This window comes from Falco punctatus (assembly GCF_963210335.1).
Source record: "Falco punctatus genome assembly, chromosome: 14".
Classification (NCBI taxonomy): domain Eukaryota; kingdom Metazoa; phylum Chordata; class Aves; order Falconiformes; family Falconidae; genus Falco; species Falco punctatus.
This window is the reverse complement of record NC_137594.1, coordinates 16,370,263-16,442,137: the sequence shown is the minus strand read 5'-3', so window position 1 is coordinate 16,442,137 and position 71,875 is coordinate 16,370,263. Positions and strand designations below refer to the sequence as shown.

Below are 71,875 nucleotides of genomic sequence, written 5' to 3'. Positions count from 1 at the left end.
GTAGCATTCAAAACCAGGAGCAACTAGGGAAACAGGCAAAAAACCCGATAATCAAACTCCAGAAAATACAAATTATTTTTCAACTGTATTTGGTGAACCAGCTTACGGGAAGACCTGGGAGTCAGCCCAAGGCTTCCTACCATGTCTGGCAAGCTCTTCACTTTCTTTGTGGACTACACAGGGGGGAACTGATCAAGTTAACACAGACCTGCTTCTGCCTCTGCTCCTCTGGACTACCTGGAACAGACTGGTTACACCCACAAGGCACAAGATTTGCCCCAGAGCAATGTTTTTAGTAATAGAAGATGGAGTGCACGCCATGAGGAGTGTCACCACATCATCTGAGGGCACTTAATGGCACAAGATGTGCTGGGATAATACCGAGAGACTATCCCTGGGGAGAGATTCACGTATGGCACAACACAAATCCATACTGCCCGTCATTAGTGGGCCCAGCTGCTCCTGGGCTTCCGCTTTACGGGAGTTAATTGTTCCCCTGCCCCGTAAGGGAACTTTGGAAGAACAAGGCAATCAGAAATGAGGTCCCTGAAGTGCACAAAGGGCCAAGCCATGCAGACACTGCAGTTCTCAGGGCACTTCTCTTTATTATCTCCACCGACACTTTTAATCCAGATAATTATATCAACTGGCGTACTCTTCAGAAGCTCATAAAATAATGATGTACTGTCAAAATCAGAGGTATTTCTTTTTTTAAAAAAACATAGAAAACACATGTCTACATCTCTTTCAGTGGGATCCTTCTTGGTCTTAGGTAGTCATAGAAAGCTTTACGGCAAACCAAAATATTAAGCAGCACGCAAACACACGGAAACATGTATAACACATGCACTGGATGTTACTGAACAAATGCAGATGTAGAAAAAAAATAAATTTGAAATTTTTCAATGATAAAAGAAAGGCTTACAGATTACTAGAGAAAGTTCCCATCACCACACCAGCTGGAAATATTACAGACCTATCTGCAGCTTCACCTGCTGCAAGACTGCATGCGGCTAGGACCGCCTGTGCTGCACGGAGCCAGTGTGCAGAAGGCAGGCAGAAGCCATAAAGGCTCCAGACTACACCTAGACCCATTATTTCCCTGCCCAACAATGACTGCTGCCAAGGAATAAGGGAATGATTAATTAAAGCCAAGACAAACAGAAGCAGCCACATGCAGATTTCAGAGCAGTACAACATGACTTAGAGGTGTGACTCCAATTAATGCCGAGTTAACTCAAGCTGCATTGAAAATTAAAACTCAAGGTTATTCACTGTCTTAATCAACATCTATTATAGTCGCTGCTTTTCAAAACAATTTGTTTGGATTAATGGAGTCTGTTTACAAGAGTCTCTAGTGGAATTTTATATCTTTAACCAAAATGAAGATCAAAGAGACTGAGAAGTTATTTTTGGCATCATAACAGTATTTTATTATTTAATGCCATTACATTCATCAGTTATTTTAGATAAAAGTCTTTAAAAAGAGACTTGTTTGTAGAAGGAAATTATGCTGTAATAAACCTGATTTCATTATGGAGAGATACTTCATTTGGCTTTATAGTCATACTGAAGCATACCAACACCCAAGACCTACTCGGGATGGATGGAGAGAGGTCTCTGCAATGCATAAGAGTATTAGTTTACTGGTTTTATTACAGTAAACAGCAATAAACAACTGGGTCTTTGTCCCATGCTTCAGGAAATCTTAACATGTGGGGAAATGAAAAATTAAATAGTCTCTTACGCTTTCTCCGAGTATGTTCTAAAACAAAGTACTAGCTACATCACACCCTGTTTTCAAGCCTGGTAAGCTGATTACATCAGAATTTCACAGACAGAACACAATTACAGGGAAGAGAAGCCACTAAATTTAGTGGATTATAGCACCTGTTATGTTCATCTGACAGAGATAGTGATGCACCATTAAAAAATAAATTATGGCTGCAAAAGTTGTAATCGCAAACTTCCCACTGTATCATCACTGAATAGCACCAAGAGGAATGCGAGTCTGCTAGACTCAAGCTGTTCAGGTGAAAAGCTGCAGCTTTTGCACAGGTGCAAGTGCTACAGAACACCGCACATCACACCTCTGTCTTAGTTGGATCAGACCTTACTTTATTTTGTAGCACAACTTGTGGGCTCTAAACGTGCAACTCAGGATTTCAAACTCATTTACATCTATCCCAGATGTTTTTCTGGAGCATGAATCTTAATGCACCTCTGGCAATCAATTAAAAAATAATCACATATGAACAAAGCATTATTTCTGTTTTATATGCACAGCACACAGACAGATACACGGACAAACACACACACTTGACCGTATGCTTCAGTCACCTTACACATAAGCAGCCTCGCTACTGCTGTACATTAGAACTGGAACCAAGAGCAATACTGCGAGGCATGTTGCTTTGTGAAACCTAACTGGAGATACAACAAGTTTTACTTTTTGCACTAGGATCCTGACGCAGATTTAATGACCGGCCCGCTGTGCTCACTGATTCTGGCAGCTGGAGGAAGCCAGCCCGACACAGCCGATGCCCAATGCTTGCCAGCCACACCAGCAGCTGCCCTGCATGGGACCATGCCCTGCATGGACCTCCCCTGCCTGCCCCTGGCAGCTGAGAAGCAGAGGCACAGTCCTGCTAAGCTGAGCAGCCAGCAAGGGGAAGAGAATTCTGACTGGTTTTGTTTAATCACAGGATAGCAGTTACGCGTTGCCTTTGTGTGCCCACACAGCAGTATTACTAACCAGAGTAATATGTTTTAATTGAAAAGTTTCCTCCTTTTGTCATTCTGGAATCGTGTTATACTTCTACTCTCCTCTGGCTCTTCTTCACTCTTCATTTCACAGGAGAAATTATGCAGGCATGCATATTCTAATTTCTCTCATCAGGGTGTTACCCACAGCTTCTGTTCCAACTGTTAAAAACGAGTGGGTTAAAAATCTTGCTCATCCATCCCAAAGAGTTTCCTCTGCCTTGAGCAAAAATATTCCTTTGCACAGGAAATGCTGTTTGCAAACATCACTAAAGGTAATTTAAAGCAATGGATATTAACCACATGCAAAAGAATCGTACAGTGCTCGTGCACCACAGTTTGCTCTTTGGCAGGTTTTTCTGCAGGAAGCTTCATTTTCAGAATCATGAAAATCTAAATTATTTAGAACCTCTGCGGATGGTGGTCAGAAGTAAGCAATGACTTTTGCCTTCCCAAACTCTATGCTTTAACATGAATCACTTGTGATTTAAGACTTTGATTTTGTATCCACACTTGGATGGGATGTTTGCAATGTACCCCTGTAGCACTAAATAAGCCTTCTGTATCTGAATTTTCTTTGGATGAGTAATTCCTACAGGACAGTGTTTAGATGCCCCTAGCATCTCCTCGGGGGGGTGGGGGGGGAACCAAAGGCAACAATGAGAAATATTGTAGATGTTCAGGTTTACAGTTGTTTTTGAGGAAGACAGCAAAAGAAGATGAATCCGAGGTGTTTTAGCATCTTGAAAGCATCAATAGTTAGAAGTCCTAACTGCATCCATCCCTCCACTCCCGAGAGGAAAGCTAGCATGGCACAGGAGAAGAGAGAGTAACTTAACTCTGGTCCTTTGGAAGTTCCACGAACTAAACAAAGCTCTTCCCTCCCCCATCTGCAATCTACTTGATCCTAAAGCGGTTTTGAACAAAATTGCAACAAAGGTAAAGGAAAGACACAGAGAGCCCAATCCTCTCTCTCTCCCCCTTCAGAATTATGCAAATTTTTTTAATATTTATTTTAAAAGTAACATTGACACTCTACAAGATGGGGAATCCAACAGCTTCCCAAACTAACTTTCTGTTTTAACATTAATCTCCCACTAGCTTAATAAAATAATTTCTAGACTACTACTACCATCTAGACGTGTCGAATAATGAAGCAGGAACAACAGCAGACACTGTAAAGATCATAAATTGTTTTCCCACCTACAAACTCAAGCAAAACCAAACAATTTGAATCATCTGCTGAAGTCCTCTACTTACCGCCTGGGCCTCTGGAGCAGAAAAATTCTTTTAGTATTTGCTGGTTTAAGCTACTGAAAACACACCTAAGTGCATCTGCAGGTGATTTAACAGACAGTTAAGTTTCACATTGACTGATACATCAGTCCTCATGAGAAACTAAAATTGTGCATAATAAAGCAAACAATTTTCAAAAGCCTCAGAGACTCTGACCATTACTTCTATATCCTTAGTTACTAAACCATATGAATATATTATAGGTCACATATATTGAGCCGCATATGCCCTATGGGAGCTTTAAAATGAAACATCCCAAAAAACATCCTGATTAGTAACCTGACAAGTCACACATTTTTCCTCAGTTTAGTTCACCCGTTTGAAATCCAGCTTCACAGACCATCTTTCCACAGTTTACCTAAAGACACACATGCAGAAAAAACACAGGTATTCCACTGCCATATGATTACTAAATAGCACTAAAACCCAGGATACCTACTGTATAAACCGTTTCCCAAGATGCAAACAGAGAATTACACTTTGCAGAGGGCTAGGTAATGAGATTTATTTCTGCCCCCTCCATTAGAGCCAGGTGTTTGTCACCACTCCCTGGCTTCCCAGCGACCAGGTCTGTTATAACAGGATTACACAGGCCTCCCTAATCCATCTAGGGCAAAGTTAGCCAAGTTAAACCCCACCACCTTCATCAGTTCAGCTAAAGCAGCCAACTTCTCCTAAGTGTAGCCGGGCACCCGACAAGGAGCCCCCGAGGACAGCAGCAGCCGTCACTTCCACATGGATGGCATTGGGTGAAAAGAGAAGAAAAGTAGAAGAAACACCTTCAGCTGGTGTATCTACAACCAGAAGACACCCCTCCAGCCACCAAGCAACATCTGAGTAGCTTTCAGTATTCACCCAACAACAGCTTGACCCTTCTGATTAGCATTTATCATCTGCTCAGTAATTCACTGAATTGCCTTGCAGGATCCAGGGAGGACAAAATTTTCACAGATGCATTAAATGATTCAGGAACCTAGATCCTGTTTTCAGGACTAATGCCTTTCAGGATTAACCTAATCGCTCTGATCCTGAGTTTGAAAATGCTTTTCTGAATGGAGTTAGTTCATTCCCTTCAACAATTTATGATGGACAGCGGAGCTCCCTCTCTCTTTCTCCCATGAAACAGCCATCCCCCCAACCCCTCCCAAATTAACACAGGGTTTTATTTATGCTCTGGATTTAACCTCCACTTACGGGTTTAACTGCATCATAAAAGGCACTAAAATAGCACTGCCTTATGGAAACGGCCAAAGTGTGGTAGAAATGTATCAAAACACAAGGAGAAAGAAGCAATGTGGGCCATTCTTTTCAATTATGTGTGCTTTGTCTTCCTAAAATACACTCAGATGTGCTACAATTTTTCCTACAGAAATTTGTCTTTTAAGAGGAAAGAAAGTCCTATTGAACTTGAATTATAACTCAGTGCTTGAATTAGTCCTACCAATAAGCAATCTGAAGTATAACTCTGCAACCCATCTACTGGATTTTAAACCCATGCTTTATGCATACTTAGTCTTGCTCTCTATTTTTACAGCATTTCCAACAAAAACATCAAATGCCAACTGGAAAGACTATTTTGAGAAGCAGCCTCACTTCCCATTGTTTTTTTCCTTTTTTTTAATCATACTGTACATAAAAACAATCTAGCTGAATCACTACATGTGTGGGAACAGCCTTCTCTTTTTTTTTCCCTGGAAAGTATCTACATATCATCCCTTCTTCTCATCTCTGTAAGCAAGCACTATGAGAGTCTGCCGCTTCTTCCAGGCAATGCATGGCCAAAGGCATGAGGTTTTGCTAATGGGTGGTATAATAAAAATTAAGAGAAACTGCTACCTCAACTGAGCTGAAAGAAAAAGTACTAACAAAAGAACAAGATAAAGCAGGAGAGAAAGGTTTTGTGCAGGAAAAACGAAGTGGGAAGCACAGAGATGGGAAATTGCAGTTTTATTTCATAACGACAAAAAGGCTTCAACTTCAGTAATACCTAATTATCTGGAAACACACCAGTAATTCCAACATCACCTATAAAATACTACCACAAGGTTTTTCTTTAGCTCACTTGGAGAATAGTATTAGTCTGTTGGAACAGTTACATATACAGACCAGCTATGCAGTTTGCAACCTCCTAATTTAAAATACAGATATATATGTTTTAAAGCCTCCAAGTTTCAAGTGCAAGTGTTAGCATGCACTTCATACATTCCATAATTACAACTTGAGGTAAATTTCCAAACAGCTAAAACCACAGAGAAGCTAAAGGTATCTATTTCCTTATAGTGGAGGATTAGTAATTCCTCAGCCTGCCAGTTCCCCTTGCTTAAAACCCTCTAAATCAAAAAGACTGAATAACAGTTTGTGGTTTTTTTTAAATAAGAGCTTAACAAAAAGGAAAAGTAACTATCAGTATCAGTAGTAGTTCAGTTTATTTTAGCTGAACTTTCCCAGTAACACAGTAATGTTTGTGTTAGTATTGTAATGAAAGCCACAGCCAGCAAATCACAACGCTTGTGAGTAGGTCTGACCCCTTCTGTACCAGCACAACAGGCAGGAGAAGGCAGTTACAACCAAAAAAAGTGTATTAGATCAGTTTTGCAAATTATCACCAGTGGTGTTGCTATTAAACCAGAACCGAGCGATACAGCAGGTCAGCTAATACACCTTTCTGTTTGGTTCATAAAGCCAGGCTAGCAGGACGGTTCTTTATACATCATTAGCACACTGCTACTCTTTTGCCAGTGCAGTAAATATTATCACACACACAAAACAATCTGTGACCTGCCAACAAATGAGAACACATCACATAACTGGGCAGAGGTGAGACTAACACACTCCCAGCAGGCTTATGAGCATTTCCGATGGATAACGTGTGATCGGAAAAAAAAATCTCCATCTGAGGTCAAGCTAGAAACTTGCAGCATAGACCTTTGTCACCATGTAAATAGCTGCACGTGTGGCAGGTCCCCCAACATGAAGCCAGGCAACCCTTGCACGGGGCTCAGAACAGCGTTTTCTGACACAGAAGAGTGTGGAGAAAATTCCACACACAGCGGGTTCTGCCTAGCAAATATTATTCTTGTTTATGACTTGGGAAATTAATTCACTTGAAAGATTAGTTAAACGAACAGAAGGCCAGCAATGGCATTACAAACTCCTGTCTCCTTCCACCAGAGTTGATTTAAACTTTCAAATGTCCACACCAGTCCCTAAGAAGGAAGAAGGATACTATCACAATCCCAGGCTTACGCTGTTCACCCCAAAGGCAAGTCAAAAAGCTGCTTGAAGTCCAAGTTCCTACCAGCAGCCAGTACTGCTCACATACTGGGGGCCTGCAAATTAGTCCCACACACCTCAGAGCGCACTGTGCCGACTCCAGAAAGCCGCCTCACGTCCAGCTGTGCAGCGAGCCTGCTTTCTAGCTGCTAAGTAGGCCGAAGAACCAAGAACAGAACAAAACTCTAAACACCTCTGCTTCAGTAACACATTAGATCTAAACTTAAAATAATAACATAAAAATATTAAGTCCAGTAACTAGCCACAGCTGCAGTTCATTAACGTCTTTTCAGCTCTAGCATAACATTTTCAAAATACATTTGAAGTGCCAGTATGCTACCTGGAAAGTCAATGCAGATTCCTAAAGCTTTCCCAACATCATCTAACGATCACAGTTTTGGGTAGCTTTTTTATTTATCTTTTTTTTCAAGAGGAGACTTTTGCACAGGGTTTTGCAACATTCAAGGAACACAGAAATGAGCCACAAGTCACTTTGGTTGCATCTCATATTAAAATATTCAAAACTTCTTATGAAAAGATTTGAAGTTAGCATTTGCTATTAAAACCACAAGGTTTTAAGTTTGCATGCTATATTTATATCCTCCAAGCAAAATGGACAGTGATCCTAATCCACCTGTTTAGCGCATATTCAGAACCAGCTTATCACCCATTTTGTAGTTGTTGCTGCACTTTGGTGACACTCCGCTACAATATCAACCCAAGTTTAGACGCGTGGCTGGTCATATCCAGGCAAAATTCAAATCCCAGTAGCAGTTCTCCCTCCCACTTCCAAATGCTCAAAAGTGACTGGAGTGGGTGCATTTTGCAGGAGGATAGGGAGGAACAATCACACATGCTACGGCAAGGTACAAGGAACATTTCAGGTAGCTTTTTACTTTGATGATTTGTTATCTTTACAGTAAGGGTGTACACAGTGAACTATGTTCACATTAAACAACGCAGTACTCATTTTGGGACTCACGCTGCAGTAATACACTCTTTTAGAAGGTATATATTAGAAGCTGTTTGTTCATATTCTGGTTTGTTCTCTTGTGCTCAGACACTCCCACTAGCAAGGCAGGATACACGGGGCTCAGAAAAACCTTGGGCTAGGAGGACAGCACTCCACCTGCAAAATATTTTGGAGAGTCACCAGCCTCCTTTTGCTCTGCTTATCACTCTGGGCTAGAGAGCTACAAACAAAACCAAAAATACAATGCCTAAGCAGATGACAGCAAAACGTTTCCCGAGGTCATTTCTACTAGCCCAGTGATAAAAGACACGTTCAAGAGCTGTGGTGTCAGGAACTGGAAGAAATGCTTCTTCCTCCATGCAGGTAACCAGTCTCATCCTTCAGAGTATCTGGAGAAGCCAGTCTCTTCACTAAACCTGCGGATCAAATCATGGTTTTTATCATCTTCTTTTCCTTGAAGCTTCAGGTAGTACATCTGTCAGAAAATTAGCAATATAAGCCCAGAAAACACTTCACTGAAATATCTTCCATGAGTCCAAAACCTGAAAATTCAGAAACACCAACATATGCTGAAAGATGCCTTAAATAAAAGATTTCAGTTGCTCAGCTGAACCTCAGTTGCTAGGTTTCTGTTTGGACATAAGGACGAAAAAAATCATCACACTGAAAAAAAGGGACTTCTAATGGTCTGAGAGTTAAATCCTCACAACTGACCCAGGTTCAGCATCATGTAGGCGAATGCTGGAGCCCACTCTAGCATGGGACACCCCTGGCACTGCACACACACCTCCTCACACCATCCACATGTTGTACATTAACATATCTGTGCGCGGCCTTCCGACTAAAGCAGCAAACAGAGTGAGGGGCTCTGCAGAGCTCTCTGAAACCCACTCCAAACTCATCCAACTCACCTACTGAAACCACTCTTGCAAAATAATTTCAGTAATAATGTGAAGATTAAGCAAATGTGCGTAGTGTACCAAAAAAGTAAGTAGAAGATGCAGTAGTGGAGACCAGTGATCAAAGAAGCACAAGAGGGTGTCTGCGAGCTCTACAAACTGCTGAATCAATAGCAACTGGTAAAAGCACGTTTCAGCATGCCTGAAGCAGGTACGGTTCAGAGGAGCCAAGGCTGCAATGAACTATTCTAGCATATAATGTTCAGTGACTTAATGCCTACAGGCAAATACCACATTATACAAGAAATGAGAAAGTTTGTTATTACACAGTTATTCTCGTCGTTCACTCTGTGCTGTTATACCAGGAGCTGACACTGCTACTTACTGCCATTGAAACATTATCTTTTACCACCTACATATACCCTGTCACATCTGGCCAAGTTGTAACAAGAGCAGCTTCAGAAGACCACTAGTTAATTCAAATTTAGGTAAGATTTGAGCTAAGAAAAGGGTTGCAGCTGACGTGTAATATAATTACAAGACAGCAACAAAAGCAAGATAGTACCATCCCTTCTGCCTGATCTCAAAAACTATCCCGTAAGAGGAAATCCAATCGCTCGATGAGGCAAAACTTCTCTTCCACCTGAGGCTGGAAGCAGAGGTGCATGTAAAGAAGCTGCTTACCTCAAAAAACGAACCAGCTCTTCGAGGCAAAAATCAACATGTAAATTTTCTCCTGTGAGTACCTGCCAAGTATGACTACCACAAGGAAAAATCCCCGTGGATGAATGTGAGTAAGACACTGAGTCCAAAACACAACCAGAAAGCTAAGTAAATAGAGGCTCCTCAAGCACGCGAGTTGCATCACCCAACTGAAGAAGAGTGTGACATAACAAAGCAAAAATTAAATAAAATCAACTATCAGGACTTCATTTTTTCAGCCTGGCTCAATACTGGCCCAAGACTGTAATTTACAATTGTGATCATTACTCAAATGAAGGCAGTTCCTTCACCACACTACGTTTAACTCAGTGATTTAACTGACAGTTGCAGAAAGCTTGCCAACCAGGAGTACCTCGGACTATGTAAGAGAGAAAGCCATCACGCTTGACAAGGCACAAGTCCAGAGTAAAACTTTACACAATTTTCAAAAACGATATGCATGCTTATTTTAGATTAAAGCCAAAATCTCAGTGAGGGAGAAGGGGGAGGAATGTAAATGTATATAAAGGAGCATGCTTTTTGTCACCGTCCCCTTGAGAAGAAACAAACAAAAAAACCCCAAAAACAGAACTAAAAAACCTTTTGCTTTTAGTAATCTCAAGAAAATATCAGCTGTTCCTAAAGCAACGGAGGAAGTGAACAGCTCTAAAATTAACACAGTGAGACAAAGAGAGTTACGTTATCATACTTCTTCAGTCTTCATCAATCATAACATCAAGAGGTCAGGCAAGGTCAACAAACTTTGATTAAGGACTCACTATCTTCAGACTACACACTGACATCTAACAGTAAGATCAACACCTTAGTCATCAGACTACAGCAAGATACTCCTGCGTACTGCATTTCAGTGGTATTCTTACCCTAATTACAGTACGACTTTATTTGAAGGGCTTATCTGTACTTGGTATTTGTGACAGGTTAATGCAAGTTCTTTCAGATTTTACTGGGTCCGTAAACAAAGTATTTGTAAGAAAGCATGTGACACTTGAAATGCGTGTACTTAAATCTACCTGGAAGTAAATCTACACTGAGTGAAGATAAGCCAATGTTCCTACTGCCTACACACCTCTTCCTCTGGTACCCTCATTTCCCCGATTCGGAAGTTTCTAGAGGACTTTAACGTTTGTATTTGCCCACTGTTGTATCTCATTACTTGTAGAATCACATCATTACTTCCTCCATGCTGTCTAACAACATTTTCAATATAGTGTTGGCTATGTCCCCCCTAATTAATCACAGCGACAAGACAGAAGAGCGCAGATGCACAGTTGCCTACTTTGATCCTAAGCCTCCGTGTATTTGAGCCTCTGCTACCACGGTTTTCCAGTAAAAATCCTGTAAAATGCAATGCAAAACCACCCTGCAAGATGTATGCAGTACAGTATGGTGATGGAGAACTCCGCACCGTAAAACCTTCCCAAGCAACTGTAGCAAGACTGTGCCCCTTTAGCTGCACATCGCTTTTGAATAATTCAGATGTAGTTCTCATGCCATGGAGGACATTACGAGCCTGTCAGAGAGGCTGATCTGGAATGAGGGCTGCCAAATAATCTTAATTGTCACCACGGGAGGAAGAAAATTAACAGATGTTGCTGATGTACCGGCATAAGACATCCTCAGACCCAGTCACGCAGCCAGTTCATCCTCACACTGAGCTGATGTGCTAGAACTGCCCTGGAGCAGCTGCCTCCTACCTGCGACCTGCCCTCAGAGCTTCACGGCCTCAAAGGCGGCCGTGGTACACCACCAGCTCCCAGGCCGTGCTGCTCAGTCTCACACAAATTTTGGGTCAGAAAGGTAATCATTGGGAACAGCTAGCATCAAGAGATCTATACTGACTACAGCAATACTAACACATGAATCGCATGATCATGATACAACACAAGTATCAACATAAAGTTACCAAAAAGATTTGCACAGGCTCTACAGATCTGTAAGAGAGTTTTTTGTACAAACTTACCAACAAGAGTTCTTCTGCCTCAATCCACGTCTATCTCTTGCTTTGACTTAATACTATGACATTCATAGTATTCCTGGAAAAAATTCCTGCTGCGTTATCTATTGAAGTTACAAAATGATTAAAGTTCACATTGCTCCTTCTGTAAAGCTATTTGCAGCCTAGGAAAAATATCTGAAGCCTGCCTCCAGCTCACTAGTTTTCCTCTCTTTTTCTTGCTTATAGGAGTATTTTCTTTAGTCCCAATTTCCAGGCAAAGGGACAGAAAGCAATGTTCAAATATGACCGACATCTTGAGCACTCTTCGACAGTTCATCCAAAAAGATAATCCAGGAAGATGAATGCTCATAATTTAAGAAATCCCAGCATGTTCAAATAATGAATTAGCATGCCAACTGCTCACGAAGGACAGCAGTAGCATTTATTTGCTTATAATACGTGTTAAGCAAGATTTTCACTGGTTGTGTCACTTGATCACTACCAGCATACACACCTCTCAACACAACATGTAAGGTGGCTCTAGGCTGCATTCCGCTACTGCTGCCAGCTCCAAGAGCCAGCAAAGACAATGCAGGAACCACTCGTTTACATCACATGCAACATCAAAAAATTTTAAGCAACCATCACCTCTTAAATTTTGGCATATACGCTATTTTGGGATCACATACCCTATATTCACAGATGTATTCTGAATCGCCATGTTATGAGGTCAATAAAAAGAAATATGAAGCATTTATATTATTGCCTATTTTGATAGTAAGGTTACGTACAAGACTTATCGAAACTGCATTTCAAAAATTTGCAAATTCCCAAGGTAAAAAGCAGATCGTGTACTCCAGTTTTAAGTAAGCTAATAGAAACTGCTCAGGAACAAAGTATAACATCAAGATGGTTTAAAAAAAAAGAAATTGAAAGATTGAAAAAAGCAACAATATGCTTTCATGATACAGGTCTCCATCTATTTGTGTCCCCCAGGACCAACAATATAATCTCAGGCTTCCTAAAACTGACCTTACACTAAGAGTTTGCCAGTTAAAAAAGTAAGAGCTCCAACCCCAACATAGTTTAATACAATACTAATAGAGATTAAGGGTGAGCAGATCCTCTTTTTCCATATGCATACTGCTACAGAAAGCACATATCTGCTCTTGGAAAGCAGCAAGCACACAAGAGGGATTCACATACTCTTCCTATTACTTAATATAGACATCTCTATGTACCAAAAAAAGTCTGCCAAACTTCTGTTCCTTATATAGCCACTCCAAGGTAAATAGGTGTCCAATTCACAAACACAAGATAAGAACTGGAGAAAAAACAGTTCATGAGAATACATTCACATGCTGCTCCCCTGCACATGTAGAAACCAGCAGGCCTCTGAAGTCCTCCTTAAATTGTTTAAACAAAGCACGCCAAAATGTTGGCACATTCCAAAATTCTGCAAGCACAAACAACACTGTTATATAATATTTACAGTATATTTCCGAAATGTTTCCTCCAACTGCCTTTAGTCCAACATCTTCATCCCCTAGTAAATCTGCTTCTCTCTCCCAGCCCCTCCAACAGAAGTAATTTCTTACCGTGGAGGCTGTGGGGCAATGCGTGGTTTCACTTCCACAAACCCCAGATCACCGCCTTCAAGAGCTGCACAAGCTGTCACCAGGTACTGCCAGACCTGTGCTGTGCCATGACTCAGGACAAGACGGAGAGTGACGGCGGACCTTATCGGATGGATACAAGAAAAAGAATTTGCACCCAGGTCACATCCTTGCACTTCTACCTTACAGCTCACATACGCAGCTACAGCGTGAGGAGAGAGTACTGTTCTAAGAGGCTTTTCTGGGAAGCAGATTTGTGCCTATGAACTCCTCCCGAATAACTCATTTTTACACGACATACATGGTAAATGCAACCGCAATCTAGTTCTAACATACATGTCTTCAATAAATCCAAAACGCACGCAACTACTCTAACAGAAGACATATTAAGAAGTCACGCACACACACCTCGTCCTTTCAGCAGAAATCGGAAGGCTGCGCCCAAAAGCGCTTGTTTCGCTTATGTGAAGCTTTCATATGTACCGAGTAATGCAACAGCAAATCAAGTACCACCCACGCATTTGATTTAAGCGCTTAAGAGCACATGATGGAAAACACCACAATTGATTAGGATTTAAAAGATATCCTGAAGTTAGGCATTCAGTCTGGCTAGACCTTTTGATGCAGGTACACGCGCTTGCTCTGCTCACAATACACTCAGCTCTTTCTGTTCATGCTCCGACCCACGTAGAAATCACACTGCTGTGGCTGGTACCACGCAAGGGCCTGAGCTAATAAGAACTAAAGAGACACGGGGTAAGTTATCTCAGGCAGACAGCTGCACCACTGTAGTTACACGCCCTCTGGTCAGCTCAAAGCCTGCAGAGAAAGAGCCTGTGCCTGCCTTAATGCACTTAGCTTCTTTCAAAAAAAAAGAGATTAAAAGACCTGAGAAGCTGACAAACTTCACGCGGGAAAAAAAAAAATAAATCGTAATAGAATTTCTACAGCAAAAATGTATGGCTTTAAGCTATTTTCTTCCTAAAGTAGTTGCGGTTTTATTTCATGGTATTCTCTGTAATCCTGGGCAACATGCTGGGAACCCTTATATCAAGCTGAAGCCTGCTCAGTTCGCTGCCAACCAATTCAGCAGCCTGCAAGCGCGTGCACGTCCATGCGCAGACCCCTCCTCTGGGGTCACAGGAGTCTCTCCCTTTCATGGCAGTTTCTATCAGTACTTCAAAACAGTGTGCATTCAGTTTTTCAAAACGCACTGTTTTCTATTTAACCCAGGTTCCTCCTCAGGAGTACATGACAGATTTTCCTCCTTAAGCTCACACATTAATTGGGTTCTTGCCTTTGGCTGCAGATGCCTGTGAAAACTAACCAGCTCCCCACACCATCCCAAAATCCGCATCTCCTACCTGGGACCTGCGTATGAACTGGACTCTGGCACCAGAGTCACAGAAACCTGTGAGAAGACAGGTCAAACTCATGTGCAAGTCTTTGGGTTTGGGTTTTGTTATGCTGAAGGCTTCTGGCTTCAGCAGTTGTTCTTGTGTCACCTTTTAGCTAGACTCAATCTAAATCCAGCGAAACCTGTAAAACAGCTGTTTCAGAACCCCAAATGCTTTTTCTTCCTTTTTAATCGTGACACTAGTAACATTACTACTAACACTTACTGTTGCCCTTGGGACACAGACACACTCACCCCAAATCCCCTCCAAAACCTCAACCCACACATCCTTCTACATCCTTGCGTTTTCCTACTAAGTACCCTGTGTCAAGGCAAATCCAATTAAACTCTTTTAACGCATGTTATGTGTTAAGTCAACAGTAACATCATACAGATGCTGTAAGGCTTTTAATTCGTTTTCTGCATTATCTGATCTTTTTAGCACTACTGTCTGTTGACAAAGTCCCCAGAGGATGTAAGATACGCAAGTTGAATCCGCCTGGTGCAAAGCAACTTGCAGGCAGCACAAGACAACTGATTTACAGCAATATTTCAGAAGTCGCAAAGTTAAGTGTGCCAGAACAAAGCAGAGTACCTGTAATGCAAACATACACATTATTAATTGAACTGCAAGCCTGAAAACTTAGAATAAAGGAAAATATTAAAAGATAGGCCAGAATATGATGTATACGATAGCACCATTAACTCTGTGAGGGAATGAAAACTGGCCCTCATGTTGAAGGTCAATATTTCAGCACCAGTGAATGTTAGCAAATATTGTGCAAATTTTGAAATAAATCTATCTTGGAATAGAAAACAATACTGTTGTGGGTTATTTTTTAATTATTTGGCTATATCTTCATATGTATAAGTAGCCTTAACTAAGAAAGTATGTTTCTCAATGTAAATTAAAAAACTGAAAAGAAAAAACTCAAAGGTTTGACTGAACAGATACTTAACTTTTAACCTCTACTATTCCAACATGTTTACCTTACCTAAATATTCTTACAGCTAGTTACATGCTGCTATGTGTTTACATAAACTGTCCAACTAGCTAAAAATTACTGGACTGTTTTTCCAAAGAGCTGATCAATATAATTGCGTATTCAGAGCTGGTTTTGCACAGCCATACACACAAGTGACATCCTTGCTCTGGAAATATGAATGCCACATGTCAGCATTCAACTGTTTGCCAGAAAATCAGGCCTGATCTTTCTGAAAATGGTTCTGTTCCACAATGCTGTCATATTCAGAAGGCTCAAAATTTAAAGCTATTAACTGAAAAAAGTTACAGGACGGTATATAGGGAAAAGTGTTAAGAGCCTTTGTTATTTTTTCAAAATTTGCATCGAAACAATTAGGGAAGGAAAAGGTACCTGTTAACACACAAGTAACGCGGGTATCTTCTTTTTTCTCAATAACTGTTGGAACCAGTCAACACAATTTTAGGAATTCATGTTGCAAACAATTATAAATATTTACTTCAGCAATAATCTCATTTGCTAGGTTACAAACCTCCCTATCCATCATTACTGTACAGCATCTCAAGACCCGAGACAGACACCTTACAACAGTTAGTTATTAAAAAGAGACTTGTATGCGGGAGCGATGGCAGCACCTCAGCGCAGACCTCGGGCAGTTCCACACAGCCTTGCCAGCAGCCAGTCAGTCACACCGCAACCTTCACAAGACCTAAGTGTTCCCTGTGCTTTTCCTAAGAGGCTTCAGCACCTTTCAGAAATTGTTTTCACAATTTTTAATTCAAGATTGTTAGCCAACTGCCTCTAAATACCTTTAGAATAAATAGCTTGTTAGAAGCAAGCACCATTCACTTCTGTAATTCAGGAAAAGCAATGTAGGGGTGTATCTTGGAGACAAGAAACAGCTAAAACAGAACCTCAGCATCACGTAAATATATACCACAAACTAGACAGTCAAACCAAATGCAGACCAACATGTTTCAGTACTTTTTGATATTACTCAAAAAAAAAATAAATTGTCTACAACACACTTCCAGTTGGAGTTTGAAAAAAGATTCAACCAAAATTCTACTCTAGCAACAGACGCTGAATACTACCACCTTGAATACTTTGGTACATATTATTATTATTAATCTCTTTCTGAAGCTCACCCTTCCCCCCTCCTCCCCCGTATCTTTGATAAAGGGAAAAAGTTTACAGATTTACGAGACAGAAACACAAAGGCACTTCTAAAAATGTTCCTCAACTTTCAAGTGAGTGACAAGCTAGAAGACAGAGTCCAAAAACTAACCTACAAAAATGCAGTACTTGGTATGTTTTGCACATACTGCTTTTAAGTCATATGAAGAAAGTTATGGAAGGTTCCAATGTATAGTGACTACAGAACTTAAAATAGCATGCTTCTGCAGTGTCATTTTATGAATTATTATAACCCCAGCACTAAAAGTAACACAGGAGCTGGCAAGAAAATAGGCAGCCAGAAGCAGTAAGAGTTTGTCTTCCAAAGCAACCAGCAAACCTGAAGAGTCATTTTGACAAATCTTACAGAACGGTGGATTTTGGAAGGCAAAGAGGTCAATGCTTTCCAGCAGGACGGGACTGAAGGACCCTTAGGTACAAGCTGGGCACACACAAACTGACAGCACCCAAAACATAACTGATTTCTAAAATGAGCTCTTCTGGGCCTTCGCCTGTCACCATACACCTCCGCCATCTGAAACCTGGAACCGAGCCAGACTCGTTTGTAAAGGAGAAGGATTGGCAAGGGTATTACACCTGCAGACACCACACCAGAAACTCACACTTAACCAGTCCAACACACGTCAACGTGCTCCTGCCACGGGGAGGAGAGGTATGCTGTGGGTCAAGGCAAAGGTTATATTTTGAAAAGCAGGAACTTAAAAAAAAACAACAACCAACCACATAAGTTACTAAATGGCTTTTACCCAGGGCATCACCCATATCAAAAGCTATCCCTGCGTTTTAAAAAAAAAAAGGGGGGGGGGGGGGGAGGAGTGAGAGCTCAAAAGAGTATTCCGGTAAGCATAAGATACAGGTTTGCCTGCCCTCGATCTCTGTGGGCTCATTCAATGCCAACCGATGAGACCTGAGCTAACACAAACCCACTACAAGCAAAACACTCAGATCAGCACACGCATTCCACAGTCAGTGACCCATGAAAACCATTAATAATCCCATACTGAAATCCATAACGTTCTATACATGCATGCAAGTTTCCTTCCGAGACCTGGGGCCAGCACGTGTGCGTACCCTCTGTCACCTCTGGAAAAACACTCTCCCTGCACAACCACCACGCACACGCACCTCCGTTTAACAGCAGCAGATGATTCTTTTTTCGGCAAGTTGTAGCTGCTGCGAGGCGCCTGCCCCACACCCAACGCAGAGCCCCGGCAGCGCGGCGAGGGGCCGGAGCTGCCCCGCTGACAGCGGCCCCCCCCGGGCCCAGCCCCGCAGCGTGTGCGTGAGCAGCCAAGGGTGCGAGACGGCTCCGCAGGCCCCGCCAGACACCCGGTACAGCGCCGCGGGGCGCCGGCGGAGCGGCGGGGCGCCTCACCGGGCCAGCAGCCGGTACCGCGCCCCACGTGCACGGGCGGTGACAGCGGAGCGGCCTGCGAGCGGCTCCCGTCCCCTGCGGATAGGCGTGCCCGCACCATTAGCATGCACCGGGCACCCGCGGCAGGCGCTCCCCCCGCCCCGGCAGTCGCCGCCCCGGCCGGCCGCGCAGCCCAGGAGGCCGCACGGGGGCCGGCCTCGCCGGGCACTGACAGCCGCGGGCGCCCCGTCTCCCCCCCGCCGCCGCCGGCGAGCGGCGGCCCCGGCCCGGCCAGCCTGCGCCACCCGCCGGAACCGGGCCTGGGCCGCGCCCCAGCCCTGCGGCCCCCGCCGCCCCTCGGCGGCCGCCCCGTGCGCGGCACCGCGCCGCCCCGCTGCCGTTTGCCCGGCCCCGGCGGGCGGCCGCGCTCCGACGAGCAGGGCCTCGGGGCCGGGCCCGGCACCCCCCCACACCAGCCGCCCTCCGGCCCGGCGCCGCGGCCGCTCACCCCACGACTCCCTGGCTGTAGTTCCTCTTCTTCCAGGGGGTGCCGGTGTAGAGCGGCTCGGCCAGGCCGGCCTGGGCCCGGGCGGCCGGCTCGTCCCCCAGGGCGGGGGCCCGGCCCTGCCCGGGTGGCCCCAGCAGGAGGCTGTAGTTGAGCCCGAAGGTGCTGGCCTTGTTGTCGCGCTTCCTCTTGTTGCTGGCGGCCGCGGCGGCGGCGGCGGGCGGCCCCCCCCGTGCGGGCCGGGCCCAGGCGGCGGCCCCCGGGGGCGGCGAGGCCTGGTGGTGGCTGCGGTTGTGCTGGTTGTTGGCGCTCTCGAGCGGCAGGAAGTCGGGCTGGGGGTCGGCGCGGGGGGCGCGGTACATGCCGGGCGGGGAGACCGGGCCGGCCCCGGCGGGGGCGCTCTGCTGCTGCTGCTGCTGCTGCTCCTGCTGCTGCTGTTGCTGCTGGAAGTAGAGGTTGCGGACCCCCTGCGTGGTCTCCCAGATCTGCATCCACAGGCGGTTCGAGGGGCCGAGCTGCTCTGGCTGGAACCAGGCTATCCGGGGATCCATCAAACGGGGACCCACCCCGGCTGCCTCCGCTCCCCGCGCCGCGCCGGCCGCCGACGCCGAGACCCAGTCACCGGGTCCCAGCGCTAATGGCGGCTCCTATGGAAGGGCAGCTCCGCGCCTGCCTGCTCGCTGCCGTCGCTCCACAGCCCCCGCCCCTCCTGGCGAGCGCGGCGAGGCGGGGCCCGGCTGGGCCGCCGGCACACGGGCCGCGCGCAACGAAGGGGGGCGGCGGCGGCGGCCGGGCCGGGCCCCCGGCGGGCCCCGGCCTCGCCCCCGGCCCGTCACCCGCCGCCCCCGGCCCGCGCCCGCCGCCCGGCCCGGCCCTCCCTCGCGCCTCCGCCCGGAGCGCAGCCCCGGGGCCGGGCGGCGGCGGGCCCGGAGCGCCGGTTTCTCCGGCGGCGGAACCGGTCTGGCCCGGCCCGCGGCACGGCACAGGCTGCCGGGAGCCCCGCCGGGCCTCGCCGCGGCGGCAGCGACGGGCCGCGCCGCGCCGGGAGGACGAGCCCGCGGCCCGGCTCCGGCGGCGGCAGGTGCAGACGGGATCGGCGGGCGGCAGGGGGCAGCACCGCCGGCGGGGGCGGCCCGGCCCGGCCCGGCGGCCGCAGGGCCCAGGCGCGCCCGGGGCTGCGGGCTGGGGCCCGTGTGCGCGATCGGCGGGCGGAGCGGGGCCGGCGCGCTGCCGCACGTTACCCTGCGCGCACACCGCCCGCGGCCGCTGCGCTCCCCTACGGCTGTTTTTGGGGCGCTCACGGGTACTTCGGGGTCTTCCTGCCTTTCACCGGGCTCGAAAGGAGGGAAAAGGAGCCTAGGTGCCGTACTCGTACAGCCAGCGCTTCTGCAGGTGGAAAAAACACGTTACGTGTGCAAAACGGCATTGAGTAGTACAAGTTCTGGTCAGATTCGCTTTTATTTTTAGCGTTTCCATTCTACAGCCTTAGAACATCTTTCATAGGGGCTAGAACGGTCCCAGCATACTGTGTGTGTGGAGGGCCTGGTGCTTCCCATAGTTTCAGAATTGCACGGGAGAGGATTTCTCTTTAGGCAGATGGAGGTGGAGGGTTTGGAATGAAAAAGCTGCGTTTCCAATGCCAAGAACCACGTGAGATGGACCCTTTGCAAAGCAGTAGTCCCAGCATCACTCCCTGATGACAACCCAAGCCTGAAGTTCCGGCTTCTCCACCCCCCCAGCCCAGAGCAGCACACTGTGTCCCCAGCCCTCCCCCAGTCTGTCCCAGGGTGTCACATCTGCATGGTCAGTCACAGAAACCCAGCTACAGCAGGTGGAATTTGGCTTCCGAGTTGACATGCTGAATTGTGTTGAGAATCAGGATCTGTACCTACAACTACCACCAAAAGCCAAGTGGAAACTGGCAGGACTTGAGCATAGCTTGGAAGCAGAGAAAAAGCACCCCGAATAACCCTGTTTTCCAATATCCATGTTCTTCAGTTATTCTGAGAACTACATATATACCAGCAAAAGGTAACTAGAAAATGACTAGCCTGATGTTCCTCTTACATCAAAGATGCAAAAAAAGTTTCCATTTGTAAACATTTTTTTTAAAACACAACACAGAAAAGTGAGCATAAATCTAATAAAGGATTGCATATTACCCTTCAAGAGACAGCAGTAACTGAAAAATATACCTCTTAGTTTCCTGGTTGTTTTTTTTTAAGCCAGCTCTGCAAAAAACAATTTGTTCTACACTCATAGCACATAAATGTAAACAAGTTTTTTTTGTAGGACTGAAGTTTATTAACAGGATTCCTCAGCAGCAACCCCAGTCCCAAGCAAATAAAGCCAGGACACAACACGAGTGGTGTAGTATCACAAAGGCTTTAGATTGGTGAGTATACCTACAGCGTATTTAAAAAAACAAAAAACAAAAAAACCCCACCCAAAACACTAAAAAAAGAAGAGAAGAAAAAAACCAACCCAACAAAAAAATCCCACTTATGAATAAGGTCAAAGTGATTTTTTAATGATGACTTTGAATTTTTAACTCTTTGCTTACTAAAAAGAGCACTTCTCAGAAAACATTATTTAGAAGCATCATGCATTTTCTAGCTGATTCAGTCATTCTTCAGTTAAATTCTGGAAGTGCCTTTCACTCTCCATCAAGGGGCAGGAAGGAGGGAAGAGGCCAATGCAATTTTCCTTAAAAGTTCAAAAAAAATTTCACATGTCAGAGGAGAAAGAAAACTAAGAATCATCACAGGGTTTTTCTGTCAAAAAAAGGAACACAGAACTGGGAGAAGGTATACCGAAATCCTAATAATCTTTAAGAGTGGTATCGGTATTTGTGTGAGCGCCTCGCAATCCCAGGGCTGCATCCGGACCTGCCGTTGTGTTGAAAACACGTAACAGCCGCAGTCATTCTAACAGTGTACAGATTATTACAATGGTATCTTATGTCAGTTCACAAGCAGTTTCATTTAAGCCCTTAAGAAAACAGTAATGCAAGGAGTTCCTGATACTCAGATTTGAAAGAAAAAAAAGCATCTTGCTATATCCTTTGTGTGCCAGTCTCAAACTATGTTTTTATGTGGTCACTGAATTATGGCAGACAAAATGCCTCTCATAGAAACAAGGAACTTATGAAAATAATACAGAACCAAAATGAAATTAGAGTGAATTCATTTAAACGCACGCTATTTTTCTTGGAAGGTACAAAAGTTAATGGCTTGAATTTATTTCAAAATTAGACAAAAAACCCCACCGCTCAAGTAAAAGCTTCTTCAGAGATGTTCACCATGTTTCAGCCTTTGTGGAAAATCTTCAAATTCCTTATTCTACAGTGACCGTCAAACAGTTTTCAGGTTTTGCCAATTACCCTAATGTTACATATCTTAACAGTATGTCCAGCACAAACTGTATTTACACTGTTTGCTCAATTCACCTGCACCAGAAAGGAGGAACATTATTTTCAATTACTACTACCATTGCCTGAATTTGAATTTGCAACACTAAATGTGCAGCTAGGCATTTCTATGCAATCCCCTGGGAATGCTTTCACTGAAAATTACTTACTAAGGAAACAGAACTTGAGTTAATGCACATTTTTGGTTGGTTGTCATACGTTAATATTCCACAAGATATGCATTTCACTCGTAATACTTAAACTACAAGCAGATCTTAATTAATTTGTTCTGTAACACAGTTCTCACTTTGTAATTTTACTGTGCTCTGGGGTTTTTTTAATAGTTTATCTCAAAACACAAACATAAACCCAAGCCAAATAATACTGGTTAAAGTTATTTTTGTTCCTCTAAGACAACAATCTTTTTTTAAAAAAAAAAAAAAACATACTGTGCAAAAAAATACCTTCAACACACACCACAACCCCCAAATAGTTAAACTATTGACTATAATGTGGTATACAGCCATCTTCTGATTGTCAAGGCGTGACATATAAGAAGTACTGCACAACAAACGCTTAGTTAAGCCTTACCAGTTGTTTTTCGTAGAGAGCAAAAATAAAACCACATAGCAATGATAACGTCTTATCTACGCAGCTGGATTCAACATTTTGCAGGCTGCAGAGAGGCCAAAGCAGCAGCAAACGCCACTGGTCGTACTGTTTCTGAATGGGGTGGGGAGCCCACAGCCTTCTTCACACTCTTTACTTAGTACCATAGACTGATTTAAATTCAGTACGTATTTTGGTATAAAATCTCAACTCAGAGCCAGATTCTGTTGTGCTAGGTGTCAGACAGGGAGACAAATAAAGCAGCAATCCATACTTTCAAAGGACTGCAGTTTTTAGTTGAAGCACAGACAAGATGATGCCTTAAGGATCAGGACAAGCAAACAAATTCAGTTTCAGATACCTTTTTTGATACCAGTCTCATCTGCGTGATTACATGAACTGATGAAGATCACTTACGTCTATTTAACATCTATTTAATTATGCCGCACACTGTCTAGATCAGTCCAATTTCTGCCACCCTCAAATTATCGTCAAGATCTGTCTTTGCCTTTGTAGGCTGTCAAGGATCTTGCCTTCATCTCAAGCTTACCCTAAACCTTCTTAAATAAACAAGTGCCAAAAGAGCCCCTGAAACTTTTTTTTTTTGCACCACATCGTCACTTCTGCTGCTGCCTTAATTTTCCTTAACTGGGTCAGAACAACTTCTATAGCCCCCATCTTACAGCATAGCTCTTCTGTACTTATAAATCTCATCTGGTTTCCAGGCCCCCACCTGACACTTCTTTAAAGCACTGGGAAGTTGCCTTGTTTTCCAGACAAAAGTCTTCAAAGTCTTCCACACTTTTCCTATCATCCTCTATCTCGTCCCTTATAAGCAGAATGTGCTTTTTAAATTAATGTACAAAATTATTACCTCTCGTTCAGTTGCAAGCCCATTAAACACCAAAAGGAAGTTACACTTAACTGGTAGCTAGGCAGAGTAAGGTTCTCTCATTCAGAGAAAGCAGGGACAGCTTACCTGTCTCTCAACCCAACCATAGCTGGTGAGCTGGTGACAGAGCCACCAGCTTGTGTTTCATGCCCTCAGCCAGACAGCCCCATTCAAGTGCTGTGGTCTCCTCAGATGAAAGGGATGGGTCAAGGGATTGTTCAAGTTCTTGTACGTCAGTGCTTTAGTACAAACTCACAAGAAACCAAAATGCCTTTGCACGTCCTCATTTTCCACTACTAGGTAGAAATGGCATGTGTACTAGAAGGCAGAAGCAAGTATTTTAAGTGCTAAAAGTCATGTATTTCTGCAAATGATATGGTTCATACTATGCAACTATCCTATTAGGACACATTATTTTTTAAAGACATTCAACTCATTAGTGCATAGCAAAAAAAAAATAATCCATGCTACTGCTGGAATAGTTTACGACCTAAATGACAGTGTGTCTTTTCACTTGAAGGAAAAAAACAGGGTCTGATAGGTTATATTAAGAAAACCAGGTTTTCTAGTGGATTCCCTATCTTCTATAAGTTTATCTGCAACTTTCAGATTCATATTTGAAGAGGAAATGTTTCTCCTCACAAAAATCCTACACAAAAAAAATCACATACTTCATTGTCCTAACAGTTCCCAGGAAGCAGATTCTGACTGCTACACTTGATGTAAAATGCAAAGTCCTGCACTTGGGACAGAGTAATTCCATGAAACAAAGCAAGTTCTTGACCCAGTAGCCAAAGAGCAACTTTGGAGAGAAGGACCTAAGGGTCCTGGTGGACAGTACGTTGAAGAGAATTCAGCAGGGCACCCTTGCAGTGATGATGGCTAACAAAAAAACAAAAAACGGGCTGCATTGGCAGCAGCATAGCCAGCAGGTCAAGATGACCGATTACTTCCCTCTATTCAGCACTCATGAGATCACACCTGGAGTACTGTGTCCGGTTTTGGGCCCACCAGTACAAGACAGTGGGGCACGTCAAGCAGAAGGCCACCAAGGTGGTTAGAGGGCTAGAATACACAGTGTACAAGGAAGGACTGAGGGAGCTGAGTTTACCTGGCCTGGGGAAGAGGGGAATATAATTGTTTTCAACTAGCAGATGGGGGTTATAAGATGAGATGGAGCCAGCCTCTTCTTGGTGCTGTGCAGTCAAAGGACAAGGGGTGCATTCTGCAGCAGGGGAAGTCCTAGTAGGTACCAGGGGAAAAAGAAAAAAAGGAAAAAAAAAAAGTGCACAGCGAGGGCAGTCAAGCACTGGAAATCTGTGGGATTTCCATCCTTGGAGTTGCTCAACCTACCTGACACCAAAGTCAGCCCTGCTTTGAGCAGGGGACTGGACTAAGAGACCTCCAGAGACCCTTTCCAACATAGATCATCTGCAGTTCAATGTAGCACCCAGAAAATGAAAGCAGAACTTCCAGTGTGAATGTCCTTTTAAGTGCTCCAAACTAACATTAATACTTTTTCTCAGGCTAATATTATACTACCCTTAGTATACAGCAAGTATAAGCAAACACTAGGATTAAAATCCACGCACCGCGCAGTCTTATGCCATTATCGACCCAGCTACTCTTTCCTCAGCTGTTACACTCCAGCCCTCTTCACTGCCTGCCCCTGCCAAATCCCTGGATAACCTTTCAACTGCTCTGTGCTCCCTCTGACTTCTGGACTTCTCCAGGCCTGGCTCAATGGCCCCTGAGCCCTCCCGATCCCACATTCTCACTCATTCATTTGATTAGCAGGCATCACATCACATCACACATTTCATCCAACTCCTGTAAAGTAATAGCAATAACAGGACTTCCAGGCAGTACAGCTGCTTAAACTTATTTTTCAATTTCTCTTGCATTTGACAAAATACTGTATGTCAGGATTTCATAACGTCAGTCATTTGCAAGTTATCTGGTCAGTCCCTGAGCCTGCTTTCCAATCTAAGAGTCTGCAATCTAACAAACTGAGCAAATTTGGTCTTACAGTTCCACGCCTAACACCATGGGCAAAATTGTGCCAAAAACTAGATGCCTGTGCTAAGGCAGCATGTTAAGAGAGGCAAAAGCTTCCCATTTCAGAAATAGCAGTAACAAAATGTTTTCGTGTTTGGTTGTGGGCTTTTTTCCTTAAAAAAATGTGTATGAGAGGATCTCATTCATAGAAATAAAACCAAAGCTTTTGATATATGGAAGTTCACATACAATCTACATGATTCAGTGACATTTTTTGAAAATAGTTTCTCTATTTTACACCCTAAAAATCTCTATCACAAATATATGAAAAAGATAATTTAAGCAATTATAAAGTTACTTTAGATAATACCTCAGCATATAAAGATATTTTTATTGGGTTTACTACTTCCCTGAACTCAAATTCATCCTCCTGTAGAATTACAAGGAAGAAAGTACATCAGGAGACTTGATTTTCAGAAATACCAATCAAAATAAAGTAAAACCAGGGAACTGTGTTTAAGTCTAGGATCCTCTTTATGCTGATTTCCACAGCAAAAAGCTATCATACTGACTTTATCAGAAATTAATCTGAAACGGCTTTCTCTTCAAAAAACCTCATGAAGTAACAGATCCAAGTGCTGACAGTAATCTACATGCTAGTCACACAGTTCTCTTGGGGAGTTTGCCATAGGTGCCTGTGCAAATCTAGACATAGGTAAGAGCAAACAGCAAACACGAACATTCTGCCACTGCTCAATTCCCTGAAAAGTACCTTGAGCTTTTAATTTTTTTTTTCTTGATCTGAAACATAACCAAGAATATTCTCCAAATGACTTTGTCCTACAAATACAGTTCTCTGCCAGGATACGTAAAGATTTCTAAACAATGACAGTGGTGCTGTGTACAGACCTCAAGACTGCAAAAGCACATTCTTACCACTGCTAACACTCAAGGTATGCTGTGTTTTTTACACTGATGTGACTTTCATATTGCATCAACCCAAAAGTATAAAAATACTGAACATAAAAAAAAGCAGTATTAACATGAAAGCAAAACTGCTCTGCTCAACAGATTTTAGAAGTTCAAAACGGTTATATTTTGGAAAACATTATTCAATAAGGGAAACCTTAGTTTAAAGTTCCTCGATGTTTCAAGTTGGGGTTTTCCCTAGTGTCTCCTGATATGCAATGAATCTTCTCAAATTCATCTTCACATTGTCAAGAACACACAGCTGATCTGTACTGTATTGTCCTTTGCCTTCTTTTCGCATCTGTAAAACCAAAAAATACATACTTTACTAATGCATAAGCTTCTCCTAGGAGATCACCTGAAGTTTATAGTAATTCTATATACGTCTTCTATCAAGACATGCTACCCCTGCCTTTTGAGAACTCCAACACATTCACACGTGCACGTGTGTTGCCAGCCCTTATTTCTGCAGGTCACTTTACTATAATACATCCTTGCCTAAACCTGGACTAGCATGCCATTTCACTCATAAATCTGGAACACACTTATTTTCTGTAGCTTTTTAGATTAAAGACTTTGTACATGTAACTAACCAATTGTAGCACTGTCAGGTATGTATTTTGTGTGTATGGTGCTCAGCTTTAAGACTATGAAAGTCATTCCTCAGGCTTCATCCAACTGATGAAGCAATATATTGAAGGTCATTCTCTACTTAAGACAAGAATGTACCTAAAATTACAGTTTAAAGTTTTGGCCTTGTGATTCTTGAAAAATTCAGAATACCTGACCAATTTTAATTAACCAACAACAGAACAAGAATGTCCACTTGCAAGTACAGCAAATTAAAAGCAAAAGATGTCAATGCAGCTTCAGAAGGGACCTCTTTCCCATCAATTTAGCTGTTCTCCTCCAGAGACATCTGCAAGATTTTCTTCTACAAAGGTTTCAGAACAGTACAGTGATTTGGACATCAATAATGCTGATGGTGTAATGCAGATGTTGCAAGCAGATACTGCTCTGTTACCTTCATGGTTCCATGAACTGCAAGATAAATGTACTTGCTTTCCTCTGAAGTAGAATGTCCGAAATTTGATTATTTGGGTGGTTTTGGGGTTTTTATGGTCATCTTATAAAGCCATACGTTCCTGCTTAATTATCTCTTCTACCAGCCCAAATCTCAAAGCTTTACCCCACATTGTGTGTCGAGACCCTGAGCTGGCTGTATTTGATGCCTACCCTCATTTTGAACACTGGCTGAAATTCTTTCAGTGCTGGAAGCAACTTGATCTGTAGCGCTGCCTTTTCTGCTTCTTTACCATCTGCAAATACATCAAAAAGTGCATCCAAGGCTTCTCCTGCTACCACAAGAGAAGATTCCTTCATAGCAACCTCCAGAAGAAATTTTCCAATCATCTGAAATAAGAGAGAAAAATTAATTTTTCCAGCAACACTTAAGAAAATTGAAAGAAGTATCAAAACTGTTTTAGGCTTGCAATGCAAAGTTTGCCTTTTCACCTTTAGTGTTTCAGCTGTATCTTGCCCTTTTGCCAGGACACTGCCAGAAATTCCAAGGATGCTCACTACATTCACTCTAACACTGGTATTGCTGCTGTGAATACCAGCTTCACATAAAGCCAATAGCTGCTCAGGAGTCATACACTGTTTAGCAAGGGGAAAAGAAGGAAGACAGACATATTTACATTGTCATGGAAATGTTCACATACAACATTCACAACATCTGCTTTTACAGAACACTGGCAAATTTATAGCAGAGAAACAGAGTCCTGTATTATTAAAACTACATGAATTCTGAAAATGTAATTAGCGAGAAAACTGTTGAAACTCTCCCTTTCAACTTAAGGTGTTTCTTCCAGAACATAACCAAGGCTGTCATGAAGCTGAAGGAAAACGCTCTGAGCCCAAAGGGATTTTCACAGACTTACCTAGCTTGATAGCTATTTCTAACTCATTACAACTTACAGTCTAGAAGCTAATTTTTCAGTTTAAAGCCAAAAGGACCAGCAGACCATCTAGTTTTACATCTCCATATAACAAACAATTATGTTTCATTCCTATATTTAGCTCACTAATTCACTATTCAAAACTAAATCAAATCTAGAACCGAGGTTCTAGAAGGACAACCAACTTCAACTAGATCATATCAGGAAATTAAGAATCCACATTTCTACATGCTAATTTACTAAATGCTTGTCATTATACCCATCTCCTAAAGACAGTGCTGTGGTTTATTGCTATTTTGGTTTTGAAATACCTTTCATCTGCTTACATATTAAGGAGGAGATGTACATAACAAGTATTCCTGTAAGGTCCATCCATGAAAGACAGAGTGAATGCTATTAAATCCGTTCTTTCAGTGTTCGCAATTGCTGAAATTTAGCACTTCATTTAAATGGTTTTGTTTCAAAAACTTTCCAGCACAATCTCACATGAATTTGAACCTACCAGAGCATTTGAGTTTGAAAGCTTTTACCTGGGAGATGTTATTTGATGCCATTGTTTGTAGGAGAGCCCTCAAAGCGCTGGTTATGGCTTCCAGGAATTCTGTGTCTGTCGGGAGTTCTGTCAAAAAATTGAACCCAGAACCAAAAGTTAAACAGTAAGATAAAGGATACAAGAAGCAAAGAAATACAAATTCCTTAATCCCTTAATTGTTCTTCCAGGAACTACCACAAACAGGAAGAGCTAGGTTTTCAGAAACTGGTCTTTGTAGGTTGTAACCATAGTGATCTGTTTGAATTCAGTATTAATTGCATCTGGAGGTTAGACCACAGTCAGTCCTCATTTTCAGGCACATCCCTGGTTAAGACACTTGTGTGACCTAACATATGGTACAAACCATTGCCATCAGAACAGAAGCTTGAAAACTGGTATCACATGGAGGCCGTAATACAGGAACTGAGAAAACCACAGAAGCTCTGTATTTTAACTGCTTTCTTCTGTCTAAAAAACAGGCTTTAGACACTGGACTCTTTCCAATTTGTATGAATAGCATGTTTTCCAGTTGTTTAAGTAACCTTTCAGAAATGTATGACTCAATCACTGCATTATTCTTGTTTAACTACAAATTCATCAATGACAGCCATCATCTTCAATGCATGTTCTGCATTTCTTGAAGCTTTTTATTTGCCTCTAATGTGCTATTTTCTGAACCACTCCAGATGCAGAACCTCCTGATTATTTCATGCGTATCTCCTCCTTTCCCATGCAAGCAGCTAGATCCTTATGCCTCTTTTTCACCCTGTAAACCAAAGAATTCCTTCTAACTACATGCTGGTATGTAATCAACTCTATCTGGCAGTTTTTATTACATAGTATTTAACTATTAACAAAAAAATACCGTGTTAACAAAAACGGACCTGGGCCATTAAACTGATTTATTAGTACCCTCTGTCTTCAGTTAGCCACTTCTCCAGTATCATGTAAGAACTTTCTGACTATTGCAAAGCATAACATGTAGACCCTGAAATCTTGGAAGACCTGGTCTTCAAGCATGAGACAAACATTTCGTGTGAACTTCCTTGCATGTGTCTTCATATATATTTTCATTTCCGGTATTTTGGTTTTTCAAGCATTACACTCTCAGTAATAGTGTTCCCATAGACTGATCACATGCTTTTAATGACACCGAGGAAAAAAAAGTAGGTTTTGCAGGCAGATGCATTTTCAAGCATTAATGCAGTGTCATACTATACACCACAGCAAAGAAAAACTACATATACCACATCTGTGGCTACAAATGAAGATGCTTGAAGGAAGGAAGAAAATTGAGTTTCTCAAGTTTGTAAGAGACAAGAAACAACAAAGCCATGCATATGCTAGACTTCAACAGATCTGTCTTAGGAAAAACACTTCCTAACAATTTTGAGAATTGGCAAGCTTTTCCAGCCTTGAAGAATATCTCATATTGTTTGAAAAGCCATCATCACTGACCTTAAAACAAAAACAGATTATCAGAATAGTCTGAATGACGCAGACTATCAGAGAAACCAACCGCTGGCTTGGAACCAGGTTGGGGGGGGTGCCGTTTTTTTTTCAGTTCTGTTGAGCTTCTCTAGTGTCAGAAACAGAGAAATCATAGCGTAAATGGTCCAACAGTATTATAGGAATGATGCTGATTTGATGTATAAGATTACAGGAGGTAGCTGGAAATGCTAACTGCTGTGTATCTACACTAGACCATCCAATAATACTGATACTAGCAGATGTATAGGGAAACCATCACAATATCTCTATGAAATAATGTGCCTTGGATGAACTAGAGTGGATACGTTCTAGTGTTTACCATGATATATCTGATATTCTGAAAAAAAGTGTTTTTACAAAAACGAAATTTACTGCCTTCTGCATTGAAATGAAGCCACCACCACAACAGGAAGTTGAGCAGCTTTCCTATTAAGTCATAAAACCTTTGCACATGTTCTTACTCCAAATATATTTTCAATAAAGCTATGAAATCATATGCACAAAGCATGTCCTGGAGATAAGGCAGCTGCTCTCTTTCCTACTGTAATAAGCATGTACATTCTTAAGATTTTTGCAACAACCACCTTTGCCGTAACTTTGTAAGACTCCAAGAAAAAATGATGTGAAAGACTGTTAGGTACCCTTTTCTCATGTGTCTATTTAGGCTAGTTGGCACATTTAAAAAGAAAACATCCCATGTTCTTCATGGCTTGTCTGATGGATGAAAAACTGCTATGATCACAAATATGATCAAGCAAATAGTTCCGGTCCTACAGCAGGGCAGGACTCATCCACAAACTTAGTTACTTCTCTGTGCGCACACAGATGCAAAGCACATTCTCGCACTAGAAGCATCCTTGCTCAAGGTGCAACTTGGATAAACACATCCTATCAGGATACACTGTTTTGTCAGCACATTTCCGACATTCAGTATCCTTATTCTGAAAGACCAAAGGAATAAAATTAGTAACAAAATGGCAATAACTTACCAACGTACATGGCTACGTTACAGCTATATTACATCTTACCTGTTTTAGAGAAGACTAGCTGTGACAGATGCTGTGCAAGGGACTGAAGTGCTGAAGCTCCTCCAAGACAATCCACATCTGACACCAACAAAATGCTATGAAGACACGTTAAAGCTCTACACTGCACTGCATTCAGTCTGAAACAAACAAAAAATGCACTTAGCAGATCTCTTTGACAACAGATGTCGAAATACAAAGAATCTTGAATTAAGTAAGGCTGTGGTCCGCTGTGCAGTTTACAGATTTGTATCTCTTTACTCAAAATCATGTATCAGATCTGCCATCGTCCACATCTTAAAAGTAACCCAAAGATGGGCAATCTTTCTAAGAGTTCTAAAACAACTGAATATAAATGAAAAACAGTAAGAGAGACAATGAAATTCCTACTTTTTAATTAATGGTTTCCAAGACGGATTGTGCATACAGATGTCTAGAGCAACACTGTTCGGAAAAGCAGTTTTTTCAAGAATCTGGGGAGGGGAAAAAGAAAGGTTTAGCAATAAAGCTTTTTTTCTTTTTTACAATGTGTTTGGAGGGAAGACTGAAATTTTTGCTAAATGTCAAACAGATACTTCAAACTACTATTTTAAAGCTTTCCAGGTAGCAAGTGTCTCAACTGCTAAAAATGCCAGAATCTTCCTCAATCACTCAAATGGTGCAATTATACACTGGGTTGAGCATGGCATATTTTAAGTATCCAACTGTACTGAAGAAAAGGTGATTTTCTAGGTGTCTGCTATTTTTTTTATTTAGGTCTTTCCTCTTACAGATGCTGCTACAGAATTTTCAGATAGCTGCAAGTCTAGAAGACTTTGCCATGAAACTTAAGACTGCTTGCTATTAAACACAAAAAGCCTTGAATATTTTCATCTTGCACCTTTATGTCTTGGGTTAGAATTCTACAATGCTGCTGAACCAGCATAATAACTGATTCAAATGACAAACTTCATCTTCACAACCCCAAATAAGAACGATCAAAACAACTCTGAAACAAGAACACCTGAATTCTTGCCAGTGTCAAATACCGTACTTCAGATACTATGCATAAAACAGGTGGAAGAGGAACTTGTACTTTTTCAGTGCTGACTGTTGCCATTCACAGGTTACTTCCACCCCACTTCACCAGTATGGAAATGTGGCGGACATGCTTCTACTCAAAGTTTCCTTTCTTTTTGCAGGAGTCCAAGACAAGGGATAATAAACTTTGTATTCTGGAAAAGCCAAATAAAAAAACCCACACCAAACCCAACACACAAAAAAAACGAAACCAAAAACCCCACCACATTTCTGAAACACATGAACCTCACTTACATGAAGAAGTTACTTAGGTCAAGACAGCTCGTGATGGTGCTCAACCTCTAGGCCAAAAAAGGTGAAGCTAAACCGATATAAAAAAATATTCCTTTTCTCCAGAGGGACTGGGATAATTTGTTTCCCTAACCTGGGATACAAATCAGGCCGAAGGGAAAGGCTGTACCGTGTGATGGAAATAAAAGACAATACCTTCTTTGGAATGAGGTTGTTCAGAAATGCTGAGTTAACCTCATCAGAGAGGCACAGGGGTGACATGAGCAGCCCACTCCCCTCATTGTATGAGTTTTCCATAAATAAGTCGCTTTCATCACTGCTGGAGAGTTCTTCCCATTCATCATCAGAGGGATCTGAAAACAAGAGACAGACTTGTAAATATAACAGCACTCACGCAACAGGTATTCTACTTCTCAGTTATACAGGTCTCCACCTCTTGGTTTAGGAGTCTTTAAGCTCTTGCACTCTAATGAAGTCCACAGAAACCAATTGCCATCAAGCCACAGTTCTAAAATATTATACCGCTTTTGTTTAAATTGTTTTATTTAATTTTTTTTAATTTATTTTTATATCCACTCAAGCAACAAGTATTCTTTTGTACACAGTCTTTTGTACACAGGTACTTCATTTTCTGATATTAACTATGCTTACTTAAAGGTATCAAAAAAAGTCTAGAGAAACATTTAATAAACTGTTCACTAAGATTTTAACTTGGATTATACCATTTTACTTTCTGAGGTAGATTCCAACATGCAATTACACCAGTTTAACTTCTTTATTAACTGCAGTTGGTTTAGAGCAACTGTTTTCTCAGGCAATACTGAAGCCACAGACAGATGACCTCTAACTGGGCTGGATAAAGATGTTACTGTCTCCACAGCAAGGCCAATTGAAAGGAAATGATGACAGCAAAACAAGCCAAAGCAAGCCAGATCATCTCTGTTAGCCATTTCAGACAACACATTTTAAGTAAATTAAACTAGGTTTATAGTTATAAACCTGAACTAGGTTTATACTTAACCTGATTTACTCTACTAGCTGATCTGTAAGACCAGACACGGCGAGAGGGGTTGAGGTTGTATTACCAGCAGGCACTGCCACTGTAAACTGAATAATCTGTTCATGGCTAAAGACAGACTTGGCCTGACAAGCACAACCTAAGTCCATCATTTATATTTAAACTGATATAGCCTCATCCCCAGGGTTTACACTGATTTATCTAAAGTTGTTTTAAACCTGGTTACATTTTAACTGGTGTGGCACTGGTGTTTACAAAAGTCCTAAGTCTACAGGTTGGACAGAACCTCCTCACTGACAGGTGAAAGCTCTGCCCGCACACACAGATCAGGGTATTTAACCACTGTGAGAAAAAAAAAAACATATTCACCCCCAAGTAATTTTGTCCAACAACACAGATTTAATGTGAGATCTAGGTGGTGTAGTGACTACAGAAACAGCCATGCACTTTTTCTGTGGCCAAAGGTAAATTCATTCACTTAAAATACAGCAAGAAAGGTCTAAATGAATGCATTTCACCTGCACTGTGCAGCAGCTTAAGAATTTGATGACTACTCTCTGTCCAATGCAAATAATTCATCAGGCTGTGGCAACTTGCATCACATGGACCTCTTCTTTTGCTTATGGCACTATCGAATTAATTCTACAGCCATAATTTGCTGGTGTTAATAGCCTTTGCATGAAAAAACAGTTGTCTTTTATGCTTTACCCACCCACAGTAGCAACAAGCCTGAGAACAAAGCAAACATCCCTCCTTTCAGTCGGTTTCTTGCTTCTTCTAAATAAATTCCATCTGCATCTTTACAAAGCAAAGAAAGAAACCTCCTTGAAAACTAAATGATAACTATATAAGCTGACCATGCAATTCAGCAACAGTAAAGACAACAGCCATCGTACATTCACAGTGATTGCCCAGGACAAAGCAGGAACCGGGCTCTAGAACACTAGTCCGTAACTAACGTCAGGTTTTTTGCAATGTTCTCGGAAATACAGAAGCATTTCCATTGGCAATCCCATCTTAACTAGCACTGGTAACCTAAGAACTACAGACTGGACAGCAATGCTGGAGTCTCCCGCCTTCCATCCCGTGTCCCTGTTATGGGGAGAGGACTCCGCTTCTTCCAAATGTCGGCCAGTAAAATGTGTCTCTTGCCAGCCTCGTTATTTCCCCCAGTTCTGTAGCAAGCCGAGTGTTTCCATGAATTCAGCATAATGGCTAAAGCTATTTTAGTCCTCAAATAACTCGAAAATTAAATTAACAGCTGCCTCTGGATTCCTCTTAATTTCTACAGACTATGTTTCTGTCTGCCCATGAATGGGTAAAGTACTGTAGTGAAATGCAACACAATCAACCTTACATTACACTGAGTGAATGGCAGAATATGCAGCTTATCCACAAGAGATTTTCCAATTAAAGGGGAGAGCTTATGAATTACAGCTCATTAGATGAGAAAAGCAGTTATGAAAGGAGCTTCATATACTAGGTACAGAATTTCCTTGCACTGTAAGAGGGGGAAAAAAAAAATCACCATTGGGAATAACTGGGTATTACTGTGGATTTTATTAGAACCTGAAAGATTTACTCAGAAAGTTATCTCCTACACAATGACATTTGCATCAGGCTTACAAACTGTAGTAGCAATTAAAAGTTTTCAGTTTTGGAGGGGTTTAATGCGGGATTAGTTTTGTTTGGTTGTTCCTAGGTTGTTTTTTTTTTAAACAGAATTTGAGAATCACTTATTTTTTTTCCCTGAAGATTAGGAGAAAAGCTATCAAAACTGAGTATCAAAGTTTATAGAAGATACTCTGTATCTATTTCCTACTTTCTCCAGAGAATCACAGCCTTCCTTTCTCCTCCAAAAAAAATCTTAATCTAGACAGAACTCTGAACAACCTAAACCTGCATTGTTGCCAAAGCTGCATACAAAAGCGCTCTCTCCTCCTTTCACAACACCTGTAGTATCAAAACTAAATCAAAATTACAAGATTTATCTGCTTTAAAAAAAATAATTGTTCCCCCTGTCCTGCAATAAGATTCACACCCGTATTGTTTCAGATGAACACTCAGACCGCGCTTTAACTGAACAAAGCATTTGCTGCAGTACTTTTTAGGAAATACCTCTTCAGCACAAGTGCTTTGTTTGTTTGTTCTTAAATGTTGGCACATGTAGTATCATGCAAAAAAAAAAAAAAATGTAAGCAACAGAAATAACTTAAATGAGAAAAAAACCCACTTAAATTATAAATTAGAAACCAATGTGCCCCCCAGATGAGGGTATCTGGGACCATAGTAAGTCTATGTGTATTTGCCCTTAAAAGCTAAAATCACCAAACAGCAAACTAAACATGACCTATTCCAGAAACAAATGCATCACCAAGACTTGCAATGAAAAGAGATTCCTACAGACCTTCACTGCAGCACATATTAACAATGATTTCCAGAGCAGTTTGCTGAGCCATCAGTAAAGCTGTCACTTCTTTCAGTTCCCACTTATCAGACTAAAAAATAAAAACAAGAGCCAAATTTAATATTGTAAAACATTTCAGTGCAATTTAAAGCACCCAAGCTGTCAGTTAAAAACTACAATCCAGCCGTTTCCTCTCCCGTCCTACACCAAAATTTTTTTTAAAAAAAGAACCACCACCCACACAAGAGGCATTATCTATCATCCTTCTGCTGGATGTTTCAGAACAAATTTTACCACCTTCAAGAAATGCCACCTGCATTAAAGTTGTAACAGAAGTATTTCTGTTACTCTTTTCACGTACACAACAGGGAATGCATTTGTTAACCCCTGAGCAGCCACCTCCACCCATGACTGAACAGTTACAACCATTAAAAATCTCATTCGCCTTATGCGGAAATCCCTGCAGTAGCTACAGCAAGAAGTGTCAGATAAACTTACACCTTCCCACTAGAGGAAAAAAAATGGAAATGCACTTTCCTGATGGGCTGTGCAACTTGACCACACTGGAACAAGTTGTGCTGAAGTTCTCCAAGTTCATCTTTTAAGTTTTAGCTAAAACAGTCAAGCTATTTGGGATTTAGGATTAGTGATACTCGTAGGTAGTTTACTCTGGCTCATGCTGAACTAAAACCAGTCAGATGGTTCAGCCAAATGCACTGAGCTGTCCAAGAGCCAGCCAGACACACTTACTGGAAGAAGATCTGAAATGTCATTTTCTCTCCTGACTTTTCCTTTTGGTATTTCTTCCATGTCATCATCTTCACACAAAACACAGCTGTCTGTAACATGACTCATATTTTCCTCTGTTTCTGCCTCCGTAGCAAGTTTTAACCTGTTTTTTTCAGCTTCATTCATACAAATAATTGTTTCACCAGCATCTATCGCTAACGATTCTGAAAAAATCTTCAGGATTGCATTAACCATGCTTCCCAGGCTGCCTGGTGGAATGGTATCCTTGATATTCCAGACAGTACCTAAACATGAGATAGTTGAAACATTAAAATTGTCAAAATACTCAATTCCCAGCTCTGTAATAGCCATATATTTTTTAAGGACACAGCCTCCATTGCTTACAATATTCAGTGCTTATATTTCAGTATGAATGTTCCAAGTCTTTTCTCTACAGACTTCTATTTTTTTCTGTTTAGCATTTCATATATTCATCTGTAGTAACTACGTTATGCCCACATCTTAAGCTTAAGTAAATTTCAGCATGTAAGTATACACAGAGTATTTGTGGAGTGACCCTGGTGACACATTTTACCTGTGATAATAAATCTACATGATAGAACCATTTTCTAAGGATTCTCAAAATTAATTTATTACACTCCAGTATCAAAAATCACACCATGGTTAAGCATTTGAGGTAGAAAGAACACAAGGTAGAGAATGAGGTAAAAATCCGCACCTATTAAGATCAAAATAAATTCCTTATACTTATTATTGACTCATTTCATTGTTGAAAACCAAATGAACAGTTAAAATGAGTTATCGCACTGAGCAGCTACTGAATTCAGAATGAAGCATTTAAGGCAGCTTTAAAACTACTTGCAAATATCTGGTCACTCCAAAACACAACCCCAAAAGGCAGAAACAACCTCATGAACCACCTATACAGTCTTTTTGACGATCTGATGACCAGACTGTAACAGAGAAGACTAAGACTTCTCCTTCCCACCCTGCTTTACCAGCCATGCTCTCGATCACAAAGCAATGAACGCCCTCGAGCACTGTACCTGCTATCAGTGTTCTCAGAAGGATATGCTTCATTGTGCTCTCTGGACACAACATGACAGTTTCCAATACTTGTTGTGCAGAAGCATTAAATGAAGAAAGAAGATCTGGATTATCTTCCGTCACTGCTTGCAAGCAGTTTGCTGCAGCAAACAACAACAAAGATAATTAACAAACCCAACAGTACCTTCCACTCTCCTAATGAAAAAGCATTATCTTCCTGAAAGCTGGAGTAATAAAACACAGGTACAGGAAAAAACATTTCATGTAGCATCATGTTGTAATGGTACGATGCTGTCCTTCACAAACTGTGTTTTAGATTAAAAGACATTCTATGCCAAACCTGTACACAAAACAGACGAGGACAGTACCACATCAGACATGGGACTAGCTGTATTAATTGTAAAGGTGAAGTAATGCTAAGGCAGGTGCATTATGCATGAAAGAAAAAAAAAAAAAAAGGCATCTTTAAATCCTGATCTTCTATTTTTACCACTTACCTACTGAAATAGCCAGATCCACATTCGTGGAAAATTTCTTCATGTAATGTAACACAGCCTCCAGACATCCTTCTTTATTGAATATGTATACTGCAGTATTGTTGCATTCACTAGTGCACAGAAAAGATTAATAAAACTTTTCCCAGGAAAAATTACTGTAACAACATTTTAAGTAACATGTACTCACTGTTACTCACATTTTAAACACCTCCCTAAGAACTACACATTAGTCAAACAGCTATTCTTTGTTTATCGAGGTTATGATCAACTCTATATAAAATGGAAAGAGAAGCTGCAAGACCCTGGACACCTTTGAGGAAAGCTGCCTTCTGCCAGCTGCTTCCTCACAGAGAGCTGATTTGGGAGCCTAAGTACAGTCTCATGCAGACAGAGCCAGCCAGAGTGTGAAAGGCAGCTTACAGCTGTGGGCTCCAAGCCAGCCCAGGGCTTTCCACACCCATGGAACACTACATCCACAAACTCACCAACAACAAAGCGGGCTGTTGCCTTTCACATTAATACCGACTTACTCCAGAAAAAGACTGCTCTTAACATTCAGAAATGCATGCTAAATCAACGCTAAATATGACATTTACCTTAATTATCTAATAATGAGATTTGTATTTCTTCAATTTTTTACAGCTCTTCCCATTTTTAAACTCATATATTGATAAAAGACAAATTCAAATTGAAAAAGCATAGGACCTAACTAGCTACAAGGGTCTTCAAAAATTTACTTCTGAAAATATTATGTCTCAGCATTAATACCGGCCCAAATTTTATCAGTGCCAAACTTAGCAACTAAGTCAGCAGTTCATGGTTATTGCCACAAAGTTCAAAATACTAAAGTGATTTATAGCACACGTAACAATTTAGTTCCTGTTTCAAAGCACTTATGTCTACAAAAACAATAATAAAAATGAAAGCAAAACATTGAGTCAAGAGTTACAAAGGGTCATGTATTCTGTGTAAGGTGCCAAGCAAGCAATCTCTCTACTGTTCTAGATTCCAATTCCTAAAAATAAAAACACAGTTTACAAATAAGGCCTCAAGCCAGCAGCCATACCACACAGCCACAGAGGCAGCTCCACTGAAATACTGTATAGTACAAAATTCTGTATGGACCAAAGTGTATAATGACACAGAGCCATTACAAAACAAACAACACAACATTCAAGGAGAACTTTCGGAAAAGCTTTGCATCACTTCAATGTTTATAGCCATTTCTGTATTAATAGTGTTGCCATTTCTCTTCCTTCACCTGGTGTTTCCTGTGTAAACTACTAATTGAACAATTCACATTCTTTCTCACGTAATTAAGTAATTTGTGTCAGTGCCTCAGTCCCTAAGGCACAGTTTGTCCAAACATTTAGTATCAACTTTTGGGATGACATGCAGAGCAAGAAAGTAGTACAAGAACTCGTCATAGTCCCAGAGCACAGCAGTCCACTGATCAGAATTTCATTTCTTCCACCTCCCGTATCATGACAAGGATCTACAGGAACTACATGCGAGATCCTACAACCCAAACTGTACCCCAGACTATGACAGAACATGTTCAGAAAACTGTATCAGAATTTTGGATGAACAACCAACAGAAAAAATAATTTTGTCACTCTCCTAAAACTAATGACCAACTTTGTGCACTTTTAGAATCCTTCATTTACAAAAGTAATTTATGGTAGAAGATAAACTTGTATTTCAGATCAAATGAGGGCTTGCCGTTTATTAAAGGCAAGTGTAAGAGCAACACAATCAGAAATCAGAATCAGCAGCCAAATACATCTTCCCATGCAAGGAGAGTCATTTCTTTTCTGCCTCAATTACCATGCTCCTTTGCAGTAACAATTTAATTTACCTCTTCCAGAAGGCCAGTGTTTACACAGCACTTACCATACATTCCACAGCAAATTAATAGCTTCATTGGCTATGTCTTCAACATAATTTTTGTTCGTCTCTCTGCATTTCTTTGGAGAGAGCTGGTTAGCATCTAGTCCAGTGCTACACTACAACCAAACAAGAGAACCAGTGTTGGGAAATAAACAAGCCAAGAAGAAAAGCAAAACCTTAAAATACAAGCAGCAGAGTGAATGGAGCGATCTCTCATGAAGTGTTTATTACCAGAAAACCTGACTAGTTTCCTACTCTCTGTGAAAACTGGGCCACAACAGAATCATATCATTGGTAACTTTTTTCTCTTGAAGAAAAGACTCTTGTAGGACTTGCTTTGCATTCCGTAGTCCGCAGACGCAATTTTGTTATAAAGAAAGACTTAGCAATTTTAGAATTTGAAATGCTGTTTCTTGCTAATACAGTCTGTATGCAATTTTCAACAGTTCTTTCTAATCACAAAGATTAATTCAGCTAATAACTTGCTGTGCATTACAATAATGCTATTACTCATATTTTAAAATGGGGAAGAAACATACAGAAAATGATGGTATTGCTCAAGGCTGTTCATACAAAGACAGCAGGTGACAGAATTCAATGCAATTTCCAAACTGCACTGCAACACCTGGACCAAACAAAGAATAGGTATTCAGTACAGATTATTCTACAATAGCAGTAACTACCCAACTGTAAATCCAAGCTTTCATTCAGACAAAATTACTTACCAAGAAAACCTCACTAGAATAATGCTGCAACATAAACGATGGATCTGGATCTTGACTGACAGAATAGAGTTGTCTTGACTGATGTTCCAGACCCAAAATCTCCAGACCATTTATGCAAAAATCATCCTAGGCAGCAAACCTCACCATGGACCCAAGTTAGCAGGTCAGGAGGCAGGAGCAAGTGGTTTGAAATCTCTGGAATGATTTTTGTACTGTTAAACCTACTGAAACATTCCTTGAAAAGATCTTTCAAATATCTTATCTTGATATGAGCTACAAAACTAGAGCTGTCTTTGGAAATGGAGTAATTTGATGGCTAGATCAGTTTTAAAATCAGAATAAAACCAAAACACACCTCTTTCAAAAGTGCAACAAGGGGTGTCATGATATCTTTTGTCACCATGTCATCACAGACTTCAAATCCTCCACAAGCACTCAGATTTCTGGGGGAAAAAAAGTAAATGCTTTGGATCAGATACAATACTTTCCAGGAATTTTTTAAAAAACCATACTTTCTGTATTATTCTTCTCTAAAGGTTATGGTACTTCTTGTTTAAAAATCCACCTGCTTCATGAGTAACTTTAGTCTTCCACCTTCCTGACATAAATAAAAAACTTTGGTGTTAGGAAACAATTATTTTCAGTTATTTGTCTAGCATAACTAGAAAGCTTATCTGTCCTAAAACACAACTTCTGTTAGGTATTACTCAGTGTAAGATACAACATGAATGTTAACAAGTATTAGCATTACGTTTTTGTACAGATAAAGCAAGCTGTAGGTCTGACCACAAAACACCAACTCAAAATTATGCTGCTGAGTATTTACAAGTTTCTCAAAGAGCCAGATACGTGCATTCTCTAACCTATCACTCCTGAAGTGTTACCAAGACGCAACATGCCGTATTAACAGTGTTCGATTTTTCTGTGTTTCTTCGTACTACTGCTTATTTTTTTCTTAAGATAAGGATGGAAAGCAGCGCATTCCACTGGGAGTAGACAAAACGGTAGCAACTAATTTAAATCCCGCTCCTGACATTAAAGTTTCATGGCAGCCTACTGGAGTGAGAAAAGCCCCTCTCTCAAGGACTTATGACTGATGTAGGTATACTTACCCAAAACGGAGTTAAACCAAGAGAGGCTGGCGTTCAAGCTCACAGCTTTTAACAGCAAAACCCTACTCTTCTTTACCAGACCAGGAATACCTCATTCTAACTGAGTATTATCGATTGCTTACCGAAGAGCACCTGCAGCTGTCTCACGAACAGCTAAACTGTGATCCATCAACAATGGTCCTAAACACCGGACAACATCTCTCTGCAAAAAGGCTGGGATTACATGCTTCTGCTGCAACAGCTTGGAAATGCTGGCACAGGCATACTCTCTCACTTCAGCACTTGGATGCTGCAGCTGTGGAGACACAAACAGGGCAGATCAGGGGCGAAGGAAAAGGTAGCTGGAAGTTTTTATTGAGTTAAAAGATTGATCTGCCTTCTTGATTTGTAGGCCCAGCACTATAGCTCCTGTTTTACTGCTCCTGAATGGAATCAAGAGCCTTTAACTTCCATGGAAGTTCATAAATCTTTTCAATCTTTTCCTGGGTTATGCATGTTAGCTATACGACTAGATAAATACTGAGTGTTTAGCAAGAGCCATAGTTCAGACAGAGGTTTGACACTAGCTGGCACTGGTGAGGCCTAACATCTAGTTCCCATTACCATGTGTTGAAAAAAATGGACAAAAGGCGGAGGGGGGGGGGGTGGTTGGGAAATACCATCAAGGAAGTGTAACAGACATAACATGCCACCATAAAGACAAACTGAAAAACCAAAAAATACAGGAAAACGCAACAGCCTCTAGATTAAAAACATCTATTTAAAGACATGGAGCAAGTGCTCTCTGCGTCCACAAGACAACAGTGACTTGTGCTTTAACAGAAGTTCAGGTGAGATGTAAGAATTGGATACCATAAAAATAATAAAACAGCTGAAGTGCCCATCCTGGAAGGTCATGGAGTTTGCTGAAAATCTAACAGGAAAGATAAACATCTGCTGAAGAGCCCAGTGGAAAGAGTGGGACATCCGATCCTGCCTCACTGAAACTGACAGAGGTCTCCCCATTCATCCTCACCTGTGCAACTGTATTCGTATTTTTTAAAGCCTAACCAGGTTAGTCCAGAAGAACAATCAAGCAGTGAATTGTTCAATGAGTTCAGTTAGTTGAATTGCACAAAAGGGATTTATTTACTTAAATGAAAACAGATTTTTACTTCAGATTCTAAAGTCACGTGCACAGGAGGAGGTTTAAACTAGTTTTCATCTGTAATACTTAAACCAAACCCTGCAACGCGGCCAACCAGCGGCCAAACCCAGTTATTCTCAGCATTTCTTATCAGTTATTTCTCACGTCTAGCTCCAGAAGTCATCGCTCTGGCTACCTACAGGAAGCCGCTCCAGCCGAGCGGACCGAGGACAAGCACTGCACGGGCCCCTCCGGAGCCCCCCCTGGGACGGGGGGCAGAGAGCAGTCCCCGCGCTGCCCCCGCCCCTCTGAACCGGCCAGGAAGGTGAGAAGGAGAGGCCGGACGGGGCGCTGGGGCGAAGGCAGCAGCCGCCCCTCCCCGCCCAGCCGCCGGCGGGCGCAGCCGTGACGCCGGGGAAGCGACGCGGTGGCGGCAGGAGGGGCGGGCGGCCCCGGCTGCTTCCCGCGCCCGAGAGCGGGCGGCCCCACTCCCGGTCCTTCGCCCGCCACCACGGCGGAGGGCCGCCACCTCGCATCACCCCCGCCGCGGGCGCAGCCCCGCAGGGTCGGAGCTGCCCCGGTCCCCGGCGGGGGTGGGGTGCCGCGCCGAGCCCGCCCCCGCCCTCCCCCGCACCTTCTCCAGCAGCTCCGCCGCCGGCTCCTCCTCGGGGCCGCTCTCCCCGTCGCGGCGCGGCTCGGGGCCGGCGGGGCAGAAGGCGGCCCGGCGGAACCGCCGCGCCCGGCTCTTGCCCATGGCTCCGCGGCCGCCGCGCCGCTCGGCGCCGGCGCACCCAGCACCCACGTGTGCGCCCCCGCGCAGGCGCCGCCCCGCCCCGGGCCCGCCCCGAGCCGCCCGCTCGCTGCCCGGGGCGGGCACGGTGGAGCGGCAGCCCCGGCACGGGCCCCCGCGGGCACGGAGCGGGCCAGCACCTCCAGCGAGGGCAGCCAGACCAGCTCCCCCGCCGTCCCGGACCGCAGGCGGCGGCCCGCCGCGGCCGAGCACAGGGTGCCGGCTCCGGCTGCAGCCCCGGGGCAAAGACTCACACGAGATACAACGTCGAACGAAACGGTTTCCTCTAAAAGCACTTACAGAACCAGGAACGACCTGTAGGATGGAAAACGGGAAGGGCTTTCTCTCTGGTGTCAGTGTCTTAGATTATATGAACCACATCAAATACAGGAAATGTTGGTCCGGTACAAAAGTTACAGACTTTCAGCTATAAACTTCTGAAGTTCTTCTTGTGTTCGTTTGAGATCTGTATTTGCACAGTACAAAAGAAAATAACATCCGTTTATACAAAGAATTTATTTTATACACATTTACCTACAAAATATACAGCAGTTAAAAATAATAGATGGGCAGAAGACTTACTGGAAAAATTACAGGAGATAATTGTTAATGTCTCAACTGACAATGTTACATCAATAGGCTCCTTTAAAAGCCAGTCTACCTCATAGCAGGGAGTTACCGAAGCTGTGACCGCTTTGCAGATTTAGTCAATTAAAAGAGTCTGAAACAATTAAAAAGGCACCTTGAACAAATTAAAACTCTTAAAACTCTGTAACAACTTTAGCTATCCAAAAGCTGCGCTTTATGCGTGTAACATCCACACCTTGTTTTTAACACTCTTAATAACAAATGTTATTTTATTGTGGCACTCTGTTTTCTTTACCAAATCTTAAGTTATACATTTGCAATACTAGTTTCATATTCAGACTATCACTGCATAAAAATCCACTCAGAATGGTCAGGTGGACTTAAGATACAGTACAACCTTACAAGCGGGAAGATACAAGCATATTTAAGACAACTTTTAAAATATTAAAATAGCAGTGTTGTGAACCAGATCAAACAAGGAGCGATGTATGACCACAATGAAAGTGGCTGGTGCACTATATACACAACTTGACAAATGTGATCCTCGATACGCAGGCAAAGTTTTTAAACAGTAAAACCAGTTTTCTCCAGCACAGACAGTCTTTCTGCAAGCCTTCCAACCAGATCCAAAAAGAGTGACCAGGAGACAAGGACAGCTGTAATGAGTAAGTGTGCTAATAAAACATCATGGGAATGGTAAGTATTCCTTTCAATATTGTTCATGAGAACAAAAAAAAAATCATACAGCAAATATTACTTCTTTTTCTGAACATTGGCATCAATCCACTATTTACAAGCTTACAAACACACATAACACAAATGAGGTTTGATTTTCAAGTTCAACTTCATAGCTGATTAACATACTCCACCTGTATGTTCTGTTCTAGCTGAAGTAAAAAAGTGACAGTAATACTGAAAAAGAGGTAATCGGAAGTAGCAAAAGCAGTGATAATATGATAACAAAGAATTTGGATAAATAGTCAAGAAAGTAATATTGCACACTTTGACTGTCAACTGTGTAAGACTTGCACTCCCAGGCAGTGACAACCAGTCCTGTTTGTTTTTTTGCTGTCATACTACCTTTAAAAAGGTCATTTTTGGTTTCCATGGCAGTGGAAAAAACTGAAGGAAGAGAGCCCTTATTGAACATGAGGCCTAGGTTTCAAAATTAACTTTCCAGTCTGCAAGACAGAAAAAAAAAAAATTTAGAGCCTGAAAGTTGAGCCCAACAACTGCACTTCAAATTCAAGTTCAATTTTGCAGGCTAAGTTTCAAATGACACGTAGAACAATCATAAGTATTCTACATTCCAGTTTTACAGATATACAGAATTCATTAAGGCATATACAAGTGCTGTTCAGAGAAAAAAATATGCCTTTTCAAATTAGTTGCATTTTTTTAAAAAACAAGGTTTAGGCAATGAACCACTAACACTTACATCATCACAGGACATATTATATTCTGCCAAAACAGTTCTACATCGGGCTGCAATACTGTGTGGACTGTGTCAAGGAAAGCAGCTAACACTTGTACACAGAGCAAATAAAATTTGAAAAAGTATTAGCACAGGCTTCAATAACAATAGTAACTACAACAAACACGACTGAAGGATACATTGATGGTGCCACCACTCTTTTATGTATTCCAGCAAAAAACAAGCCTATTAGCGTAATACAGCTAATTGTGAAAAACGGGTGATTCCAAAGTGATGTGAAAAATGACACCTAGGAAAGAAAGCAGATTAGTGCCACTGTTCACTTTCTAAAACATACAGAAAGTTGCTGCGTAATTCACTTAGCAAAAAAAAAAAAAAAAAATTACTGCTCCTAGCCATTTCTAAGTACTTCTGAAGAATTCTTAGGTAAGCATTCAAGGTGTAGCATTTAGGTAGGCACTGTCCCAGGACATATTCTACAACAATTCCAGACAGCTTGAGAGCTTAACCAAAAACAATCTCCCAGCTTCATGGGAGAGCCACCTTTAGCCTTTTAGTTTTCAATATACTATACCGTTCAACTGCAGCACCAAGGTCTGAAACAAGACTACATTTGAGATTAGCTTGATCTTTACCTTTTGTGTCTCCGGGTCTATTAACCAGTTCCAAGCACCAGTTGCTGTGCAGACTGATACTACTATCAGAATCACTGATAAAGAAAAGAACAAGAGTCATAAACAGTATCCTGACTCCTATTAAAAAGTATTTTTTTCATCAGCTCTTAAGTATTTATTTCTTCTCCCACTTCTGAGGGAAGAAAAGCTTCTACTTGGAAGGTAGCAATGAAAACAGGCAAAGAAACTTCTATTATGTGAAACCATAAAGATTCTGTACAAGTTTCCTGGACAGGACTAGTAGGTACCAAAATCTAAATTCTGTCAAGTAGAAACATCCTGATGCTTTGAAGAAACAGAAGTTTCTAAAATAACACGGTTAGCCAAAAAGATGAGTTGGAAGACTCAAGTTAAGAGTTGTACTAAATGTTGAGTATGCTATTTGAGCTTATGCAGTCTGGGCAACAGAAATGCAACACCATTAAATGGCAGAGCAGAACTAAAGTTGCAGTCCTGCTAGCTCTTCTACATAAGAAAAGCCTGAGGCATTGAGCACCAGCAGCTTCAGTGGCACGTCTAAATTTTGTTATGCTACCCCACCCCAACCAACACAATTACAAGCAAGGAAAGCTGACACAGAAAAAACCACAAAAGTTAAACAACATTCAGAAGGCATGTTGGCATTAGCACGTGAAGATTAACAAAAGCTTCTACACATCCAGAATGGCTTAGAAAGAATAATCAATTCACTGTAAATGGGTAATGCTAGATACATATCAGAGTAACACAAGATATTAGACAGATTTTGAGACTACAGGGGGTTGGGAAACAGGGGTTGATGGAAAAAGAAAACAGAACAAGTATAAAGGTAGAGAAAGCTTGTGTTCTATCGCACACCCATAAAGGCTTGCAGCTTTCAGTGGACATTTGGCAGATCTGAATGTTTTCTGTGGAGCTTGAAGTTCTGGATACAAATAAAGGCATTTACTGGGCCTGGGGGCAGAGGAGGAGGAGGAAGACAAAACACACCACCAAAAAAAAAAGACTTTAGGATCACAGGACAGAATCTGAAAACAAAACCCACATGCTCATGAAATACTACTTCCAGATTTGTAAGACTGCTATAATTTACTATGGAGTTGCATAACCCTTATTGATATTACAAAATTAAAACCAATATTAAAAAGTAATCCTAACTAGTTATGTTTTCAAAAGCAAATTGGCAAAGACCTATCAAAAGCATAGAGCTTCTTCACTACATAAGTAAGTATTTTCTTCCTAGGATAACAGGAGGAAAAGTTAACATTAAGTACCCCATTATAATTAAAGTAAAAAGTCCCTCTTTTGTATGAATAGCAACACTAGGAAAACAAGCAGTTAGGAAAAAAAGTTTGCCAATGAACACAATACTAGTGATGCAAACCTTTTTTAAATATGCTTAGAAGTTTCCAGTATTCTGTTGGGTTTTTGTAGTATATGACAGTAAATAGCAATTCTGGAAGCCAAACACATTCCTACAGTAGATGCACACAGGCTGGGCAGATCTACTCATAAATATCTGCTTCCAACAAATTGCTCTGAAACAAGGGGGCTTTGGGGGTGGGGGCTGGTTGGTTGTTCCTAGGGGTTGTTTTTTTGTTGGTTTTGCTTTTTAACTGGTCATTCCTCCACTTCCTTCATTTGAAATTAACCTCTTGCCCTCTTGGGAGGAAAGACGCTATTCTGTATGTTCTAAAAAATGTCTGCATTCTTTGAGTATGGAAACTTCAGCAGAATCTCACAACAAAAAAGCAGTCTATTTCCGCCATGGACTACCAATCCCAAAGCTGGCAGCGTATCTTTGGTATTTTTTGCCTTCCCTCCTCCTTCAAACTTGCCTGTTAGAGATGAGGTCATATTCTGCCCTTATGGCACACTGTTGCAACTTTTTCACCTCCGATTTTACAGGGTCTATCTCACCCATTCACACTTAGTTCAAGTAACTATAGCAACTGTCTGGGAAGTCTGAGCCTTCAAAACAAAACCAACAAAAAGCCAAACCAAAACAGAAATAAATACAACAGCTTACTGTCCCAACTATTTCCAGAATAATTCAGCCTTGAGCCAATTCAATATTGGCCTCATTTTTCTAATTCTGGCGAAAGTATTAGTCTGTTATCTTGTATTATCTTGTTGCAGGGTGTTTGAAGGTATGCAACAGAAGTTTTAAGGACAGTTAAGTACAGATCTTTGTTTGGGCCAACACAAATCAAAGCCCCACACTGGCAAATCTAAAAAACTTGCAAGACAGAAGAATCCTATTTATCCCTTGGAACATCAAACTTACTTCTCCAACGTCCTGTAGCTGGCTGCAAACATGCAATATATTCAGTAAGTCTTCTTTCAAAAGCTTTGAGATCTGGGAAGGATGTATATGAAGCATAATTAGATCATCTAGTTAGTCAAATCTTAATGTAAAAGATAAAAGGAATTCACTTTTCCTCTTTTCACACCCATTTCTTAAACTGGCAGAGAAAAGAAATGCAACAGTCATTTAGATGTAATAAAAACACAGTTGAAGTAGCTTCATACCACTTCAGCTAAGAAGTGCAATGGTGAAGTTACACTGCATGCAGGAAACATTCTCACTCACAGAAAAGAAAATCGATGTTGTTGAGAAATCAGAGTATTTTAGATATCTTTAAAACTACCAAGAGTTAGATTTAAAATAGCTTAAATAGCCCTTACAAACAGGAGAAAAAAGTACAGGACTCTTAAGTACATCAGAAAACAATTAAGCTCTATTACTATATAATGGTACTTTTAAAAGTTGGCCATTTGCCAACTGTTCAAGGGGTTATTTGTAGCAGCATGGCTTTGATGACTTTGTAGAAACTTAGTGCCACGATATATATATACACACACAAAAAAAAAAAAAACACACCAAAGAAAACACTAGCCCAATTATCTTGTTTTAATTTTTTTTTCTTTAAATAGATCTTCTTATTGCCATCATTCTCCCATGGTCTTTCCATTGAAATTGCTGTTAAATGCCATGCAGCATTTCAAGTTCGCGCTCCCTGTGTGTTTTTTTTAAAAAAAAAAATCTTAGCTGTTTCACCTGAAGTCTGTTAGATTTAAGATTCTGTTCAACAAGGTTAGTGTTTGACAACATTCCAGTTAAAGCTAAAATACTACCTGGAGTTAAGTTTTCATTAGCATAAAATTAACTTTCAGCTAACATGTTTCAGTTAGCATTACTCTGGAAATGTTTTCCTTCAATTTGCAACTATTGCTAAATTATCTATCATAATAAAGCAATTAAAGAAAAAGATTAAAGAAATATACCGATTATGATCATTAATAATGCAGTTTCCAAACTGTACAGTTACTCCTAAGTGGTTTGCAGATGAATTAATGGGGGAAGATTACAGCATCTCGACTTCAGCCGCAAAACAGCTAACTAGTCTTAATTACTGCTCACAGCCTGGTAGTTATGGCCTGTGCTCCACCTCCCTTCTGGGGAAGCTAAACCACTGCCAACAATTGAAGCTAATTAACTGTTACCTGACTAGCACAAACCCCTACAACTAGTCGCTGAAGTGGGAGGGGGAATATGAGGCACCACATGAAAACCTGCTGCTTGAAAAATAGCACTGATAACACAGTTCTCAGGAAAACATTCGTATGACGTAGATAGAATTAAAACAAAAGTCAGAAAAAATAAACCTTTCCAAAACCAGGAATTTGAAAGTTTTAACTTATTTTTTGATATCCATGTTCTAAGAACCTTCTCAGAGTTCATCACTTTGGCACCTGGCAGCTGTAACTAACAGACCCCTACAGTTTGTACAGACATAGCAAGAAAAGCGTAACAACGCCGGACTATCATTTTCTGTTGATGTGTCTACCTCCAGTATCTGCTACAAAACACCTGCTAAGTCAGAGACACTGATGCATTTTAAAAATCTCTACCAGTCTTATTTTTAGCCACTAAAATCTCCTTTCAGGGTTTTGACATCCTGTAAACTGTAACTTCAAAGAACTTGTAACCCAAACCATCAACGCTCTCAGACATGAGAGGGCTCTCTGAGGTCATGTTCTTCAAATGCAAGAGCTGCTTTGGCACAGCGCGATGTCTATGCTAGATGGGACTCAAAGCCGTAGGACATGCATTTCACGTAAAAACCCGTGAGCGGAGAACTAGTTAAAGCAGCACGAGCAGATTTTGACAAGCTAAACTCAAGAAGCCTTGTCGAGAACGGGTACCGACAGGGCTAAGTCCACTGGGCAGCTCCCCCCTCCCCCGGGGAGGGAAGCGGCTGGCGGGGCCACCACGGAGCCCCTCGGCGCAGGCCCTCCCGGCGGGCCCCGCTCCCCAGCCCCGCGGGGCGGCCGGAGAGCCTCGACAGCCCGCCCCCGAGCCTCAAGATGCGGAGGTGGCGCCGGAGCCCCCACCCCAGCTCGCCTGTCTGGGCCGAGAAGGAGCGCCGGCCCAGGGAGCGCCGTGCAGAGGGAGCCGAGGCCTCCCGCGGCCGCTTCGCCCCCCTGAGGGCAGCGCCGCGCTGAGGCCCGCTCCAGAGGGACGAGGCAGCGCGCTCAGGCAGCCCAGGCACGGAACCAGAAGGTCCCGGCACGCCGAAGCAACAGCTGCGAGCTCGCTCCGTGCCACCGCACTCACCCTCAGCCTGGTCCAGGGAGTTCATGGCGGGCGGGCGGAGGCAGCGAGCACCAGCCGTGCCTCCCGCTGCCCCGCAGCCACCCGCCGCCCGCTGCCCAGCCCGCCCCGCACACCCACCAGCTCTGCAACAACGCCGCGCCCTACTGGCCAGCCGCCCGCTCGCCACGCCTCCCGCAGCAAGCGCGACTCGCATTGGCTACCGGAAGGGAAGGGGCGTGACTTCGGCTGTTTGAGGGCGGCAGCGGCAGCGCTGGAGGTGGCTGGGCTGGTGCGGTAGCGGGCGGCGGAGGGTGCTGAGGGTTTCGGTTCCCGCAGGGCAACGAGGCTCGCGGGCGAAGCAGTGACTGGGCCCACCCGGATCGGCTTCCCCTGGGCGTGGGGCTGCCGTCCTTGGTGGGGGCGTCAGGTGCCTCCGCGCGTCGCTCCTTTTCCCCGGCCCGGCCTCGCCGGAGGGCGCGCTGTGCTGGAGCGGCGGCGGCTGATAGGGGGGCTCTGGGCCGCCTGACAGGGCCCCGCTCGTCCCAGCTTGTGCTGAGGTGACTGCCGCCTGGGGGGGGAGGGGAGCGGCGTTTAAAAAGCTGTGGGGGTTTATAGCCTCGTTGTGCCCGTTGGGCACACTGAGATCAGCCACTGTGGTCCCGCGGCCCTCGCTGCTGCCCCAGTTGGCATACAGGGCTAACACAACTGTTATTTTTCCTCAATGAAAGGTTTTTCTTGTTACGGAGTAACTTTGTTAGCGAGCTCTCTGGGGACCGAGGCTCTCTGCGCTGCCATCTGTAGCTAACCGGCACGGGGGGCTGGGCTGGGCTGGGGGTTGGCGTCCCTCGAAGAGTTTGGTGTTTCTGTCCTCTAAAATCTGCCCCTGGGCACTGCAGTGCCCTCGGGGTGGGATGGGGTGCCACTTCTCGGGTGGACAGGGCGTTGTTGTGTACGAAGGCTTCTTCAAGGGAACTGTGGAAAGCTGCAAGAACAGGATTTCTAATCGGTTTGCTCTTACTGGTTTTAAGAATAATGGCAAAAAAACTCTTGTCTCCTAAAAAGTCAAGTTTACTTTTGCTGTGGTGATGGCCCACTGAATGTGGATGATGGTGTCGTATTTTCTTCAGAGTGTGAGTCAGCTTATTATAGTTTTAGCATAGCTAGCTTGTACTGCTTTTGCTGGTGTAAAAACCTACAGGAACGGTCTGGCTGGTGGTGGTTGGAATTCTGCCAGCCACGTGGAAAAGTCAAGCACCTCAGTGGTGTTCTTTCTGACTGTTGAAGACTAAGCAGGTACTAGCACTAGAATATTTCACTGAATCAAGACTGGAGTATGCAAAGTAGATGTCTTCTTCCTTATTACAGCTGTACTCTTGCAGCTGGCACAGCCTTAGATTAATCAGATGCCAAGAAGTTAGATGCTACTCTGAAAAATGGAGTGCTGTGCTCTTGGAGACTTCTAGCATCCTGAAAGCATCAGAAAGTTGTGATTTGCACTAGGCTATTTATACTTCTGTGAGTTTGTTGATGTGCAGAACTCCTGCTGATCTCTTATCTTGTTCTAGATAGTAGGTTTACATCTGAAAAGATACGGATACCCGCAACCTGGCTTTTATTCAAGCTTTCATGATTTGTGACACTTAAAAGCTGAAGCTATACCAGCAAAAAAAATTCCAAGAGCACTAACCCTTGAGATAATTAAATAAATTGTAATTACTTTATTGTTTGCAATGTAAAATGTCTTGGGCAGCTCAAAATGCTTTTATTTGCCTGATATTTTTCCAAATAGCTTTTATGCTTTTCTGTACAGTTCTGTTGACTGGAGACCGGCTAAGGCAAGGCAGCGTAACTGTCATCATACTACAGCTATGACTGATTTGAATAATCTCCTAAGGTTAGTGCATCTGTTAATAATCCTTGATGTCTTTTTCTGCAGCACCTGTGAAGCCTTAAAATTAACAGGTTAAGCAGAAGGGCTTAGTGTACGTTTGGGTTCCTTCACACTGCAGAGGTGATTGGAAGAAATGTGCCTTGTCAGCCTAGAATGATATCTCAAGTATCTCTCTTTGAGGTGCAAGGGATGCATCCGAGTTTAGTCTTTGGTATCTATTTCTGGTTCTCACAGCTGTACTTTGAGCATAATGTGAGAGCATCTGTTAGCAGCATCTGCTATCAGAGATAATTAAGATGGGTCACTTGTTTCTTAGTTTGATTGCATTTCCAGCCTTCTCCTGCTCATTTGCCTCTAAACAGTCCCTCCCTTTTAAGGCAACATGTTACTTCAGAGATACTGTGCTAAATGTTTAAGGCTGTTAAAAATACGGTCTTTTTGAATTTACTAATCCTGTATTTTTAAAAATCTGTTTATTGTAGTAACTGCCTTCAAAGCTTGAAGGGTATTATCCTAACTTGCATTTAGCGATATGAGGATACTATTTACATGCTTTATATTTCTTCTCTAAGTGGTTTTTTGAAGCTTAAAATCTTATCAAGAGATTGTCCTTTTTTTTTTTTTTTTTTTTTCATTCTATCTTATTTTCTCTGAGAAGGGTTATTTATCCACAGAACTACTGGGTTTTTTTCTGTTAGGAGATCCATATTCAGGACATCTTGGTTTAGACAACAGAAATTCTGACCAGAATTTTTTTCTCTGTTACATTTTTTTTGTAGCAGGCCTATAGAACATACTTCAGAGTTTATCCTGGAAGATGAGCTTTATCAAATAGCAGCAACTTCAGTATAAAAGATAAAGCCTTTTTTGGATATCTGAACAAAATCCACAGGACTGTCTTTATACAATGTATGCATAGTGTAAAAATATGCATTCTCTGTGTGTCTTGATGTAATAGAAGATTCATCTTCACTTCTTAGAATTGTAGTATAAAACTAGTTCTGCCCCACTGAATGCGATAAGTTATGACTTGAGATGCTGAATACATTTTGAATTGTGGTGGTCTGTAAACCTAATATGTCTTCCTCCTGCTCTTGTTTTTTCCTCTTGTTCTTCAACTGAAGTGAGTGAGGTTTTCATGTACTTTTAGATCTTTAAGACAGGAGTAGTAAAATCCACCCTCTTATTCCTTATAGCACTTCAGAAGACAGGCTTCTTGTACCCAAGATAACTTAATTCCTTTTCCAGTTTGTTTCTTTTAACACATTTTAGGGTAGCCTAAAAGAATGTTGGGCAAGTTTGCTGTTCTAATTAACACAGTGTTTTATTATCTGTGGTGACTGTTCTTTGCTGTTTGTCTTCAGTAATATTTAATCTCCAAACTTTCTTGGCCTTTCAGCCCAGGCATAGATCCAGACAGACTCCAGTGAATAATACGTAACAGAAACGTTGCTACGAATCAGCCTATGAAAAAAGTGAATCTTTGGATATTAGGCATAGAATACCAAATTAAACAAAACTCCTTCACAACTTCCACTTTTTTGTGATGTTTTTACATTAGGATAGGTTTCACGTTCACTCTTGAATCATGTTTTTTCATGAATAATTTTCCAGTTCTTAGTCCTTCCATTTGATTCCCAAGTAGTGTCATTTCAGCCTTTTCTCTTACTCTTCATGCTCTCCCACAATTTGTATTTGGTTTTCTAAAAAGCTGACAGGGAGGAGATGTATTAATCTGAGTTTTCCTTGTTTTGAGGGGTACCTTAGTTCTTCAATACTGAGTTACAGAGTTGTTCTGTTGACCTTAAGGTTGAAAGCTGTGTGTTTAGAACAAGGATATTCTACTTTGAAATCTTAGACTTATAGCAAGGGCATTACACCAGAATAATAATAAAGGGTCATAGGAAAACTAAACTTTGCTATTAACAATGTAGAGAACCCAAGACTGAAAGCTGAAACTTTTTTCTGTCATTTTGGATGTACCTGTATCGTATCCTTGCTGTGGGTCGGCAGACCTTGAGAGGTGGTGAGGCCACATTTCCTGTCTGACTGGTTATTCCCCGTGGATATGTCCCCATCGCTCTCCCTGGCTGGCAGCTGCCACTGCTGAGTTGTGTAGCCCAAAGGTGTTAATATAAGCTGTGATGGGTGCAGGACCTGGTGGGACAGGTTGTGGTGCTGGTACAGCTGCAGTCACGTGGCTGGCTTGCTTTAACTCTTCTGCTCAGTCTGCTTTGTGCTAGATATGGGAGTAGGAAGGCTTGACTTTTGAAATGATGAGCCGTATATCCCGTTGGCTTGCCAGGATATGCCCTATTTCTTGTTTCCAGCTGTGGTTTTGGGTGGGTTTTTTGTTCAGCCTGAGATCCTATTCACAGCAGCTGCTTTGAGGGTTGTTTGCATTCAGCTGTCTGCTTGTCCTGTGTGGTTAATGTTTGATACTACTTTTGTAAGAACAGTGATTACTTCCAAGCATAAGCGCTCCTTATCAAAAACAAACATAACCACAAGCACGCAAGTCTGGTTACGGTTTTTATCCCTTGCATTGCTCCATCCCATACCTACTTCCAAAAGAGCTTATTATGAAATACAACGATTGCTCTGTTAAGTGAGCTTTCCTTGCCCTTCTCTCTATTGTATCGAAGTTATGGGAGATAGTTTCTCTTGAGGCTTTTGAGGAAAACCACAATGCTCTAAGTAAAATACAGAATCTAAATTGATTATTTGTCTTTATTTGTGCTTGGTTAGGTACTGTTAACAAAACTGAAAAACAAAACCAAAACATATAGCCCTAGGGCTATCAGGCGTTTGTTTGCATTAATACATGCATTAGATAATCTTCCTCTGTATGTCTCTTGTCTTAGAATATAGGATCTTTGGGAAGTACAGCAATTAGTAGAAACAGAGCTATCAAATAGTACATATCCCAGCACTGTTTTGGAGGATTCTTATAACCACTGCAATAGAAATATATTTAAAAAAAAACAACAGGGGGGTACACACACGGATGGACAAACAAACAAAACCCCTGTGACCTCTTTAAGAAAGCTGTACTTGATGAAAGGCCTCTTGGTGCAGGCAAAGTAAGCAAATATATACAAGCTTGTCTTACAGCGGGTTTAGAATGTAGCTTTTCAGTAAGGTCTGTATTTGATACTGTAATCAAAGAAAAGCTTAATTTAGAATATGGAAGTGATGTACAAGTGCAGATCTTATTATGGGGAGCAAATAAATGGGATATTAATGTAAGTTGCTTTAGATCCTGTAGGTTGCTGATGCTTAATGAAGGCACATCCTACTGTAAACTGTTCAGTACCCCTTTACTCAAGGGAAAATGGATGAAGCAGAAAGCTGTAGAAGGATCTTGTATAAGCAGAAATCTTGGCTTAAGATGTCCCACTGTGGCTGTGAATTTTTGCAATGACTGTGATGTCAGTGTACTGCTTTAGGCTTTCTTTAAACAATGTCAGGAGAAACTGACTGAGCCGCTATATACTGTATCATAAGGTATTCTGTAGGTTAGGCAAACCCAGGCAAGGAAACAAGACTTTTTCATATCTCCCTAGAGTCTGTCAATGAAAGAGTGGTGAGGGAGAAATAGTACATCGCTTTTATTTGATGTAATGACACCCTTTTTAAAAAATGTAGTATAAAAATCTATTAAATATGCTTATTTTATCATTGTTTAACATTTTGGATCATTCTAGCTTTTGAAAGACTCGCCTGGTAACATATACATAGCCTTGTATTCTTACCTTTTCTAGTATAAATCCTTACAAATCATGTTAGTCATTCTTCCCAAGATGATTATTTAAAGGATTTTGAAGATCTGAATTGGTAAGAAACTTCCAGTAGCATAAATAGAAATTATTCTAAGCCTTTGAACATCCTGTGTGTTAACAGAAAAATATTTGTAATGTTATAGCAGGAATATACATTAATTTTAATAGTAATCTAGTCATATAAATAAATACCCAAGAAGAGTATCTCATGCCTTGAAGCCCACCAAATTCTAGACTCTGCTCTTGGAGACTGGATTCCAAAGTGCTGCCTGTTATCAGTAATTGGTTACTGAGTTTAAGTTTGGCAAAAAGAGTAGATGTTCTTGTTGTGGTGTGAATTGACAACTTTTATGGTGTACAAGCTTGATTCTAGGTATTTATTTTTTGAAAAGTTTGTCTCATATTACCCTTTTTTCAAGAGCAAACAAGATTTTCTTCTGTTCGTTTTTCAGAGTGCATGTATGCATACTTTATCAGTTCTGGAGTCAGCCTGCAATTTTTGAGGGTTTTGTAATTACCGCTTTCTTAAATAATTTTCTTCTTTCTATTAGTGGTAAAAGAAAATTATTCTTCACTAGACACTAAATCTAGCTATACAAAATATGCTGAGGGCATAATCTAATTGCCTGGAAACACAGTTTTCTAAGTTTTTGGTTTTCCTAGTTCATGCTTCTAAAAAAAGCTTGTAAATTTCTTAAGAGTTTTAACATCTAACTTGGGTTGAGCTATGATTAAGTAAATTTCATGTTTATTTGTTGTTCATACAATTTAGAACAATGTTGGAATGGGATTAGGTGATGTAGTCCTCTAAAAATGCCTCAGCTTTTTCCAGGAGTTGCTATAACACAGGTTCTTAATGATCTGCTAGGGAGTTATTTATAAGAATGAGATGCACAGCTTGACAGGCATATCATTGTACTGAGCACAAAAGTAACTTGCATTTGGCCTAATTTTAACAGATTGGCCTTCTATTTGCAACTTGGTCTCTCACCTGTGATATAAAGTATTTTTCTTTGAACTTTTACATCTCTAAGTGGGTTTTCTTGGCTTAAATTGTTGCTCAAAATCTAACTTTAAATGTAAGAAAAACCATATTAAATTAAATACCATTTATAAATGTCCATTTTTGTGACTATTATAAATAGTTAAGACAACCATCAATTACTACCGGTTATTTTCCAACTTGCAGAATAACAATAAAATACATGGATATAAAAATTAGGGATATAATATAAGGCTTTATTTCACCCATTCGGTCTTGTCTATTTACCAAAGATCTTGCAAGTGCTTGCAATTCAATGCATGAGAGTGGCTTTCAAAATGGGATACTTAATCTCAAAAGCAAAAGGACCTTACTAAGATAAACTCCTTTTAACTTTTAAACTGGCTAGTCCGTGGATCTGATGTAGGTGATGTGTTGGTGTAATCTCTTGCCAAAATGTTTTCTAGAAATGCAGCTCATTATTTTGCCATTGTTTTAAATATTCTTGTTTTGATTAAGTCTTTGAATTTGTAAGCTGAAAGAAGAGTGTCAATGCTGAAGATGATAGCCTTGTAAAGGCCAAATTATTTAAAGTTTGGGGTTGCAACATTATGCCAGGCTTATGTGTCTCTTACCTTTCTAGGAAAGCAGAAAACGGATTCCAAAAAACTCACTTTATTAGCCTGGCCTATGTTTAGTGAAAGGATGCTTTCTATACCCAGAAAATGCAGAGAACCTATGTGGCAAGATAACTGAAGGTGGTGGGAGAAACAGAAAATGCAGAACAGCAAGAAAAGCAACTAGCAGCTAATGCAAAGTGAGCTTGTGTGAGTTGTGGGGAACCGTCTTCTGCATCAGTTCAGTCTTAGTGAATCATATAATTCGCAGCATTCACTTACACTTAATATTTTGAAAATGCGTATGTCTGACTTATTTAAATCCCCCATAAGCATGGAAAAATATTTTGCATGAACTGGCCTTTTAGGTGAAGAATGCATTCAAAATATGTTTTCTCCTTAGCTTTGAAGAGTTATTTGGGCGGCCATATGAGCATTCAACAGGGGAAGAAGATTAATACGAGATACCAGCACTCTTAGCAAGCTAAGAATTCTAACTAGCTCCTGCGCCTTCTTAGAGCATGCACTTTTGTCTGCAGTTGACAGAGAAGTTCATAATATCCATCAGTGTCCTTTCAAGGTGAGTAGTAGCCTTAAATCATTATAGAAAAATTGTAATGCTTTTTTACCTTCAGGAGACATCACTCTTTGGATCTGGAATACATGTTGAGGCTTGAATTGCTGAATGATGACCACAAAAATTATTAAATAAGCATGTTTCTGTTTTGTGGCCGCTGAAAGCAACTCATCCTTTATGATGCAAAAAGCTGTCATGACCAGTAGGACAAAGAGTACCATGTCCCAGGGGAAGCTGGCAGGTACATCCAGGTATAGCAGCACACTTGGGAATATGAGTTGTATTTGAATAGTTGGATGCAACCCAGCAAATTTCTGAAATGTGGGAGTATGGCAGGAACCTATTACTGAGGAGCTTGCAATTACAGGCTACACTAGGATTAGGTGAAAAAAATTCTGGTCTGTTTTTCTGCTGCAGCATTTTTGTTTCTTGGGTTCCCAGCAGTCCAGGTGGATGTTTATTGCAGGCCATTATGCTGGAACCATAAGGAAGGCAGATACTTGAAGAACTCCTGTTGCCTACCATAGATTCCTGTGGTGGAGGGGGAAAAAGGCTTTGACAATAAGACCCATATTTATGTTAGCTGTAGGGGGAAATCTGCCCAATAAAAGGGAACTGTGATAATAGAAAACAGCTGAGTGTAGGAATGTGAGATATAAGTTTAATCTATGATAGAACTCGATGGCAAAAATGCATAGGTACTTCTCTTCAAGGTAGAGAAGAACATTTATGAAAGTTTTCTGCCACTATCTAAAGAAGGCGCTAATCCCGCGGTACCTGGGACAAGTTAACGAATGGTGTGAATATTGTAGCGTGTGGGAAGACCTGTGTGAGGAATAATCGCTAGTTGAATTGCAGGGTTGCTTATGGATTTACCTATACTCAGTCCAAGCTCTTCCAAGAAGGTACAAGAGGGATATTGTGTGATTAACTACCTGCTTTTTTGCACAGGCAGGTCAGCGAGCAACAGATCTGAAATTAGATTCGTTGCTGAATTTCTCCTTTAAGACTGCTAGGAAGATTGAAGATTAGTTCCAGAGAAATGTTGAGCAGAATGTGACAATCACTGTTTTTCCTGGTGGTTTTGCCTCTTAATTTGTTTTGACAAGGTCATGCAAATGAAATGCTATATGTCAGTGTTCAGCACTTGAAGAATTCAGCCAGTTATTGAAATGACTAGAAGTGGAAGGTGTGGATTACAATAGGCAGTAGTAGATAGTCTGTATTAGTTTCACCTTGCACCAAAGCAAAATTCTGAAAGATTTCTTTACAGTACCATCTTTTTCTGGCAGTTGGTGGGTTTATCTGGCACTGGGGCTGTAAAGCAAGCGGTGACAGCAGGGCTTACTTCTCAGGGCTCCAGCTTGTGAGTGTCCATTTATTTGGGGTAGGGCTGTGAGATGTGATACGTGGCTGGGAACTAGGAGCTAGAAGTGGTTTATGGTTGAGAGTTAGTAGTGTCAGCATACTACACTCAGCTCAAGAGGAGAATGAATGCTTTCCCCCAGAAATCTTTTGAGTCACTTAGGGATTGCAAAACATCCTGTGAGGAAGAACTGTGTGTATTTTGCAGATCAAAAAAAGTTGGAAGGTGGCTATATGTTGGGGATACGCAAGCAAGCTCATTTCTGGTGGCTTCTACATAGTATGTGTCCAGTGTGGGTATTCTTTCAACATGGCTCTTAAAGTATTTAGCAAAAGCGTTCTGTAAAAGGTGAGAAATGTTCCTGTGTAGCTCCTAGTGTCTGGCAATAGTGAAAAAAAAAAAAAAAAAACCCAAAGAACAGTAGTCTGGCTTTTTCTGGTCTCATGTTCCTTTCCTTTGGAGTGAGATTTGAGTCCCAGCATCAAAATGGAAGAAAGTTCAGGAGAGAATGGGACAAAAATATTCCTCTGTGGATTGGAATATATGAATAGGCTATTCTCAGTAGATTAATTCTGAGAAGTCTGCAGGCAAGTTTAGCCATGTTTTCTTATACCTTCTTGCGTGTGTGTAACAATTTCCTCAGTGAAAAAGACAAGGGGGGGGGCGCGTGGGGGAGACCCTTTCTTCAAAGAACTGTTTTTATTATTTTTGACAGTATTGTTATACGGTAAAGTAGTGGAGACTTAGTGATGTTCTAATATAGTGTTGCAGTCTATGTTGTTGCTTAATTGATTTTTCACTTGGTTGCAGATGACTGCACAAGGGATGATTGTAGAAAGAAGCTATACCTGCAGTTTTACCACAGATGCAGAAAGAATGAGACGCCTTCCGACTATCACTGTTGCCATCAGGAAGGAACAAAAGTAGGTTTCTATTAAGATCTTTTCAGCTAATTCTGTTACAGAGATGGTAATTACATAGGTAAGTGTAACCCAGTTCAGAAATGTGACCCTGCAAATATGTAGATAATGTTTGAAGATCATGCCTATTTAATGTTTCAGGATCTCCTTAATACTTCTAGTTAGTCCTAAAATTTCTTAAGCATCTCCCATGCTTTGCAGTATGACAGCTGTAAGGGACCTGTCTAGGTTTTTAAAAAACAAACAAACAAAACTGACTTGAGAATTGTCTGATCTTAATCCAACCGTAATTTCCCTTTTCTGTTTTAAAGACCACCTTGCATTTGGTTGGATTTTTTTGTCTCTTAACCTAGATATACTAGAAGTAGTTTTGATTACTATTTTTGCCTGAATAAAAACCTCTGCAGGTTTTGATGTATGTCAGGTACCTTTCTAATCTGAAAGATTCCTTTCACAGTTGCCAACAGAAGGAAAAATGGAAGCTTGCTATATAAAAAGGACTTTAAAGTGCACAGAACTTTTTCGCCTAGTCTCTAGTTCTTAGTACTTGAAGCGAAACTAGAAGAACACTTTGAAAAAATGAATTCTTGGAGTAACATTCTTAAACAGAAGACAAACTTCTATCACAAGTGTGTCTACTCCTAGAAAAGAGTTAGTTTTCTTTATACTGCTGTTTAGCTTCTGGAGGTGAGCTGGGTCAACTTGAATACGGAGATCTTAACCGCTCAAATGCACGTAATTCATTGCTCTTGTAAGAGGACTATCTAGAGAACTAGAAATCTAAACTGTTGCTGCTTTGATATTCTAACTATCATTTCTCTTCTTCCCCATAGCAAATACTTTGCTATCAAATTTGTTATTGGTATCACTGTCCTATGTATTTAATACACCTGAAATGTATAGGAAATTTAGACTATATATTCCGCCTTCACACATCTTCTAATAACAGAATCAAAAAAATTATTTCAAGCTGAGACAGTTGCTTTTCTTTGTATTGAAATCTGGTGCTGTAAATGCAGTATTTAATTCCCTTTCTCCTCACTGACCTCCATATTTGACATGTCCCTTTCTGATACTCATATGATTGGGAGTGCACCAAAGACTTTGTTTCAATTCATGGAGTTTTGCAGAAATGTAATGGTAATCCCTTCAAATGTGAACTGGAAATTCTCTGCCACCATCATGGTTTAATGGTCTATTGAAATGTTTAGTAGAGAGACTTGAAATCCAAGTAGGAAGAACTACAGCTGCTGCAGCTGGATTCGTTAACATGCCTGAAATGCAAAGATCTTGTGGGGTAATCAGAGCAGGTTGTAAATTGACTTCTAATTTTTTGAAACTATTAAAAATAATTGAAGCTGACAAATCAATCAGTTTTCAGTTGGTTTAAGCCCAAACATGTTGCTTTAATATATAAATGAAACACTTTTAGAACTGTTTAAAAAAGTAGGTGTACTACAGTATATGAAAAGTCATAGTTCTTCATTGACTATCTACTGTCCCATTAGTGATTTCAGGATCAATGTTAGCTTTTTTTAATTGCTAAAGCAAATGGAGTGTTTGACTTTAATATCTATATTGCTATCAGTAAGAAAAGTTATCTTCCAAGTCTAAAAGACTAAAATCAAGAAATCAGTAAAATTCTTAGAGGATAGTGTTTAGCATCTCAGAACAGAACCTCTTAATTTTTATGCCTTCAATCATCATTATTTTTTCAAAAAACAGATTACTAACAATCACACTAATATCAGAGTAATGGTCTATTACAGACTACTCTTTTCAGTTGAATGTTTTCTGGTATACCAGGATGAAAAAAGAATCAAATGCTAAATATAAATAATACCAATAATTACTGTATTTCACACTCAAATCTAGCACTAAAACATGGTCAAGCAGGAATCGCTACCTAAACTTCCTTTTATATATTACAGCTTCCTACTATGCTTGGACAAATTTCAAGTTTTTTGTGTGGCTTAAAATAGAGAGCACAGTTACACTTTCTACAACATCAGGAAGTATCTGATTAATGGACACAGTTTTGTGTTTTTTTTCTACACCTCACAACACTGGACTTGATACTTGTGGCTTCTGGCACATACAAGATGGTAACAGCCCAGCAATGAGAAACAATGACACAGAATTTTATTTACATATAACCAACTTCTCTTCAGGGGAATATGCTAGTGTTACAGGCAATCAGTTAAAAGAACCTGGGCTTGTGGTGGAAATAATATACCTTACATAAGTCAGATCTCACACATGCTTTCCAAGAAGTTAAAAATTAGTTTTGTAATCTGGAACAGCTTTCAATTTCCTCTTGGGCTATTGTCATGCTTCATTATTCTATCAAGAGAAAGTTTAGCTTGTTTGAGAGATGTCACTTAAAATAGTCCCCATTCAGAACTGCAGTTTAAATGTCTTTCAATCCATTAAAATTTTAAATTCTGTTTCATTGCACTTCTGGGTAACAGAATTTGACCTAGTTAATATGAGACAGCTTTGAAATAGTTCACTGATTTTCTCATGATTCATAACACGTGGAGTGATTAAATATCTGTCTGGGATTGCTGCTTAAATGGTATAAAATGCATGCAATACTGTTACATATAACTTCTTATCATTATTATTATATAGAAATTGCTTAATTACAATTTCACTTTCTTGCACTGATTCTGTGTAAATGAATCAACGTCCTTAAAGTTTTTATCTGTATTTGTTAAGAACTTTTTATTGGAAGTATACAAATTTTGCATCTTTTCTTGTATCAAGAGCACAATAGTAAAAGTCAGTTTCTCTTGGAGGGAAAGTATCTGCCCTCGTTTGCACTTGAGTAAAAAATATTCTGAGATTAAGAACACAATAAAATCTGTACTAATACCATTATTTTAGATGTTTGAAAGTCTTTCTATGAAACTGGGAATCTCTCTCAGTTCTGGCTTTAGATCATGAAAGGCCAATAATGTTTTGACAGTGGGAAGGAGAAATTACAACTTTTCATTTATATTTCAAATGAAGTTCACATACTGGTGCTGAATGAGAACTAACCTCTGCAGCTGCAGGACAGCTGTATCAGTACTGAACTGAAGGCTTTAAAAATCTTGCATAGTTACATGGCATAGACTTAATAGCTATATTTTTCTATTAGTTATTGTAAATGTGTGAAGTAGATGAAAACACAAGCTTGCTAAAGCCAGCTATTGCTTCTCTGTAGTGCATCATAACATGCCCGTGGCTTTCATAGCTAAAGCTTTTAGGAATGTAGTTGCTGAGCATGAGCAACAGGAGTGTACCAGGGTTTCACGCAAGACTGCTGATCTGGTAGATGCCTGCTGAGTGCAGGAGCTGTGAGATGTAAGGTGTGCCTCTGGGCATCGGACACACTTCCGTTAAGTGTGGGCGAATACTTGGATTGGATGGAGTTGAACTCAGTGAGTGACTGTGCAAGACCAGAGAAGATACGCTTGAAGGCATTAATATTTTTCTGGCTGAAATACAACTTCAAGCATCTTTTTAAATCTGATAGAAATAAGCTTGTGTACGTTCCACATAAATAATCTGTAAATAAATGATAGGCACTAGAGATCAAAAGTTTGTGTAGAAAATGCCAGTCTGTGTATTAATGGGCGCATATGTCCTGAAGCAGGGTGCATATATTTTTCACAGAACTAGACATGTTATAAGGACGTATACACAAGTCTCCTAACGGGCAGTTGCTCTCTGTAAGTTGTGGTTGCAAGGTGAGTATTTGATTATCTTCTAATACTGATGAGTATTTAAGTTTTAGTAACACTGTACACATAAATGCATTTGAGGTAGTGATATCCATCAGTCCATTAAGCAGAATGCAACTTTTGATTTAACAGAACTCATAATATATTGTTGTATAAACTTTTTAATTAAAGTCTAAAATCCAGCAGAACATCTCTGAAAGAAAATTAAAAAACCCCACCACAAATCTAAATTATAGACTTGGAATATCTGTGCCTTTTTGATCTTAAGAGCTACTCTACAGAAAATTCTTGGATTCCCTTGTGATAAGGGGATAGTGGGATTCTTGCAGGCTTCTACATATGCTCTTAATGTCTTTGGAAGAATTGCTTACCACTTCATTTAGACTAAGTCTTATTGAACAAACTGATCCTTCAACTTCAGTTGAAGACATGTCATGAGGTTGTGAGGCCATGTACAAGCATTGTTACCCATACGTTAAGTAAACTTCCACCTCTTCCACTGCCAAGCAGGATCGCTGCCTTAGGCCAGTCACCCCTTCCTCAGGTTAAACCTTCACTTGGGTGATAAACCTTCACTTAGGTGATTGACTGTCAGGGGCTCTTCTTCTGATACTGTTTCAGTTCTGTATTTCAAAGTAATTAATTCTGTTTTCATGACTGGCTTGATCACTTCCCACAGTACATTTACTCATAAAAGTAGAACAAAACATAGTAGATACTATATGAGCTACAATCAAGTAGATGGGTGGGATGTGGAAAACCAAACTGGCAAATATTTGGTAGTGATGAAATAATAGACTGGAACTCAGCCATGCTATTTTAAGAGCAAACTTTATGTGAAAGAATAAGAGAGTAGGGGACTATATTATTCTTTATTTAAAAATGAATTTGTTCTAACATTATATTCTTACACTTTTATAAAGCTTATTTTTCATGTCCTTAGTCTGAAATCGGATTCACTTACTGTCCTTGCATCTGTTTGAAGTTGGTATGGATTGAGGTGAACACACCTGGGTATTTTAGGCTTTTTTTCCCTCTCCTGTTGTGAACTTTCCCATTCTACAAAGGTTTCTTTTTTAGTTACCAAGTTGGTTGCAATTCTTTTGAGTTACTGAAGCTCATTGAAAACCAAAAGGACAGTAGAAACAGTGAGGGCGGTTCAGGTTTTAAATGTGAATATGCTTGGATGCATAGGATTGGAGTATGGTGCTTTGTTGTAAATTAAATACTGCTTTAATGATTGAAGTAAGTCGGCAAAAAATATTGTGCCATCTGCTTAATTGGCTTTCTTTTATTAAATGGTAGTGTAAAAAGAAACCATAGGTACACTCTTGACAGCTATTGATGTTAGTGCTGAGTCCGATTCCTTAGAATGAATACTAGGCGCACACTATCAAAACTAGTGACCTACCTTATGGTCATGATTAAATCCTCACTTAAAACCAGCCTCAGATGAAACCTAACATGTTTGTTATGACAAAATCACTCAGAAATAAAATACAGCTTTCACTTCCCATACCAACTGTACTTCATCTGTTGGTTTGTGTTTTAACTTGTGTGTGCAGGTTAACGTTAGTATCAGGGGGAGTTTTACTTTGTAGTGTGTTCATGCTAAGATTAGTAACGCTGCAGGTCAGCATGCTCTGTTGTTAAATATGTACAGGGAGGTTATACTTGTAGCTCAGTGGTGGTACATCTTTTAAAGTGTTTTGAATGATAAAGGCTGTGGCATTTGGCGTGGCGTGTCACTGCTTTGTCTGCAGTGCTAGTTTGTCTACCTATTTTCAGGCAGGTAACTGGCATTTCTTAAGCCTAGTGAGTTTAGACCTGTACAGTTAACAAGTGTCCTGTGCAAACAAAAGCAGATTATGCGGTTTGTTTTTAAACAGTTGACAACAAAAAAAAACCAAAAAACATTTCCAAACAGGACTGTCAGATGCAAAGGCTAATCTTCCACCTCTTGTTTTAGCACCTGCTAAAGGATTTGGACTTCTCGGATACTCTTAACATCAACCTGCAAAATGGCCACTGCCTGGAGGGACACCTGGCCTTTTGCCAATGCCAGGTGAGAGTGACAAAGCTCTGTAGTGGTTTGGCTTGACTGTGAATCGTTTCTAGGTAAAACCTTCACAATGCTGACAGCCATACATCTATTCTAACTGGAGAACTTTATTTCATTTAAATAATGAAAACAATGGTCATCTCCAAGCCAGTCTCAGCCTGAAGGATGCTGTTTCTAAATTGAGATAATTAGATACCGCTTTCTAAACATGCAAGTCCAGTGGGTTTCTTTAGCTTTGTCATAATAACCAGTGTACTTCCCACATAGATGCTTGTGTGGTTGTTACTGATGTCATCCAAGTAAAATGAAATGTTATTCACAGTAGAAATACTCTTATAAATCACATGATTGTATTTAGGATTTAAAAGAGGTAGAAAAAAAACCCCAGATATTGCTGTAGATGTAATATAAAAATAATAATGCATATTTCCTGATTTCAGTATTTTTTTACTGGGAGAGAGCAAGGAGGCTCGATTTTTAAGACAGCTGCAGAAACAAATGAAAGCTAAACTGTAAAAAAATAATTTTCTTACATCGCTACTTGAGTTTAAAGTTCTTAGTGTAAACTTTTCCATAGTGGGGGGGAAAATAATTTTCTGGATGTCCATAATTCACTGACAGTAGATCTGAAAAAGTAGATCACAACCAATTTAAACTAAGTACTTAATGACCCTAAGCAGACATGTGTCCTTGCTTGCAGAGTTGCAGACCTCAAGAGGAAATGCCTTCTGGCCTGTAGGAAGGTTGGCTAGCTTTTCTGTAGGGTTTTGCCTTTGGTTTTGTAGACATGTGTGGGATGGAGAAAGAAAAATGAGACACTGAACACTATTTTCTCTACTAATTTAAAAAGGGATTAGACCTATGCTGACTATCTTGCAGGTAACTGTTTCTGGTAGTTTAGCTACTGTGCCTGTCAGGTCTGCTCTCGGTACTTGGAGGCTTCTTGGGTTTGGTCAATAATTTGGATGTGTTAGAACAGATGTTTTGCAGCAGCCACGATCACAAGGGGAGGGAGAGGAGGGAAGAGGCTTAGAGTCAACTTGAGCTTCTACTCGGTGAAGGCCAGTGCTTAGAGAGGAGCAGACAAGTGACGCTGCATTGATTTGATTTGCAGCAGGGCAAGCTGATTGTTGCTTTGAGTATATTTTTTGGCCTCCTTAAGGAGTGAAGGTTTTTCTCCTTGGTAGGAGTCACAGTAATAGCCAAGTGTGATGGTTAAATGTTTGAGTAATTTGCCATCCCTGTATTTAATAGATATATAAAATACAATCTTAAAAAAATCTGCTGATGTGCTTCTCTAGTTGTGAAATGGAAGTGGCTTTTTTTACTGCTTGTTAGGCATGCAGTGCTGTGGGGTTATCTGAGAGAGCACAGTAGCTGTGAGCTGACATAATCTGGAAGGTGTTATCAGAACTATAAAAGATTATTACAGGAATTGTGTGGGGTTTTTTCAGAGTTCGTCCTCTTGGCATGGGTTGATTCTTTCAAGGTCATAAAGAGGAGGTAACTTTTCTCTGTGGTCATTGTAGACAGAATAAGTAATTGGTTTAATCTGTAACAAAGGTTACTTAAAAGTGAAGAAGTGTGTGACCAATTCATACTGAAACACATTGCCTGGACAGGAACAGGAATTGGTGAGACACACACCCATCAGTGGTAAAATGGGTATACACAATTCCGCATTGATGTAGGATAGCACATAGCTTTTAATTTTAATGATGTTCTGCAGCACAATGTCAGCTGAAGGAGTATGGTAGCTTTGCAGTGGCCCCTTGCCTGAAACCTGATTCAGGTACGCAGGATACTTGAAAGGAATAGCATATTGGACTATTTTGCATTGAAGTGCAAAGTTAGATGTTAGATTACCTGCTTGAGGAGATGGAACAATCAAAAGTTTATAGCAGGTTTAATAATACAGTAAAATGAAACATTGAGATGGCAATTAGCCTTTCACTTACGGAAGAGGGGAATTGATTTTTAGGTAAAGCAGATGTGGGGGAGGGTGACGAGATACAGAAACTACAACTGTCTTACGGTATTTGTTGTGTTTTGTCACAGCTATTCATGTTAAACCAGTACAGCACCAATGAAGAGCTTAACTAAGACACTGCTGACACGATTGGCAATAGTGGAAGTCCTGTAACCACACATGCCTTGCCCCTTCTGTTGCGCTCCAGCCTGTGAGAACTTCTGAAAATTTTAAGAAGGCTTTTCTATTAAAACAAATGTTCATGAATGTCAGGGTTGTACCTTTGTAATACTAAATTAGAAGCTGCTAAACAGGCACAAAATAAAGTTACCTGTTTTACACAGTTGTCACCAGTTTCACTTTGTTGAATTTCATCTGACTATTCAAGTTAGAAAGGGCAGGTCCCGTAGACCTAGCTTTCAGTGCATGTTGGATGGGATGGATGGAATTTCTCTAAACTCATGGAAGTTCCATCAGTTGTTTTTGCATTTTACCTTAGAGATGAAGGTGAAAGAACAGAATTTAGACTCAACTAGAATTGTTGGTGTTACTTACCTAATAACGGACAGCTTTGAAACAGTTTTATATAGATCTCTTGAATATAAAATTTGCTTGGGATTCTGTATTTTCAAATGTGTTCACTTCCTTTATGACTTGAAGTGAAAAAATTAAGGAAATATTGAAATAATTGTCGTTTAAAAAGCAGTCAAGTAGACTAATGTGAAAAACCACCTTAATACAGTTACATACAAGCCAGTCGAATACCGGATTTAAAAATTATATAACAGCCAGACTACTGAAATATCAAGTATACTTGTATTTAATAAATACAAAAATAAATGGTAGGTGTGCCGCAAAAATACCTGATATCAAGGTTAAATTATTGCTTATAGAGTGAACATAAAGAAACAATGCCAGAAACGCTGATCCAACACTGATCTTGAAATTTTATGTAGATTTTTCCACCTTCTGAAAGAGACAATTAATTTCATAGAGGAAGTAGTTTACATGCCTATGAAACACACATTAAATTACTGAGAGTAAATTCTGTAATGCATTAAATAGATCATAGGTACTACCTGTAACCATAATAAGCGCAGTACTATTTCAGAAAATGAGTCAAATTTTTAAACAATTGCAATGTCTTTAGAGATGGGAAGTCATTCTTACTTTTTACATTTCTGGTATGTATGACAGCTGCTTTTCGTAATTGTTGGGGGAAATTTTTGCTGGTAGTGAATAGTGTAGTACTGAATAATATGTGTGCTCATCAGTATATCAGAGTAATTAAATCATGTTCTTTTTGCAAGACAGGCTGTCCAATGCTTTCACTATGGATTATGTAGTGGAGCACTTTGTGGTCTAGGTGGTTACACAGAGACTTCAGCATTATGTTTTTCTGATACTGCTTGCTTAATTTGCTGTGTTATAACTTATGTTGTCAGATGTGTTTTAATTATTGAATTTGTTCATTCTATAAATTAAATCAACTCATAAATTTAATTTTGTCAAGAAACAATACCAACTATAGACCTTAATTGAGCAAAATTTCCCTGCAGTGCAAACTGTGGAAAATAGTCCCATGCTTCAGAACTAAGTAATGTCTTTCTGCAAGACCTACAAACTTATTTTTATCCTGCAGCTTTTTTCCAGCTTTTTTCATTCATTTAATGCATTAGCTAAAACCATTAGGAACCGTCAGCCCAATAACTTACTGTTTTTCAAGACTGCCCCTAATACCTGGTTTTTAAAAATGTATATATGACTTTTGTGGTGATAGTCTAATGGCAGTGCGCTCTTGGGATAGCTAACTAATCCTCAGAATGATTGCAGCCCACCCAACTCCTACCTATGCATTTATTTGTCTGTTGATACTACAATGTCTGAGGGTTGTGCACACTTACAAATTACCCTGCCGGTGTCCATGTGAGAGAGGAGATTGCATAGGCTTTCCCAGGGGAGCCTGGAAGCTTCTTTCGAGCCTGGAATTGAACTAATTCTCTTGAGCCCCGCAGTAGGTCCTTAATCACAAAATCATTCCCCACTTCCCCCAAAGGGATTAAATGTAATAACTTGTATCATTTAAGGGTTTTTCTTTTTTAACACTTGAGGTTGAGGGTTTGAGGTGAACTTTGCTAACAAATTACCTGTCATGGTGTAAAAATCTCTCTATTGAAAGGCAGGGAGCGGGAAGCTGTGGTGCTGCTCCGGCATGTGCAGGGATGGATC

The 71,875-nt window shown here is 41.0% G+C and overlaps 3 protein-coding genes across 6 annotated transcripts in view; all 3 read right to left on the bottom strand.

Moving 5' to 3' along the window:
* TENT4B (terminal nucleotidyltransferase 4B) overlaps nt 1–21,278 on the bottom strand; it is a 44,427-nt gene extending 23,149 nt beyond the window's left edge. The window contains exon 1 of the mRNA XM_080411223.1: nt 18,918–21,278. Within this exon, the coding sequence (XP_080267349.1) occupies nt 18,918–19,465 (548 nt within the window). The 5' untranslated portion in view covers nt 19,466–21,278. The remainder of the gene's footprint in view (nt 1–18,917) is intronic.
* Nucleotides 21,279–26,894: 5,616 nt separating this feature from the next.
* Nucleotides 26,895–44,913, bottom strand: HEATR3 (HEAT repeat containing 3). Of its 2 annotated transcripts, none has more exons than XM_080411228.1 (15): nt 44,774–44,913; nt 42,680–42,852; nt 41,801–41,888; nt 40,724–40,836; nt 38,831–38,940; nt 38,333–38,473; nt 37,287–37,570; nt 36,537–36,627; nt 33,307–33,464; nt 32,191–32,273; nt 31,804–31,940; nt 29,283–29,371; nt 28,307–28,450; nt 28,028–28,204; nt 26,895–27,092 (listed from the first exon to the last, which is right to left on the bottom strand). In XM_080411228.1, the coding sequence occupies exons 2-15, from the start codon at nt 42,724–42,726 to the stop codon at nt 26,973–26,975; spliced, it is 1,782 nt and encodes a 593-aa protein (XP_080267354.1). In that variant the 5' UTR covers nt 42,727–42,852; nt 44,774–44,913; the 3' UTR covers nt 26,895–26,972. The 2 variants fall into 2 exon arrangements, with proteins under 2 accessions (XP_080267354.1, XP_080267353.1); XM_080411227.1 differs by lacking the exon at nt 44,774–44,913 and adding an exon at nt 44,318–44,515.
* CNEP1R1 (CTD nuclear envelope phosphatase 1 regulatory subunit 1) lies at nt 44,804–51,925 on the bottom strand. Of its 3 annotated transcripts, none has more exons than XR_013931960.1 (7): nt 51,771–51,925; nt 49,437–49,508; nt 47,132–47,205; nt 46,676–46,785; nt 46,500–46,554; nt 46,142–46,242; nt 44,804–44,939 (listed from the first exon to the last, which is right to left on the bottom strand). XR_013931960.1 is itself a non-coding variant. In XM_080411231.1 (6 exons), the coding sequence occupies exons 1-6, from the start codon at nt 51,793–51,795 to the stop codon at nt 46,201–46,203; spliced, it is 378 nt and encodes a 125-aa protein (XP_080267357.1). In that variant the 5' UTR covers nt 51,796–51,925; the 3' UTR covers nt 44,971–46,200. The 3 variants fall into 3 exon arrangements, 1 of the variants encoding a protein (XP_080267357.1); XR_013931961.1 differs by lacking the exon at nt 44,804–44,939 and adding an exon at nt 44,971–45,717; XM_080411231.1 differs by lacking the exon at nt 44,804–44,939 and having other exon boundaries at nt 44,971–46,242.
* Between the last annotated feature and the right edge of the window lie 19,950 nt (nt 51,926–71,875).

Coding starts and splice junctions, on each gene's coding strand:
- CNEP1R1 (XM_080411231.1), bottom strand. CDS start 51,795: ATGAACTCCCTGGACCAGGCTGAGG. Junction 46,786..47,131: donor TAGACCCGGAGACACAAAAG/GTAAAGATCAAG, acceptor TTTCTTTCCTAG/GTGTCATTTTTCACATCACT. Junction 46,555..46,675: donor AGAGTGGTGGCACCATCAAT/GTATCCTTCAGT, acceptor CAGTCCACACAG/TATTGCAGCCCGATGTAGAA.
- HEATR3 (XM_080411227.1), bottom strand. CDS start 44,437: ATGGGCAAGAGCCGGGCGCGGCGGTTCCGCCGGGCCGCCTTCTGCCCC. Junction 38,941..40,723: donor AATTTGCTGTGGAATGTATG/GTAAGTGCTGTG, acceptor TCTGTGCACTAG/TGAATGCAACAATACTGCAG. Junction 37,571..38,332: donor TCTGAGAACACTGATAGCAG/GTACAGTGCTCG, acceptor TCTCATGTTTAG/GTACTGTCTGGAATATCAAG.